Below are 72,089 nucleotides of genomic sequence, written 5' to 3'. Positions count from 1 at the left end.
TCTTCTGGCCAAAGCACAAGATACTCTTGAGATGTGAAGAGATTAGTCCTATCTGGACAGAGGATTGTTATGTCATGACATAAGCCCTTCAGAGGCAGGTGCTAAATCAAGCATATTGGAACCATGCCATGGGATAGTCCTCAATTTTTTAAAAAAGAAAGATCTTTAAGAGAAGTCCTAATTGCAAGGAAGCCTTTGGAGCACATGAGGAATCTAGTTGAATCTCAGGCTGCTTTATAGGCAGAGCTTATATCAATGAGAGTGTATGTGCATTCATGAATTTTTACAGTTATAAAACATATTGTATGAAAAGGGTCGATGTGGAAAAATTCTCTTTGTGTGTCTGTTCTGCCAAATAATATTTATATTTATGTGTGTATGTTTGTTTGTGCATGGGCTACTCCCATTCTCTTTCTTCCACATGCATAAAACTTAAGTTTTACCATTTTGGCATATTTCCCAGAGAAGCAGGACCCATCACACACTAAGCATCCAGGAAATCATGAAGAATTGGCACCAACTGAATCACAGCATTCCTTTTCCTCATATAACTGCCAATAAAACCATTGGCAAGTTAACAAACATCTGAAGGTGAGCTCAAGATTCATAAAAGTACCAATGACATTCAGATGAAGTAAATTAATAAAATTTGTTGGAAAAAATTCCAGACATATTTTATACCATACTGCCATATAAAGGAAGCAATGGATAGGAAGCCTCGTGATACAATATGGAATGAAGCAGAAATTCCTTTGTACAACTAACAATGTAATCACATAGGTGAATCTAATTGTCCACATCTTTAAAGAATTATCTCAATATCACTTCCTGAAAAAAAAAAATAAAATAAATAAATTTTGGCACCATTCTGTCAAATGGGAAACTGATCTGGGTCCAGGTTTACCACCACATGCAGTTTGATTTACCACTTCATAGCAATGGCTCATACTTCATTTTCTTTCACTGTAACTTCTTCCCTGGCATATTTGCTTTAAATTTCCTCATTTCCAGTTATGTGCTGCATAAGATCACTGAAAATGGGCAGGTCATACATGGTCAACGAGGTGAAGAACATCCACCAACTAGTTAAGAAAAAATGCTGTACCATGTGCCGTACATACAAAGTTAATTCTTCAAATTCCTACAATATTCAAATGCCTGCTTTAGGATCCTTGCAATAACACAAAAACCAGAATTTTTCATGTGATGACTCTTATATAGTAAGATGTATATCACGGTAAAGCTATCCAGAAAAACCTCCTTATCCTCAGAGTACGATACATAAAGTTATGTGTATATTTGAAATTCCAAATTATGTCACTTGTCATATCTCTTCTTTCTTCCTAACACATAGAAGATATGATATGATATAATACAGTTTTATATTTCCTCCAGGGGACATCAGGCATATATTTTTTAAATTATTTATGGCTATTCATTCCCACTTGGTTTATTTTCTCTTCCAGTTAACCTAGAATCTTGCTGTCAAGTTCCAGAGGTGTGACTGTGTGCTTCTGTCAGGCGGCTGATTCCTATGTCCTATCTAAATAACATGCGGCAACTTTGGGCCAAGGTCTTCCCACCATAAAATACATAACACACCTAATATCTCAACATTAAATACCTAGTTCTAAATTGGACACCTTGTTGCCACAGGTTCTGTTCAATGGGGAGAGAGAGGCACATTCAAAGCGTGATTCAGATCTCATACCCTACCCAGTAAACTGCCATCTGAAATTGCTCATTTCTCTCCATTAACAATGCAGACAACCTACAGCAATCGTGCTCTTAATTTAGTCATGTAGATTAAAGCAGCTAAGTAGAATGAATCTGGGCCATGCTGTCTATGTGCATGTAGCCCTGGAGTCACTGTCATTTGTACATAGTTCCCTACATACTTCATTAATTTTGTTCTATTCTCTGGGGGACATTTGCATTTTCACCCTTTAAATTAGGAATCCATGTTAAAAAAGAGAGAGAGTATCGCTCATTTATGAACATGGGACTTGTAGGCACACATATTCAGAGCAAATATCTCTAATATAAATAAAGAACAAACATATCACTGTGTGATTACACTTGTGGGTACAACGAAAGAAAACTAATGTAACTACATTATGTTGTGCTCAAAGGACATTCACACTTGTATGGAATTTTTTTATCTTATTAGAGAATAACATATACCACTATACTAGCTAACATGAGCTCTATTTTTTTTACAGCTGATTAAGTGAAAGCAAAACCCAAACCCCAGTATTTACATATTATGTACTTGACAGCTTCATAGTCTATGGACTAAAACATTTACTGTTGGCTTAAAACATATATAAGCCATGGAAAGAAGATGCAAGGTCAAAGTAGCACAAAATATAGGTTACATGCCTCTCGGTTTATCACAATATGTCATAACAGGAGTTGGTTATTAGTAACGCTTGTTTTGAGTTTCTGTTGCTTGATCCATATGTCAATGAGACGTATAAACCTATCATCAATGTGTTTATAAGGCTGTATAAATGCATGCAAAGAGAATACCTGCTGCTGCTTGTCTGGCGTCTCTCCTAATGCACCAATGGATTAATCAGTCAGCTCTGCATATAACAACAGCCTTATTGCAATTATCCTGTGTCATTTTAGGGTAAGATGAAAAATCTCATAGGATCTATGACTTGTGCCATATCAGTAAGCAACTATTAAAACACTTCTTTTTTTCAATTCAGGTAATGCAAACGCATATATGATAACATATATCACAGTCATCATCATCTCTCAAAATTAATAGGGGTTTAACTATACAGATGAATATTTGAAATTCTCTTTTGGGAGACAGGTAATTACAGAGTCTCTTCTTGGTCAGTCTGGCCTGATTTAGTAGCCCCTTAAGTTTATGTTAAGCTAGCTAGTGAGAGTGTTTTCAAACCTGATTGCAAAGAGAGTAAGTCAGAGATCCAAGTCCTAAAACCCCTCCGTGGACGCAACTGACAACTGTGATAATTTGGTTTCCCTATAGACACATGCTCCTTCCCACCTCTCCCTCCACTCCAAGCACAAACGCATCACAACTCCCTTTCATTCCCAAGTCCCTGCAATCCAGATTCCAGCTACCTTGAGTATAACAATATGCTTGGCTGATTTGTCCCTTCTCTTCCAACACACGCACCTCAAATCCTTACACCTCAAGATCCTCACACTCCAGCTGTACTCTCATTGTCTTCTGTTCATTTTTTCAATGAGGTTCCTGCATACATAGCCAGTGATCCCTAAACCCTCTACAGTCCATGTGCCTTTATGTCGCTGTTCCAACACCTTCACATAGATTAACTGAGGACACTGAGGTCTGTGCAGCAAACCTGAGCTTCTTGAAGTGCATCCACAGCAACTTATTCCACATAAATTAACTTGGCTTATTACTGTATATAGAGAAAGGATAGTCAAAAGGAGGAGAACCTTACGTAGCTGACAGCCACAATATGCGGACTATGAACTGCAGGTTCATTCACCTCCTGTCCCCCCACTCCTTTTCTTTGGCTCATAATAAATGTTACATTATTGATGTGATTGACCAGGAGGGGAATGGAGGCTGGTTAGAGTTCTTATACTGCTTTCCTCACTTTCTCCCACTCAGAGGTAGATCCTGGTCCTCTCCAAGTCGTCTGTTTTCTCGCGCTATTTAGAATTAGTTTGAACTGAGCATTGGACTACTATAATATCCTGCAGTCTTAGGAAAGACATAACACACACCTTTGTGTCTGTTCTCCTTCCCCATGTTTTAGACTGTTAGCCCTTTAGACAGATGATATCCTTTAGAAAGACTTGTTTTATTCCATGTTTTTAGAACAAGGGGGCTCTGGTCCCATACCAGGAGTTACGTGAAACACAAATAATAATTGATGATATTGTCACACTGTGTTTGAATGATCTAATGATCTCACAGGTGAACAAGAAAAGGGTTGGTTGCTGCTTTCTCTCTTTATTCTTAGGGCTTACATGAACACTAAAAAAATTGCTCTGCTTTAACCAGGATAATCAGGGTAAAAGATCCTCCAGAAGCTTTCAGCAAATCCATTTTCCTTCTTTTCTATGGATGCCTTGGTCCCTCACTTCCTTTTGTTCACTACTAGAAAACTGTGAAGGTCAGCTGCTTACTTTATGGAAGATGAGAAAGGGAAGCATCCCTTTTGTACTTGTAAAAACACTTAAGAGGTGAGTACATAGTAGCGGCATTTGTGGCTACTGTAGGTTGGAAATTCCTAGGGAGACATATCAAGAGGACAAAGGCAGTAAGAGTGCTATCAGCAGCAGGTCTAAAAAGCAGCAGGAGGTTTCCTATGCACCAGAGCTCACATTGATAACTAGCTATCTAATGAAGCAGCTGAGTTATTTTTTGTCCTCCCAGGAATTTTCTACTTTCTAATTCTATTCAGGTGTCAAGCTAAGATGAGGGAGAGTTTCCAGTGTCTGAATTGATGTAGGGTTGGAAAGGACATCAAAAGAAAACAAAATTGTATTTCAACAGAGTACAAATTCTGATTTTGCTCACACTTACTGAATGTAATATATACACAGAGATAATTTTTCTTTCATTAAGTGGAATATTAAAGACATTACAGGATCTTGCCTTTATTTCTTAGGATCTGTTATCTTGAATGTTGTACTCAACATCCTCCACAGTCAATAAAAACATTATTCCTGCCGGAATGCTGGAAACCAGTATTCATCTTATTGCTGACTTCTGATAACAGAAATAGGATGCTGTAGCACTATTAAGGAAGTGCTTATGTACCTACATACTACAACTGTGTGTGTGGGGGGGGGATGTGCATGCACACATAGGAAGAAAAAAAGCACATCTGAAATACATATGTTTGAATGATCTTGTAGGAACTGTAAAGCTGTATTATTTTTTTTCAGGTTACAGCATGGGAATGGATAATTCCTATGGCATTATCCATTTTCCGTGCTGTGTGCACTGAATTAGAAGACAATGATGCTCATTCTTCTCAGCCAAAATGCATCAGAGCAACCTACAATGTTCCATTCCCATTTATACCTTGATGTGCAATAGACCTTTGTAGTTTCTCTTCCACCAAGATGAACCAATACCTTGTATGAAACCCTCTCAGTGTATCTGGAGCAAGTCTGCATTATCATACAGATAAATGTCACATGTTCAGTTCATTTATGTTGGAAAAGACCTTTAAGATCATCGAGTCCAACCATAAACCTTACACTGCCAAGTCCACCACTAAACTATGTCCCTAAGTACCACATCTACGTGTCTTTTAAATATCCCCAGGGATGGTGACTCAACCACTTCCCTGGGCAGCCTGTTCCAATGCTTGACAACCCTTTGTTGGTGAAGAAATTTTTCCTAATACCCAATCTAAACCTCCCCTGGTGCAACTTGAGGCCATTTCCCCTTGTCCTATCACTTGTTACTTGGGAAAAGGTAGTTCTAGAGAGTGATAAGGTCTCCCCTCAGCTTCAGTCCCCAGTTCCCTCAGCCACTCTTCATAAGACACGTGCTCTAGACCCTTCACCAACTTTGTTGCTCTTCTTTGGACACACTCCAACACCTCAATGTCTTTCTTGTAGCAAGGGGCCCAAAACCAAACACAGTATTCAAGTTGCAGCCCCACCAGTGCCGAGTACTGGGGGAAATCACTTCCCTAGTCCTGCTGGCCACACTGTTTCTGATCCAAGCCAGGATGCTGTTGGCCTTCTTGGCCACCTGGGCACACTGCTGGCTCATATTCAGCCAGCTGTCGACCAATACCCCCAGGTCTTTTTCTGCCAGGCAGCTTTCCAGCCATTCTCCCCCAAGCCTGTAGCGTTGCTTGGGGTTGTTATGACCCAAGTGTGGGACTTGGCACTGAGACTTGTTAAACCTCATACGTTTGGCCTCGGCCCATGGATCCAGCCTGTCCAGATCCCTCTGTAGAGCCTTCCTAGCCTCAAGCAGGTCAACACTCCCGCCCAACTTGGTGTCATCTGTAAACTTTCTGAGGGTGCACTTGATCCCCTCGTCTAAATCAGTGATAAAGATATTAAACAGTACTGAGCCCTGGGGAACACCACTTGTGACTGCCCACCGACTGGATTTAACTCCATTCACCACAACTCTTTGGGCCCGGCCATCCAGACGGATTTTACCCAGTGAAGTGTATGCTATGAGCAGCCAGTTTCTCCAGGAGAATGCTGTGGAAAACAGTGTCAAAGGCTTTATTAAAGTCCAAGTAGACAACATCCACAGCCTTTCCCTCATCCACTAAGTGGGTCACCTTGTCATAGAAGGACATCAGGTTAATCAAACAGGATCTGCCTTTTGTAAACCCATGTTGACTGGGCCTGATCATCTACTTATCCTGTACATGCCATGTGATAGCACTCAATATGATCTGGTCCATAACATTCCCCAGCACCGAGAGGTCAGACTGACAGGCCTGTAGCTCCCCAGATCCTCCTTCTGGCCCTTTTTGTAGACGGGCATCACATTTGCTAACCTCCAGATGGAAAGTGGCTTGGTGAGCACTTCCACCAGCTCCCTCAGTACCCTTGGGTGGATCCCATCCATCCCCATAGACTTGTGTGAGTCTAAGTGGTGTAGCAGGTCACTAACCATTTCCCCTTGGATTATGAGGGCTTCATTCTCCTCCCTGCCCCTGTCTTCCAGCTCAGGGGGCTGGGGACCCAGAGGACAACCAGTCTTACTGCTAAAGACTGAGGCGAAGAAGGCATTACGTACCTCAGCCTTTTCCTCATCCTTTGTCACTATGTTTCCCCTCCCCCTGCATCCAATAAAGGACAGAGATTCTCCTTAGCCCTCCTTTTGTTGCTAATGCATTTATAGAAACATTTTTATTATCTTTTATGGCAGTAGCCAGATTAAGTTCTAGTTGAGCTTTGGCCCTTCTAATTTTGTCCCTACATAGCCTAACAACATCTTTGTAGTCCTCTTGAGTTGCCTGCCCCTTCTTCCGAAGGTCACAAACTCTCCTTTTTTTCCTGAGTTCCAGCCAAAGCTCTCTGTTCAGCCAAACCAGTTGTCTTCACCACTAGCACATCTTCTGGTACATGGGGCCAGCCTGCTCCTGAGCCTTTAAGATTTCCTTCCTGAAGAATGTCCAGCCTTCCTGGACTCCTTTGACTTTTAGGACTGCCTCCCAAGGGACTCTGTCAACCAGGCTCCTAAACAGGCCAATGTCTGCTGTCTGGAAGTCCAAGGTGGCAGTTCTGCTGACCCCACTCCTTACTTCTCCAAGAATCAAAACCTCTATCATTTCATGATTGTTATGCCCAAGACGGCCTCCAACTGTTACATTACCCACAAATCTTTGTCTGTTTGCAAACAACAGGTCCAGCTGGGCACCTTCCTTAGTTGGCTCATTCACCAGCCAAGCTGTCCTCCACACACTCCAGGAACCTCCTGGACTGTTTCCTCTCTGCTGTATTGTATTTCCAGCAGATGTTTGGTAAGTTGAATTCCCCCATGAGAACAAGGGCTAGTGATTGTGAGACTTATCCCAGCTGCTTATAGAATATTTCATCTGTCCCTTCATCTTGGTTGGGTAGTCTAAAGCAGACACTCACCATGATATCTGCCTTGTTGGCCTGCCTTCCCCCTGAGTCTTACCCATAAACACTCAACTCTATTGTCACCATCATCAACCTCTAGACAATCAAAACACTCCCTAACATACAGAGCTACCCCAGCACCTCTCCTTCCTTGCCCATCCCTTCTGAAGAGTTTGTAGGCATCCATTGGAGCATTCCAGTTGTGCAAGTCATCCCACCACGTTTCCGTGATGGCAACTATCTCATAGTTTTCTCACTGCACAATGGCTTCCAGCTCCTCCTGCTTGTTGCCCATGCTGCGTGCATTGGTTTCGATGCACTTCAGTTGGGCTATTGATCCATATCATATCAGCTTTCCCAGGTGAAAATAGCAAAGAAGAAGACATGAATCCTGATAAATACCTACCTGTAACACTGTAGTGACAATGAAGAAGAAAAAAGTGATTATGATGCCTTGATTCTGCATTACTATATAGCTCAAGCAGGTTTTTGATCAGCAAGGATAAAAAGCCTGGACAGGGGAATGTAGCATCTGACTGCCTTTAGAGACTGTCTCCTTACAAAGGCAGAAGTTTTGAAATCAAGTAAATCCAAACTCCAAAGTTTCATATAACTGGGGGAAAATGTATCCAATCTACTTGTAGGAAAGTTGGTGCATAGAAATCTTGTTATCTTAATAATCATTTTACCTTATTCTTTGCTTCCAGTGTTAAAAGGAAAGCAGTACCTTCCTTAACAAATGCTATTTGAGTTGATTACCTTTCCTGTCTATATGTGAACTCCTGATAGGGAAAAGAGCAGCTGCGGTACCTCCGGTCCAGATCTCTGTATACTAATACTACTTCACCACATGTATTAACCAAAGTCTCATCTACAAGAGAACTCCATCCCAGACTAGATGTGGTCTCTAAATACAACTGTGATGGTACAGTGGCTCAAAAGAAAGGTCTAGGTGCGTCAGGTGTCCTATAATTCTAAGAATCATAATGTCCATTACAATATTTGAAGCTGTGCTAAATTACATCAGTTGAGACTTTAAACTCTATTTAGATGAACAAAGATGAATAGAGTTACAGAACCAGAAACTCCTAGAAAAATACACACAATTTGAAATGAATTTTATCATATTTTATCTCTCTTTAACACAGTCGTCTTGTATATCTCCCTCTCTCATTAATTTGTTTCCTTATCTTTTTAAGGATTAAAAATATCTTTATTATTACCTTCCTCTTCTTTATTATTAGCTCTCCTCTTTTCCTTGCACAATATGATCTCCACCAGGTTCAAGATCTGGCTGAGCCAGCCTCTCTAAATATGCAGAGCAAAGTGTGATGGTTTATCTAGCAATAGGAAACACTTTAAATTTCAGAGTGCAAACATTCGCTCACACACAATACATTTTCCTTCAGTTTAGTGGCTGGCATGTACTGTCACCTCCTGCAGGGAATCAGGCATTTGCTTCTGCAGTGAATTGCTCAGACAAAATGAAAAAGGATGAGTAAAATTCTCCACGTAGTATACAAGTATGCAGGAAAATGTAGTGCTAGTCAGACTATTTGAGGCCAACTCAGAATATTGTCATTTGTCAGAAACAACCCTCTCAGCTCTGCCACGGAAGCCATAGATAGCAGCAGGTTATATCGCATCACTGGAACAAGCCCGGATCTCCTAGGGCCCCAGTTCATGAGCCTCAAGCCAATGGCAGCTGCATTTCATTAGAAGAAATAAACAGGAGGTGAACACGTAATGCTGAGCAGCTCTGATAATGGGTGATGTCTGTGCCTACTCCTGTCCAAAGAAAACATGTTGCAGACTCCTTTCTCTCCTCCAGGCGCCTCCCAGCAGGAGGCCAGGAGGGGCCGTGCCACAGCAGCCATTTGCTCTGAGGCAGCACTGGACTGAGCAGTGCAAGATGTGGGCTGTAGGTTCTTGGTGTGTGCTCCTGCTCCAGGCTCTGCCCCACTCTGTGTGGGGAGCTGCTGTGGTCAGCTGCCGGCACAGAGGCAGTGTCTGCTGTCCTCACCAGGGAGGGACAGGCAGACAGGGCTGCAGTGGGGTGGCTCCTCTATGCAGGGCCGCTCGGAGGTGGTGTGGCTGTGGTTTCCACAGCCACATGGCACCATCTGGGCCTGCCCAGGCCCAGGGCTGCGGAGCAGGCTAGGTATCTCCTGCAGGAGCTGCTCCGGTTGAGGCCCTTAGTCGCAGGAGAAGGCGAGAAGAGTGTGTAACAGTAGGGAAAATAAAGGGGAGAATGAGAGAGTCTTTGAGGGAAAACTGCAGGAAAATCTGAGCGACACAAAGCAAGAGAGGAGGGAGACTGGGGATGCTGGTCACACAAGCAGTGCAGTGGCTGCTGCGATGGGAAAGGCTAGAAGCTGGTGGCTTCTGGCAGTAGGAGGAAGGTTCCTGATCTACCTTCAAACCCACTGCTGTGGGATAGGCTCAGAGCTAGGCACTGGGGAGAACAAGCAGACCTGTCAGAGCCAGATGAGGAACCTAATGTCCACACAAAGTGGAAAAGGTGAATGATAATTTTAGGAGACTCCCTTCTTCCAGGGAACTGTGGCAGCAATCTGCTGACCTGACCTGGTGTCTCGGGAGGTTTGTTGCCCACGGGGATCCAGGAACTGGGATGCTGCAGTGAGACTACCCAGGTTTGTCAGGCCTTCAGACTGTTTCTCTTCTGCCTGTACGGCAGCAATATTGGGTAACCCAGAGCATGTTAAGAGGGTGTTTGTCTACCCAAGTAACCGTTACGTGTGATGGAGCCCTGCTTTCGTGGAGATGGCTGAACACCTGCCTGTTGATGGGAAGTTGTGAATTAACTCCTTGCTTTGCTTTGCTTGCACATGTGGCTTTTGCTTTACCTATTAAACTGTCTTTATCACAATCTGTGAGTTTTCTTACTTTTACTCTCCCGATTGTCTCCCCCATCCCACCAGGGGAGGAGTGAGCAAGCAGCTATGTTGTGCTTAGTTGCTGACTGGAGTTGAACCATGACACTCAGCTATCAGCTGTATCAGAAGGAAACTTCTGGCAGTGTCTAGGTCAAGGAACTTTGGCTACCTCTTTGAACAGGTGAGCATCTAAAGCTTCTAGGGTATACTTATCATTAAACACATGGACAATATATAGCTGAGCAAATAACTAAGGGTAAGTAATTTCACAGAGATGGTATACTTTGTAACTGCTGCAAGTACCATCTAACTGTTTTTTTATCTCAACTTAAAATTATTCTGATAATAATTGTAGACACAGATATGTTGAATGGTTTCAGTCTGCCATATTCACCTGTCTTTCATGAGATCTGAAATTTTAGACAGTGCTTGATGTTCTTCTCAGCCACAATTATAATTAGGTAAATATTGTGAATAACTGGATATGTCTGTACTTTTCAGGAGTATTTTGCTTAAAATGCTTGGATTCAGAAGTAAGCCTTCCTGCCAATAATCCACAGCCAGAGAAACCAAAAAGGAGTCAGTACAGTTCATGAAAATTCATTAAAAATTTAAACAAACATTCACAGATTGATTGTTTTTGTAATATGTAAAACTTCTCTGATTATAAACACTTCATAAATTTGGGACTTGACAGAAGCAAAATGGATGCTAAGAGGCAGCAACCTGAGAATGTGTGTTAGGGGAAAAGACTGCTAGGACACAAAAAAAAGATGGTGGAGCTAATGCCATGAATTGTCATTTTGTGTGGGTGCAGGTGCATAGCACATGGAAGAGTGGAGAAAGCTGCATTTCCAGCAAAGAGAGAAACTGAGTCTTTGTTCTTTCCTGAGGGAAAAAAGCACTCTGAGTTACCATGACTCTATCCTTGGTTGTAAAATAATTTTGATAATGCACATACTGCAGTAACTAGTGGATATTTATTGCAAGAAGTTGCCAAAGCATTATATCTACCTGTATCTGTAGATACACATGTCTTTGAGTGGTGACTCTGGAATAAGGATGTATGTGTGATGAGGTTGTGCTAATAAACCATTAGTTATGCTATCAGGAAACCACATCTTGAAGGCTGTTGAAGAAAAGCAGAGGATTGTAACAGAGACTCCCCAAAAGTTCAAATACAGGATAATTGCAGACGCCTGGAAAGTGCAAGCAAGGAACAATACTAGAGGCGCCAGGTCTATTAACACAGATCACAAATGGTCATTTCCTGGTCATTAATGAAATGCAACCTTGGGAGCTGAGTGGAACTTGTTTCAGAGATTAAAAAGAGAACAAAGAACAAGTATTACATATATGTGAAGCTTATATTGCATAGTAAATTTGGATACACCATCAAACTGTGAACTAGTGAGAAAAGATAAAATAAACACAGTGTTAGTAAATGTATAAAAATGCTCTAGGCAGACATAGAGGGAGGAGGAAGCATCAGCTTCAGTGCTTCTCCCGCAGAAGAACTTGAGGTGCTAGCAACTTTTTGTAACCCCATGCTTCTGCTTCTCTTCAAAGAAGATTGGTATGCCAATTTTAGGACCCAAGGGGCAGCAAAAGGGTGGAGATAATGCCAGAGAAAGATGTAGATACAAAAAAGTTTGTGTATATCAGTTTTAGCTCCGTCGTTGGGAATGAACTGTAATAGTTGTATAATCATAGAATAATTTAGTTTGGAAAAGGATGTCTGGAGGCCGTCTAGTCAAATTACCTTAGCCAGAGCAGGACCAAGCAGATGATATTGCTTATGGCCTTCTCTAGTTTTGAGTATCTCCAGGGGAGAAGAGTTCACATCCTCTCTAGTCAATGTGTTCCAATGTCTTACCACACAAGGTCAAATATTTTCCACTAGCATATAATCAGAATTGTCATACTGGAAATTGCACCTGTTGCCAATCATACTATCACTGCACACATTATCTACATCAGCTTGTGGTAGGTGTCTGGTGTTCTGTGCAATTAAGGGGGAAGTTGAGAGAAAACAACTTTGCCTCAGCTGAATCAATGATTAGGGTGCAATTGTGCTTCAGAAATCTGAATGCATCACCTTCAATTTCCCGAAGTGCCATCTTATTCATGCCCCAGGGTAAAGTAGCTTCTCATCACTGCATGCCCAGGAGTCTATTTACGTAATACAAATGAGCCCAGTGGTGGTGAACAGCTTAACTTTTATCCATAGCTATAATATTTTGTCATCACCACCTGACTGAATTTTCCATTATACGTTAATGAGGGGCAGAGCTGAAAAGGTTAGGATTTCATGGGCCACTTCTTACCTGATCCATCACATTTTTTGAATCAACAATATTTTGAATTTCAGATCTCCTTGAGATTTTTTTTATTGAGAAGGAACGTAAGGCAGCCTATTCCAGCTCTTGGACAGACACGTAAACTGTGCTGTACTGTTTCTGCCTAAAACAAATGACCAGAAAGATAAGATGGTTAACTAAATTTTTGAGAGTGTTCAGAAAAACAGAGAATTGGATTGCATTTCAAATGAATGCCTTTGTTAAATTCTTACGTTTCACAACAACAGTCAATAGAAACCAAATATTTTTTAGGAAAAGCATGCAAACCTTTCAAATAAATTCTATAAAGACAGCAATGTCTATGTTTCTTGCAGCTCAGAAAGTGCTTTCAAGTGACAACAGGCTTGACTGCTGGAAGAATATGGAGCCTCAAGATACTATTTTGTCTTCTGAAGCTTCTTTGCAATTTTTGACCAAAGAGACTGAAAAAGTTGTTTCTCACACAGTGATCCCTTTGATCATTCCCAGTGGATTACATGAAAGAGCGCTTTTTAAAACAAACTGAAGGCAGACATTCACAGTTCACAAAAATCTCTTACTGATTTTTTTTATCTAATTAATTGAGAACACAACAGCTTTTTCGTGGATGCAGAAGTATTTTTCATCTGCATATCTGAAAGCACTCTAACACAACCTAATTAAATCCATCCCAAAGTTCCATTTCACAGATAGGTAAAAGAAGAAATAAGGCAAAATGCCTGGCTAGTGATCCCACCATTGGTGTTAAATGGCACAGTAGTGAGATATTGTTGTTCTAATCCGGAGACAGAAAAAGATATCTGAGATCATCATCTGTGGTCATGTGAAAAGGATGCATTTGCTTGGACACTAGGGAAACAGAGGTTTAATAGTAACTGTGAAATGGGAAAAATCCCAAAGTTTCCATTTTTTCCCAGAACACAATTCACTTCCATGCACAAAGCACTCCTCTCCTGAAGGTTCTGAAGCTTTCTTACTTTCCTGGTTCCTGTTTGGAGTGAACAGGATAAACAATATAAGGAATACTGTAGGAAACCTCAATCTCTTTTTTCAATACTAGAGAAATGCAGACAGGCTGGAACTTATATTTAAAAAGCTAATTCTAATTCAAGCTCATCTGAAGTGAACTGTCTTCCTGAATACAACAGTCCCCCCCAAAAATTCTTAAAAATTAACTGAAACACAAATGAATGAATGAATAAATAAATAATCATTCCCAGTAACAATAAAACCAAACATTGATAAACCAGGTACTGAGAATACAGCTGTGAGACAAGGAGACTTTTTATTTCTCTTGCTTTAATACTTTGAGTGTAACATGGCTGTAAACCAGCAGGCAGTCATAAACACCAATAGAAAGAGTTTAAATCAATGTGAAAGAACAAGGTTTCCAACTGCAGCCTTTGCAATCTTAAAAACAGCACTAAGTGGCAGAAGAAACCCATTGCATTCACCATACAATTTTATGAGTGTCATGGAAGTTAAGAGTCTCCTGGGCCACATCAGCAGGTAAATCCTCTACATTTGTGCCAAAACCAGCACGAACTTTGGTAATTTATAGCCAGGGATCTGGGCATGGTCTTCAGCTTTTCATCAATAAAGACCATTTCTGTTGTTTAGGCACTGTGCGTGGCAGAATTTCCCTTTGTTCGTTTACATAGGAGAATTAACTCTGCAAAAGTTTGCTGTGTGCATACTTGAAGTAAATCTCAGACAGCTCAGAATTATTTCCCAGATGATATTTCTAACAGTAGAATTTTTAAGTTTTGTCTTGCCATCTATCCCCACTTCACCCAGTCAATGGCAATGCAATTGTTTAACCATGGCCTCCTGAAAATAGAGCCTTTTTTTTTTTTTTTTTTTTTTAATCTTCCAGTGGATATGTGTTGTCATGGCTACCTAGCAGATGACCTGCAGCTCTTATGATGGTAATCACAAATCACTGGCTGGGTTGCACAAGTTACATTCTTCCTCTTTCCAACTTTATTCCAAAACTTTAATAAAGTATAAGATATATTTTTATGGAAGAAAGAAGGGGTTTTTTTGCTTGTAGGAAAATCCAGAAGACCTATTCTTCAGAATTTTATGGTACTGAAAAGCACTGCTGAAAGAAATGTATTGAGGAATCCGTATACATGTGCTCATTTTGATGAACAAAGATTCCAATAACATTTAGTTTCAGAAACAAAACTGAATGATTAGCCCTTCACACCTCTATGATAAGAAACTTACATCTGTAGAGGAACTAACATTTTTTGTCTGTCTATATGTCAAATTTTGAATTCATTTATTTTTGTGATTTACCAAATCTTGAATTTGATAAAGTTAGGAGATGCCTGCTGTTCATAATACTATTCTTTGATTGATCTTTCATTATTGTACTGTTCTTCCTAGAAAGGGGTAGTGATAATGCTGATGGTCATTAGTCCAAAACAAGTTTCCAAGATTACTGCTGAATTTCCTGGGTTACTTGGATTGTTCAGAGTTCTGCCATTTGATTTCAACTGTAAGAAGATTTTTTTCAAACCTGAAAACTAACAAAAAATCCTTTTTGACTGTCAGGAAATATTCTCAGAGAGACATAAATCACAGCAGTTTTAGGAATCTAATTTGGGCATGGTATAGAGGAACAAAGCTGGAAAATAAAATCTTGCTATATTTAATGTGAGCAAAGATAGACAAAGGTGGATACCAATACAGTCAGTGTTCTTTCCCAGGTATTACATATAACAATTTTTTTGTGTCTGTTGTTGGAACACAGATTTGAACAGGTTGGAAACAGGTCAATAAACAAATCACCTGAAAAATATTAAGTCCATGGGTGTATAAGGATAAAGCATCTGAAACTGATTTTATTAGTATGTTAAACCTTCACACAGAAAAAATTAGAAATGCTTTTGATAAATATTTGTATGGAAATAAGCAACCTTTGATGTTCTAAGTTTTCACCATTGTTACTTAACACTTGTTTCACTGGTGAACAATTCAATAGTAAGAGTCTTTTCTGATAGGTGTCAATTTTTGGATCTTTCTCTGACACCTATAAACAAGGTTTTCAAGGTGGATGGAGGAGAGGAGTAGCTGGGGCAGAATTGCACAGCTGTTGTTGGGACAGGCTCACATGCACAGAGTTACCTGCAGGCTCCATAGCTCATGACATACATTGGCTCTAATGGTAAACATTATTTTGGGGGGAAAAGAAAAAAAAGGAGAGTACTTTTAAAAAGTCTATAAAGCATTGAAAACTATAGAAATCCATTTAAAGGACAAAGGTCCTAACCTGTCACAATCCATGTAAAGAAAACACAACAAATGTAAACAGGAATGATCTGCCTGTTAATTTAAAACCTTTACTGTGTTCAGGTTTTAAGACCTGAAAGCAATTTTTTTTCCTGTAATTTAGCACTAATGATGATTTGATGCTGTAAATGTGTTAATACTATGTAAATGCAACAGTGAAGGGTTTTTAAGAGCAGACTCAAAATACTGCTCTGTCACAAAGTGAACCTTTCCTGTGTTTTGTAATGCTAGTTCATGAGCAAACAGAACCAACATAGAGCTAAACCCTTTAGTTTGCAAAATGTAACACTTTGACTCTGTGTGTGTGTGTGTGAAGGTGTTTGTATTTAGCAGAAGGCTAAAATATTCACAGCATATCTACCTGAAGAAGATAGCAAATGTTACTGGATGATATTTAAAGCACATACAAGATCATCTTGGTAATTTTTTTGTTATAAAGACATTAAGTGACATTATGTGACATTATAGACATATACATACTATTTTAATAGTCAGGAGCGTATCTCGTATTTTTATATATTTGTAAAATTGTTTGGGCCCTTTACTACATTTCAGCTTAAAGTAAAGGAAAACTGTTAAGCTACTAAAAGTGGTAATGAAATTTACCTGATCTGGCAAGTTATGTGAAACTATCCGTGCTCTTTACTCTGAATTTTAACTGTAAGAGTGAAAAGAAGAGGACGCTTCCTTACCAGTCATTTCATGTCTCTAAAAAGAACAGCCTCTTGTGCTCCAGACAGAGTTATGGTAAGTTTAAGGCTCTGACAGAAAAATTCAAAGGAAACAAAGCACATAAATCCCCGGTGAGATGAATTTATGCATGTAAAATGTCTTTCATTTAATCATGGTGTATACCAGAAAGGTTATCTGTTATTAGTTGATGTCAATGCATCTTCAAGGAGCACTTGAAAACGTTTTATTTGAGAGGAAAATTTAAAAATTAGTTTGGTTTCTGAACCTCTGAACTTACAACAAATCATAAGGATGGTCTGAGCTGATCTTCTAAAAGTACATTTTGAAAATTTTCCTCCATAGGATTTCTAATCTGTTATATGTGAACCTCAGAGTTAGCGAAAGATTGTTTCCACAGGAACTAGAGCATACAAAACTTTATTCAGCCTGAATGTCCCTTTAGCAAATAATGGTCAGACGGAATCCTCAGGAAATGTGGATGTTTTCTAAAGCTAAGAGTCTCCATTTCCTAACTGGTAAAGAAGGGATAATGACAGTGGCTGTTTTCGTGAAGTGCTTTTTAGGCCTTTGAATTTAAGGTTCTATATGAGAACATAGTCTTTTATAATTTAATTTCAGATCCTGGCCAGAATAAAGAATTCATGGTGGGTGAAAATTGAAAACAGTGGCTGAAAGGAATGAAGTTAGTACAGAAACATTTAAAGTGCAAAAATGTTCAGATCCTGTTCACTATGATTTTCAGGGTAATTGCAAGTAATTTTTATCCTGTCTAAACTGATTTGCTCATCTTTAGTTACTGCTATTGCTCTTACTGCGTATATTTTTTGTTCCTCTTGCTTTTGCTCTGTCAGTAGCACATTATACTTAATGACTCATATATTTTCTTTTTTTTTTTTTTAAATTTATTCACTGCATAGGACACTTTAGTACGATGCTGGAAAAGAAGTGCAAATGAATAAATGATAGTAATTTAAAAATATAGTAATTTAAAGATGCAATAGGAATGCAATTGCTAAGAAGAGAAAATGTTGCATTTACTATTTTTAGTCTTGTAAACATATGCAATTTAAGCTTAACACAGATGACCATTATAAGAGGATTTGAATTTTAAATTTGTTCTGTTGTCTTTGAAGAAATTGACCAAATCCCCAGTGACATCAGTATTCAAAACTGTACCTCATACTTTTAATTGCCAACATAATTCAGAAATTTTCTATTTAGAATCCATTTAAAAAATGGACAAATTCTAATCACAAACCTCATGAGACCAATTCTTTCCTTTTTTAATAGTTTAGATTTATTCCATTGGTGTAACTTGGAACATGGGACTACTAATGGTTATATCCATTCTTCTGCTGTACTGAAGCAATATACTTGGGGAGGTCCGGAATAAAGCATAAGAAAAAGAAGCAGTTGCTTAAGGCAGCCTGCATATGACTAACTGCTGAGACTAGATATCTCATAGAAGAGTGTCCTGTTTGCATAACTCAGTAAAATGGAATTATTTGGTTTACTTTTGTTTGTTTGTTTTGTTTTGTTCTTTCTTATATTGCAGAGAAGTTTTCTTATGCATCTGGATGCACAGGTTGGTTAAGATTGTTCCAGGAGCTGTCTGATCTAGCCCGGTATTGCAGATTTTAAGTTCTTCATAGACATCTTCATTTGTTCATCATGTAGACATGTTCTTCATTTGTATTAGTAGGCCTTGACACAAGTGTGCAAGCCTCATCATAAAATCAATACATAAGGAGAATTCTGAAGTCAGGTGTTTGAAACTAATTTTAAACATTTTGCATAAATCTGGATAATAAATCAAATCACATTCATTTCACGGTATCAAGATAATGGCAGCCTATGAAAGTAATATATTGCTCCCTACTCAAATCGAAGTTTATTTTAGAAATGAGTACTTCTTTTATAAAAGTAATACTTTCGAGATTTGCAGGTCTGATCTTGCCTTGAAGCCTTCTGTCTGAATGCTTTTGAAAGACACAGTTTTTCATCCTGGCTTAAATCTCTAGGAGAGAGTACAGCCCATTGTCTTAGACTTGATTTTTCACATTTTGCTCCCACACACTGACATACACACAGACAGACATACACAGAAAGGTTGGATAAATTCCTTATGTTTAAAAGCATTAAGAAATGCATACTTTCTGCTAATTTAAAGGGAATATTTTGGCTGAATGTGTGAGGCAAAAAAATCTTATTTCAATGTCACAGCATCTTAGCAGGCAGGCAACACCAACTGGAGCCTGACTTTTGCAGTTGCAGCTCAGAAATCCACAGACAAAACACTGCAAGGCCATGGAAAAGAAACCAGACCTTGAGATTTACGTTTCAATAAGAATGTTTCCTAAGGTTTGAAGATATTTGGCTCATCTAGCTTTTGCTTTGCAGTTCTCCAGTACAGCTTGGTTTTGCTTGCTTTAGAAATACAAAGGGCTTATTTGAAATAGCTGGGACTGGAAACTCCAGCTCCACTGAGCATGAATGCTCAACTATGAGGCTTAAGCAATCCCATCCACAATAGGAGACCTTAGATTAAGAATGTCTTTCTCAAAAATATTTTAATGATTAACTCTCTTTTATTCTTTTTTTTTTTTTAAATTTGATTGTCAATTACAAAGATAAATTCCAAAGAATAGCACGCTTTTCTGAGAGGTGGGAGTGAATTCACGATTACTCTTTAGGCATTCAAAAAGATCCTCCTGAAAACAATGGGCTAGATCCTGCAGCTGTGACAGAATCAAAGGAGGGCATAAGAATATGACATGAGTGCCTATAGAAAGGACAAGTTAACAAATTGTAAATTAGATGTAAAGGAATCCTAAGAAGGCATGGCATCTTGGTTTGGTTCAGATAATAAGACTCTGAAGAAAATGTTCCAAAATTAGTCTTACACTCAGTTCCATGTGTTTATTTCTGCTCTCTAACATTTGGCTTAGGGAATATTCCATCAAAATTCATGTTCACTTAAAAAAATAAGTGTAGGCTTGCTAACATGCCTACTGATTTACAGGAAACTTTAAATGCAGTTTGATTAAATTAGGGGGGGGTTATATGAAGTGCAGCACCTTTTGGATAGCGTCAAGTATCTTATGAAGTCACAGGGCTTTAAATAAAACTCAGTTGTCAAAAACACAGAGGAAATATCCCAAAGGTAACAGGCTCACTTTGTCAGAACTTGGGGAATTGAATGGCAAAAAATGGTCTTTGGGTGTTTTAATTCTTTGCATTTGGTAAGAGAAATTTACAGAGGTTAAACAAAGGTTGAACACAGTCCTACGAGCCCTTCAGAATGATGTTCAGCTGCTCATATGGTAAGGTTAACCAGAAAATTCTGCTGCCTTTCTCTATAACAGGCTGCTCATTTGATGTTCATTATTTAAAACCAAAGAGGCATAAAGGAAAGACATAAATTATCATTTAGATGACAAATTATAAAATAAATTTAATAGGGATTTAATAAATTCAAGTACCAATTGGAGATTAAATACATTCAACAGACGTTATTCTCTAAGACACACCATACTCCATTAAAACATAAAATGAAGAAATGAAGTCTAATGATGGCATTTGAAATTATTGAATGACATATGCTAATCCTTTTTAATCCTAAACTTTCCTACTAAGGAATTTGGCCATTTTAATTAATATACACTAAGCAGGTCTCATCTGCTCAGAGCTGGTTAATAGGCCAAAAGGTGATGATAGAAAAGATCCACTTTTTCTTCTTACTGTCTGTATGCTCCGCCTCCCCCAAGAGAACTAGTCATCTATAGATCTGGAAGCTGTACCCTCCTAAGCTTCAGTACAATTTTGGTAACTCCCGAGGACCAGAGTTACGAGACATTTTAGAGCAATGCAGGTTTTAGTGAACTAATTTAGATCAAACTGCTGTTGATGCACTTCTTCCCTCAAAATGGGAAATGGACTAACTTTTCTAAGTTAAAATCTTTGGAAAATGTCCTTATATTCTTTGTGTACATTTTCTATCTTCTACATGCAGTTTGGTGTGGGAATGGAAGGCAGTTATGAAAGTCCACAATGAGTTCAAAATTTAAAAATACTGAAATTTGATGTGAAAGCTTTTCCAATGCCATTATAGATGCAGCCTGGACAAAGTTCATCTAAATATTTAGTTACTGATCTGGATAAAATATTTATCTCTTATTCCCTTAAGGTCAAGAAAAGGCATTATATAAAATCAGAATTATGTATTTTGTGTTCTGGATCATCATTCTGTGATCATCTGGATCATACACCGATCATTCCATTTACTACTCTACACTTGCAGTATTACATTGTCACCATCAGAGTTAATGAATGAGAAGTTACCTGCTTGCCTTACTGATGATTGGTTTTGACTTGTATAAAAAGCACCTTGTTAATCTTTTTATTTTTACGGGATTAGGTTTTCATTTATTTATTTTCAATATTTTAGTCCCAGTTCTTAAACTGATATGAATCCTCTGAAATTCATGTAGTTGAACTGACAAACTAATTGAGAATTATACTTTCTAAAAAGTGTAATAAGTTTGACTTTCTTAAAAATGTAATAGTTTTTAAAATTATAAAATATCTTCTTATCTTGGAAATCCTGAAAACAGATTTTTTTTAAAAATGTCCAATATAGGCATTGTCTAAGTAATCATTTATTTATTAATGTCTCCTCCTGTCTTTTCTGGTCCTGTACTTCTGTAGCATCTCTTAGCATGAGTAGCTGACCAGCATCCTAAGTTTCACTAAATAACAAATCAGTAAGTGGTATTCACCTCATCATACTCCAGGTCACACAATGCAACATTTCTGAGGATTCTCATTAACGGGTGTGGATTAGTAAACTGAAAATATACTTCATTGAAATGAAGGAAGAAGATGCAAGGAAGAAGATGTCCTTTGTAGGTTCCAGTCCTCAGAGAAGAGTAACTTTGTCCTGAGAGAGACTAGCACCATTTCCCTTTGGAACTGCTGAGTTTCTCTTTGCATGCTGACTGCATTTTATAATGTGTTTGGGTTTATTGTGTTATACATTGAAATATTATTTATTGGTTTTAATCTTATCTGGTGACAGGAGAGGAGCAGAGGGGAATAATGTGTGTTGGATGTTTCTTGGCAGCAGCTGACAGCAGTCATCATCTGGTATTTGATGCTGAACCGTGTGAACCACTGTTGAACCACTGTGACCTGCTTGGGTGATTCTGGTAGAATTTCTGTTCAGTAAAGAAAAGCAAAAAAGGACTGGGAAAAGAAGAAAAAAGGGCCATTTTTCAACACAGGAGTAGCAGTTTAGGAGAAACACATTACCTGCCTATTTCCTGTACTTGCTACTAATTCAGGCTAAATACTTCTTTGGTTTGCCCCTTTTGTGTCACGAAAAGGCATTCATTACTCTAAATGCAGTTTCAGGCTTTGTGTCAGCTTGTAATAGTGCAGTTTATCACCACAGCAAGAGTGAAAAGCACAGAAAAATTAGGTTAATCAATACCACTGCAGTGTGTCTGACATTACATTCACGAAAAGTTTAGCATGTCATTCCTAACTACAGGCCATAAACTGCCTGAGGTCTGTGTATGCTCTTGATGTGAATGCTGGTTCTTCATGCAGATCGAGGGCAGAATATGCCGTAAGCTTTTGCTAATCATGCACCCCCTGCAGACCACTAGCACCTTGGATTGTAAAAAATGTGACACCACTGCTTCCAATATTCCTCCTCCTGAAAAAAACCTTATATTGTTTCTCTGTCTCTAATTGGCAGGCTGAGGCAAAAATCCCTAACCAAATGTTCTGTTTAAAACCTGTGCTTATAAGCAATATTTTTTTTTTTTAACATTTAAAAGTATTCATTCAGTGTGTGGAGGGTGGGGATTAATTGTTGGGGGCTGGTATTGGGATATATATGAGCGGTTTGGTACCTTTACACTGGAGCAAGGTGGGATATGACAAACTGACACTGCAGAAAGTATTTTTGAGGCCCTTCATTAGCAAGTGATGGCATGTAGCACAATGTGCTTACAACCATAGGGAACCTGGGGAGAAAAACCCTCTTTTTTGTACTGTAAACCCACAGGACTTCCAAAAATATGCAGGTTCACATCTATGATAAAAAATTATGTAAATCACGTTATTTATGAAAATACCATCCTCTTTTATACTGAATGGGAACTTTACCAAATGCTGGTGATGGCTGTGATGATGCTTTGCGATGACAGTGACAAGCTTATGACACCTTTTCGTAACAATAAAAGTTTACTCCTGTGCCTTTCATCTCAAAACTTCCCGTATTCTTGTGTGTGGTAATCCCCTGTGAATTAAGTAGTTTCCATCTTTAATTTATTCGTTAAAAGGCATGAATTTGCTTGAAGTTTGCTCAGAGCAAGGACTGAGCACCATGGGGTTTAGCATTTCTGTAGTTTAAAACGCATTTTATACCAGTTACTTTAAATAAGATGTTGTTGATGGTATGTCAGCATTTCCTGTAAACTCAGTAAAATGTTCCTTTTTTTTAAGAGATACCATGTACAGTTTATACAATTAATAGTCCGAGATAAAGTTCAAAGACTCAAGGATGACTATCACTCAAATTTACAGAAACCTGCAGTCCAGATCCTTAGTAGGCTTAAAGAGACTTTACTTCATTGAAATCAATGGGGCTATACAGACTTGCTCCAACTCAGAATCTGTACTGGAATGTTTATCTAAAGCTAATTTAAAAATCTTTCATCTTGAAATTGAGTAAGGTAGTTCATAAATATAGACTTCCCTGCAAGAGTTTTGGTATGAGTGCGGTTTTCACTTGAACAAGGACAAAAGGGCTACTCTCAGCATAAATTAGAGATAAAACAGGAAGAGGAAAAAAGGACAATTAGAAAGATTACACTGGTCAACTGATAAGACTTGAGTACAAGTGAGATATGCTCATTGAGTTAACCCTGAGCTTTTTTATACTGAGTGGACTTCTGATGTGCTATTAAAATTTCACAACCTCAGGTTTATTTCTGATGTCTTTTTCTACTTACATTTTTTAATACGCTAAAAGGCACCCTTCCCACCTTTAGATTAATTTATTTTAAAGTCAGAAGTCATTATGATCATTTACTCTGAACTTTTGTATAATGCCTGCCACGTGTTTTGAAGCAAACTAATACTATTTCCTCCACAATAATTTTGTGTTGTTATGTCTGTTAAGTCTTTTGCACAGTATTTCTACAAAGTGAGATAGACGGGGACAGTGTCTCACCCTATGATTTATATTTTCTGTAGGGCAACCACAGACATTCATCCGTGGTATTCTTTTATCTCTGACTATTATTCAGAGAATAGGTAGCATTTTCTGGGGTAGGCCTTCCAAAGCCTTCCAGTGCTTATGTCTGACATGCTAGATTGTTTGGTTCCTGAGCCTGTTAATGTTTATTCAGAAACACATTTAAGTATTTATAGATTTATTTGTAAAAATGGATCTTAAAGAACTGCATTTTTCAATTGGTATTTTGAATGATTTAGTTGTGGTTTTGTCATTGACTACTATTATCATAATTTTTAATCATGGGAGAATACGTATTTCTGAAAAACTGGAGAGCAAAACTCAGGCTCCCAGCCCTGGAACATACCCTCCTTATAGCTAATTCCTTATGTTGCTTTGCTATATTAGTGTGTCATTTGACAGAGGAGGAAGGACAGAGGCAGACTCCCTAATGAGTTAATCATATATATTAAGATATTTCTCCTAAAGGAATCAGTGTTATTCACGCTTGCAGGCCCAAGTAGAATATGCTCGTTATTAATGCAAACTCAAGAAGGAGTCCAGCTGTGATTCTGGATGAATTTATCTAGAGGAATTTTGCAGTTATAAGCCAAATGTCAAATTCAGTGAGAATCCAAGGGGATAGCAATACGACGAGGGTGGCAATAAAGGTGCTTTGGACCAGAGAGTGATTCACCTAGTCTGGGGGCCCCTTCAAGTGCTGGCAACAGTGCAGTGGATGCTTGTAGGCAGACCAATGCCTTTGAGTACTTTTTTCTGGCAACCGATAGTAAATCTACTGTGTATTTTATCAGCCCTGATATTCTCTGGATAACGGCCAAAGAGAAAAGCATTTATCTACCATGTGCATCTACTTAAAAGCTGGAACAAATCTTCATTTTTATTAAACAAGTCACTCACTCATGGCCTTCATTTTTGCATAGCAAGTGCAAATGATTTTCTGGAGCATTTCTGTGCAATTATGCTCTTTCCTGGAAAATCTACATTAGGAAGGAGATACTTTATTAATATCAAATGAAACATTTTTAACCACCTAAAAGCCAAAACCGAATGAAACTTTGTAACTGTGCCTCTCTTTTAGACTTAGCATATGCATCACCTTTTTTTGTACCCTGCGTACAAAAGGGAATGATAATCATTATGACTGGTTAAGTATGACGATTGGAAAATTGGGGTTGGGCCCATTTGCTAAAATCTAGGGGGCTTTTTATAGTAATAGTAATTTTACTGAGTTTTCAAGTGATTTATCATCTGGGAAAACCATGAAAAAAATCAGACATGTTAAGTACTGCTACATTATCAGGCATTATTATGTGGAAAAAAAATGAAATTGTGCTATGAAACTGAAAACTTGTGGAACCCGATGTTGAGTCTATGAAAAGTTGTTACCAGAGTTGTATGACAGTTTGGCATGGTGCACTAAGTGTATATTGATAATTTTGAAACGTGGCATTTTTGATTTGTAGAGATTCATGTGAAAGTCTATTTCCACTTCACATCTGCTCACACCACCTGAAAACTTCATGAATGATGCAAAACTGTTCTCTATAGCTTATTAACACAATATGTGAACAGAATATTGGGATGTTTCTTAATATTGTCTAATAGCAGATTGTTTGACAAACAGGCAGGAAGACATGACTGCAGACAAGCATTTTGGTATAACTTCTGGGCCTATGAAAAATGTGTTTTGGGCTATTTTAATTAGGCAGGTTATATTTCTATGGCTAGAAATTTTTAAGAACAATGTTTGGAAATAACAGCCTAAAAACATAAAAAGAATTTTCTTATACCACAGCAAAATCTTCTGGGTGTTTAAAATAAATAGTTGCGAGCAGCTCTGCTCTCCTCCGCTTGAGATATAAAATAAAAAAAAAGCTTATCTGAGTGTAGATTATTATGTTTATCTTAAGTAGTTCCTTCTTCCTACTATTTAGATTAAGTAATATTTTAGTTTGAGAAAACTGATTTAAAACCTAGTATTGCTGTAACACTGGGTACCTCTTCTCTGCCAACTGATGCATCTAAAAGATGTGAATTTGCAAATTTTTGAATATGTTCCTGCAGTATTTGCCAAGAATCAAGGTGGAGCTCCTCTGGGATGCTACTGAGAGCACCCCACATGCATTATGGGCAGAAGGGAGGAAAGCACATTTTCTCTCAGGTCCTCTAGCAATTTGTTCTCTGTATATGCCCAAGTTTCTGTTAGTAATGGCAAGACAATCTGAGACACAGAAATTTATTTCACATCATCTATTAAGCACAGACAGACATTGCCTCTGTAGGACGAGCAACTGCTACAAGCTTCATTGCTAGTAAACAATCATACTGGTCCACAACACATGAAACCCTGATCTTTTTGTCTTTCCATCATACCCATTGCTACTGTAGACTAGTCCAATGATGAACAACTGGTAAACTGATGTCCAAACTCATTTTACTGCATGAAGTCTAGTTGATACAAAGACTACTGTAGGTGAGGACCTACCCTCAGTACTAGAAAATAATCATAGGCTTTGAGTGCAGGAAATGTCTAATGCTAAGGGTCCCAGGCTGCAGTGTCCTGTACAAGTGTTTAGTACACCCTAAACTTAAAACAATACTAAATCCTCATTGCTATGTCTCTACTGTCTCTCATAATGTTTATTCTGGCTGTAGCGTCATATGCTAGATCCATTTATGTCTCTCTTTCTGCATTTTTTCCATTAGCAGACATCTTTACTACATCCCCTTACTAACATGTTCAACAAACTATTTGAAAGAGTGAGCTAGCATCTACTACTATGTTATTAAAAACATATTTTCCATTGTACTTTGTCACAACACCTATAGGTAGCCAAAACATGTCAGTTGATTTTGTCTTGGGATATCTTGCACGTAATTCTAATGTAACTGTAATATGTTCAAATAACCAGAATTACTTTATACCCAACACAACAGAAATTGCAGCTACAACAAATAACAAACATTAGAAGATACCATTAAAGTCTTTATTAATATATGGATGATATCATAATATCAACATATCCTACTAGTCTATATATGAAATAATGGAATATCAATGAAGGGAAAATATAAGGATTAAAGAGAGCAAGCAACAAAAATCTTATGAAGAGCTTAGAACTTCCTTCAACGTACTGCAACTCCTGCTCCAGTTAGTGTTGAGGGCATATACCATCCCATGGGACAATTCTAATTGTTATATCAATTCTAAAGAGAGTACCAGAAGTTATACTAGAATGAAGTTTGATCTCCTATGAGGAAATTGAAATGTATGAAATCAGCTGTTCTTATGAAATATTCTGACTGCTAAAGGGTTGTGGCAATAGTCACAGTTTGAAAAAGACTACGCTTTAGTCATTATTTGTTCTTAAGTATCTTTTATTCTCTTTTTCTTCCTTATGGGGCCAGTACCCACTGTGATTTCCTACTTGACCAATATAGCATTAACTAGCATCTTCTAAGGAAGATTTCTCTTTTATATTCAGCCTGATGTTCAGGAACTGTGGGAAAGGTTTATAAGCCCTAGCACTGCATTAACCATGACACCTACTTAGTGCTGATTCATGTCTGGCTTCAATCAAACACAAAGTGAGCTTACATCTTCTTGCAAAAGATTATGTAGATGCGCTATTATTATATTAATGGTAACCCAGGTCGCTATAGAAGAAAATAAAAGGATTATTCAAATTCTTAAAATAAACTACTATGATTTTTTAAAAACTTGAAAATAATGTTGTTTCCAGTGTCTCCTGATGATAGACCCAAAGGGAATCACCTGGTAGATGAGTCATATAACAATTTTTCTTTGCCGTTTTCAGGGAACATAAATTGTCATGTGATCTCAATCTTAATTCTGCACAGACTTTTCCATAATACTTTCCATGAGAGAGTAATTCATTATCTTTAATAAAGGCATCCTGACTGGCAGTCATTTTTTCTTCACTGGCTATGAAAGCACATTGCAGATGTACCTTAATCAGGTCTGTATCTTTTGATAGTTAAATTGAGATGAGATGAATCTCACTTTTGCTGAGTTTCTCAAGACCTTTATCAAAAAATGTTGCTGATAAAGCTTAGTCTTTCTGTATTCTCTTCTAAGATAAGGACTTGAAAAGTTTTGAATGATAAATGCTGCGGAAAAATGACATTTTAATTTTTTTTCTTCCCAAATGTTGTTGAAGCATTCCCATGAGTTCCTACTTTACAATCTTAGCAGGAGATGGTAGGATCATTATCCATACTGAAATATCAGAACAGTAATATGGCATTGCCATGGACAGAAATGGTAGACGTAAAATAAAGCAGATTCCAAAGCATTATGAATAGAATTGATGTCTTCACAATTTTGCACTGGCATCACACACAGTTTGTTGGTTCACCTATATGCTATTGGTGGTGTAGATCATTGTTCTAACTTCCTGTGAAGTGAGATATGTGATAGGTGAATTTGTGAGTATAAATCCTGTATATATGGAGTACTATAGCTATATGTTTCAGAAGAGGAACATGCTATCTTTCATAGAACATCTGTGATTAAATGCAGAGCTTTAAGCACAATATAACAAAGTTTTAAAGTACTGCAATTGTATATATGGATATATAAATATATATATCTTTATACAGTACTTAAACATCTTAATTTGATCACAGCTGTTCCATTTGGTGTGCAGATGTACTTGCATTTTAATCTGCAAAACCTCAAGTTTGTGGAAACCTTGACTGGTGAAAATATGAAAAGCATATTTCAAGGTTTTATCTTCCCTTTGCTTAAGAAATGCTATGAAACGTGATGTGAGACATGGAATGTTCCATCGCGTTGTATAAATAAGTGAAAACATTTGTACTTCTGATCCCCTTGAACCATGTAAATGCTGTCAGGATAAAATGGCTGTTAAGAAAATGGAACATAATTAGACCTGACTTATTCCAAATACCCTAAGTATAACTCAAACTGAGGAAGCTTAATATTTAAGAGGAGGCAATTAAGATAGCAGTCTTTTTGCTTAACATTTCTCCTCAGTGTTCCTTTGTCAAGCAGTTTGGGTTGTTTATATTCAGTATAGCTTCTGTATATAATATGACAGGAAAATGCTGGCATTCACTGGGGCACTGGTAGTTTAATGTGACTGCTACTACAAGAGAAAGGTCTGCAGTAATTCACCTACTCCTCTGAAAAGAACTCTTTACATCAACAGAGGACTGAGATTCATTCTTTTTGTCTGAGTATGAATAACTAAGACAGTTCATTAGTTTTGGGTTTCGCTGATTAAATCATTGTAAACAAAAGGAGACATACATTCATCAATAGAAGAATGAATCTAAACAAAACATTTCATTTTTTTCTAATTTAAATTGGAATTTCCAATTGGATTAACATGTTTTTTGTAATTTAGATTGTAGTTTGCTGAGGCAAGAAACTACATACGGTGTCTAGCATCTGCAAGTCTCTACAATGGAGGCTCCTCTCTGCTTTCCCAGTAAAACTGGAAATCTGTTTTTAAGTACCTATATATCTTTATGCCAGTTAGGATGAAACTGTCAAAATACTGAAAGTCATAATTATTCTTTTCTTGATTTGACAGGTTATTGTCAGGCCAGTAAATTTTGAAATAAAAAAGATAAACCTCCCAAAAGAGCCTGTATGTGTATATACAGGTCACTTTACTATATCTCAAAGTCTGAGGGGAAAAAATAGAATTAATTTTATCTGCTTTATTGTGATATTCAATTAACATCTGTAAGTTACTATGAAATTATAGACTGTAATCAGTAGTAACCAGATACTGTGCTTAATTGTAGATCTTTTATCTCAACTGAAATTGTGCCTATTAATTTTAAGTCAAACATGGAGCAGCATGATGATTCTTATTAAAGTTTTGGATTTCTTTAAACATCTGTAAATCAAATGAAATGCAGACTATCTTCTCTGGAATAATCCAGATACTTCATCTTGTATATTTCAGCTACAGTGTAGGTTATTTAATTCTGGAGCTGAAGAGATTTTCATTACCATGATAATTTTGTGCAATTTTTCATTTCCTGAATTTGCCACATGTCTCAATTTCCTTACTACAAGTTTTTTTTTCCTTCAGTTGCATCCAGACTTGTTAGCCAAAAGTCAGCTCAGTTATAATTGAATACATTATATTGCTTTGTGGATGCAAGCATAATACATGAGGCAGCAGCAGAATCAGAGTAAGCCATCAGAACATATGGATTTTGAGGCTTAACTATACAATATATGACAGTAATGGCAGACATCTTTACTGAGTGTTGCTAAGCAAAATAAAACAACTACATGAAATATGAGAGATTCATTGGTGTATTTGTGTATTTTTGTCCATTAGAATGACAAGCATGATGATGAAGTAAGCTTTCTGTGAGCTGTGATGGCTAAATTCCTCTATGTTGCTAAAAGAATATACTGTAAGCTTTCCTATGCTGCCTACCATGCCCTCAACTTTGCTTTCTTAGTACCAAGAATAGGACTGATAAGAGTAGTGAGGTTACATGTATACCCGCTCTTAAGCTTTTCAACTGAGACAAAATGAACAGAGAACACAAAGAAGAGGAAATATAAAATTAAACTTTGGTCTGGTTCCTCTGTCCAGTTGGTCCCTGATCAGCTAGTGAAAAATGCCGTTTTCTTCAACGTGGTCCATTTCATAAAAATACACTTACTAAGGATATGGGTAGTGCATTTATGCAAACACTAACAAGGTAGTGAGACAAGTGGATAGAAACTACTCACAATTTAAAGTGAGGGCAGTGACAAAAAGATTAAGCATATTAATTAAAAATTATATGATCTGTCAGAATTATATGTTGATAAAATCATGACCAAAACAAAGATTGTGGCTCCTTAGTGTTGCTGCTGAGATAACTGTCCTTGATTTTATTTAGAAACTCCAGCTTTATAATGTCTACTGTTGATCGAAGAGATACAATTTCCTTTCCCTGCTGAGTGATTTATGATTCCTGCATTACATGTAAGAATCATGAAGATCCACTATACCTCTCTGTGTAAACTCCTTTTTAGTCCAGATAGAGAAACTGAGTGGGAATCATTCTTCATCTGCCAGTAGATGTATCCCTCACAATGAAATAGGGACAGATAATTCACAAAGAATGATCTATAGGCTGGAATCAGACCGTCTTTCATGAAAGCTAATGTGAATTTTAAAAGATCTCTTTAGAAGTAATTTTTTTCCAAATAATGTTTTTGAATTTTAGAGTTAATACTTCTTGCTAGTATTTTTCTATCCATATGCTGGTTTTGGCTGGGATAGAGTTAATTCTCTTCACAGTAGCTAGTCTGGAGCTATGGTTTGGATTTGTGCTGGAAGCAGTGTTGATAACACAGGGATGTTTTCGTTAGTGCTGAGCAGAGCTTACACAGGGCCAAGGCCTCTTCTGCTCCTCACCCCACCCCAGCAGCGAGTAGGCTGGGGGTGCACAAGGAGTTGGGAGGGGACACAGCTGGGACAGCTGACCCCAACCGACCAAAGGGATATTCCATGCCATATGACATCATGCTCAGCATATAGAGCTGGGGGAAGAAGGCAGAGGGCATGTTCAGAGTTACAGCGTTTTGTCTTCCCCAGTAACCTGTTACACATGACGGAGCCCTGCTTTCCTGGAGATGGCTGAACACCTGCCTGCCCATGGGAAGTGGTGAATGAATTCCTTGTCTTGCTTTGCTTGCGTGTGCGGCCTTTGCTTTCCCTATTAAACTGTCTTTATCTCAACCCACGAGTTTTCTCACTTTTACCCTCCCAATTGTCCCCCCCATCCCACCAGGGAAGGAGTGAGCAAGCAGCTGTGTGATGCTTACTTGCCAGCTGGGGTTAAACCATGGCAATCCAATACAGTAAATTACTTATTTGAGAGATTTAATCAATTAACTAAGACACATAAGGTTTGTTTTCTGGGTTTTTTTGGGGGGGGTTGTTTTGTTTTGTTTTCTAATATCGGATGAGTTAATTTTACTTTGAAGGCTCAATTGCCTAGTCACAAAAATATTTTAAATCTTAAAAAATGAGAAATTTTGCTTTGTTCACATAATCAAATTATATTTTTATGAATATTTATTATCAGAAATGTAAGAGTTGTTCAAACACATGAAACAATTGTTCCAAATTTTCTGTTATCTTAACTGGGGGTTTTTTTGGTATTGAATAATTTCTTTAAAAAATTTTTGACTTTTCAGCATATTGGAATGTCCTTTTTGTCTCATATTTTTCTTCTTTGTTGTATGCCATCTATACTTGGCTGCACATCTAATTCTTTTCCCTGTAGTAACTAAGCACCTCAAAATTCTGAGTATCTTTAAATACATATTGTAACAAGTGATGTTTAAGACACTAAAATTCTGGAAGTTTTGAATGTAATTTAGCTAATATTTCCCTCACTCCGAATAGTGTATGTAAGCTAAAAATAGGTATTGGATGTGAAAATCTAAAAGCCAAAGGCTGATCTTTGAATAAACCTAAAAAAGGACTGGGTGATCTCTTACTGAGATTTCAGGAGAGAGATGTGCTCAAAAGTATCACACTACCAATTTCTTAGGGGAAAAAAAACCCAAAAAACTAGTTGTTTTATCATGCACAGGGGATATGTAGGTAATCTGACATTTCAGTCACTGGAACAAATGAATGACATATAAATGAATGTTCAGTGAATGCAGCAAATACAGATAGCGGTATGCATTCATTGTAAAGCTATGCTGAGAAGTATTTTTACAAGACAAATGAAATTAGTCTTAAAAATCGTGTTTCTTAATTCATGGAAAGACAAAACTTCTCAGCTATTGTTGCTGAAATTATTAGAAAACTGAATATTTGCTTGAGGATCCTGTATCCTGCATATCTCACCTGCTTCTATAGCTTTTGGTATGGTATCCTCCTAAAGCTCTTACCCTGAAATGCCTCAGCCAGACAAGAATCATGATGTGTCGGGGGGGCACCACAGTATTTGGCAGGACTTACAGGTGCACAAGGGTATGAGAAGGATGTTTCAACAAATGCTGAGAAACAAAAAGAGCTTAAAGATGAGATACAAAAGAACTCAAAGATAAGAAACATTGGAATAATGGGAGGAAACACCATGAACCAGTCATTTTATGACCTCTTCAGCAGTGAATGATCTGGCAGAATGCATCCATTTTATAAAATCAATATACCTGTTCATGATGTTTGTAATTGCATTCCTGATATATTAACTTTGGACACATTTATTTATTGTGTCATGCTAAGCTGAAATTAAGCTGAAGGTGGTTTTTTGTTTTAGGTTTGGGTTCTTTATCTTAAACTTGCTGAGTGTTTGACAGGTGGTTTTTAGGCTCTTTCTCATAAACATAAAGCACAAGGTATGCAAACAAATCTAGACAGAAAGATTCACTACATAGGCTGTGCTCTAAGAAATGTAAAATATGGATTCAAATGCCATCTCTACAGTGAACACTACTTATTTCCTGAACTCAGAGTAAACTTCTGGTGAAGTCTAAGAAGTAAAGTATTTAAAAGCTCTGTGCAAATTCTTTTTGTGCCTAGGCTTACTTGGTCTATACAGAATAACTTTACTTTTCTGAGACTAGCCTCACTTGCCTAGTTCAGTTTGAGATGAGGAACAAGAGAAATGAAACTTTAAAGATGTCGTATCCCATCTCTGGAATAGATACTATCCAAATTAACTGAACTCTAAAATTTCAAAGTATCTAGAAGCTCGGAAGCTTTTTATTCAGAGCAAGTACAACTACATTTTACACATAACTCATGCAATATGATGGAAAGACTGCAGCCAATACTGTGCTTAATAATCCATCTTAGTAAGCAATAATCTGACTGTGCTTAGAAGCATTCTTAAAAATGCCACCAAGCTGGATCTTTAGTTATAAAACATCAAATAAGTTTTCTGAGAGTCTTTGCAGTTCTCTGCAAATCTTCTCAGATGGGAATACCTACATTCATTAAGATTTATTATAAAGCATTTTACTTCTACAGCAGCAGCTTGCCAAGAAAAAACAATACTTGTTGAATCAAAATTAGAGACTGACCTTCAAAAGCATGAAATCTGCCTCTTGGTTCATGAGACTTTAGAATCAAATTTCAGAGTTGTTGATGTACATGCTGTTTTTTAAACTTCCTCTTCCCAATTTGTGTGGTTACGACACTGTGTGTTGTACACACAGCTAGAAGTCTGGGGAATGCTAATCTATAGGACTGGTTGGAGAACGGGTCTCTGCCTTTAGTGACAGATGAAGAACAGTTAATGACAAACCCAAATGAAGGCGTGACTGATCCGAAAAAGATAAAAAAGCAACTAGGCATCAATCTTGTGAGAAAGTACAGGACAACACACAGAGGACTTATTTCTTACTCTATATTGCTTAAACAAGGATAGCTACTGAGGCAGGTGGGCTGAAGAGCATAGGAGACAGTGAGATGACCTGGCTGCAGAATCTGCAGAGCGCAGTGAAGGAGTTGCCCTCAACAGTTACACCTCAGCTCGTTTAAGCACAAGCATTCACCTGTGTCTGCAGCAGGGAAGGTGTGAAAACTGGAAGTGATGGTGTGCATGCAAGAGTTTGAGGTCATGATGAAGAAGAAGAAAGAGGAGGCAAACCATTACTAAGATTTAAGCCTGGACTTCAAAAGAAAATGAAAATGGCATTCAGGAGATCATAAAGGAAAAGAGAAAATAGGCTAATCACCAGAAAGAAAAATGGCAAAGAGAAGGAAAGATAGTTTTACACTAACAGCAAAAAAGCAGAGTTCTATCTTTTTTTTTTTCAAAAACATTCAGCAGCCTGTTATCATAAAACAGAAAATTAAAAAACCCCACAACCTCTAGTAGGCATGGAATCATAAAGTGTCATCTGCCACAAAGAAAGATAGACGATTTGTTTCAAAGATAAATTTCTATTAAAGGAGCAATTCATCAGCCAGACATCACATCTGATGAAAAGACAGTATTTAGTTAATTACAATATGAGTATGAGACACTGAAATGCTGTGGCCGTGGAAAAATCCAATATGACCCTCGCACCAGAGAACGTATTTCCAGGACACATTGGCACAGTACACCAGTAAGACTTCACACAGAACCTCATTTATAACAAGTCTGATATACTGAAGAACTAAATGAAAACAGAACTACTCCTTTCATTTAATAGACAGATTTATAAGGCTTACATTGGTAACCAAGCGGCTGGAAAATCTGTCTTATTAGTGAAAACTGAAAGATAGAAAATTGAAGATTATGTGGAAAAAGTGTTTGCACATTAAAAATACATCAATTGGGTATGTGCCAGAAAGCAAAAAAAATAATAATTTAATCTAGCTGAAAGATAATGCTGGTATAGGAAGAAATGGATATAAACTGATGAGGGGTACAAACATTCAGGCTGTAAACTAAAATAATAATTAAAATTATGGAAATTAGAATCTGGAAAGCAAAACAACCTCTTATTTAATTTAATGTGGTGCGGGGAAAACCTGACTTTAAGACGGAGCCTGACTAATGTATGAAACCAGCTAAATTGTGTGCATATCTGCAACATTGGGAGGCAGGACTTAACGATCCAGGTTCCCTCTGGTAATCCTACGTCCCTGGGTTTGAAGGCATTTTCATGCAATTGAAGGTATTGCTCTTGTAACCCACAAACAAGCCTGACTACTTAGAAATGGAGGAATAAAACTGACATCCTTAAGGATAAACATGGGAGACTCTTCATCCAAGACATGTCACTGCTGTCATTAAAGACGTTGACGTACTGTAGCGTCTCTGTCTCTGCGAGTGATGAGTGGTGTGCAATGTCAGTTCAAGACCTACATGACATTAGTGAAAAGAAATCCTTGGAACATAAATCCCTTGGCACTGGCATAGCATATAATACCGTTCCTGATTTTTATTCATTTCTGACTCAGGAAAGGCAGTGTTTTATTGGATTGCACAGTTTTACTGATTATTCTGGAGTACTAAACTTTCAAATTTCTGGTTTCTCCAAACAAATCAAAAATAATAGCGTGTGGCCAATACTGATGAGGTTCTAGCTCAAGCCAGGAGGGAAAACTCAATACTCTCTACGGAGGATACATTTTCTGGCTTGTAGTATCGAATAAACCTATAGCATAGATTGTAAGGTTTTATGATGTAAGGGGCAAATACCAGTGCCAGTGGGATGCAATGGCAGCTGTACTGCAAGATCAGAAGAGAACGCCTGGCAATATTCAGGGAGGTCACTACTGCGGGGGGTCCGAATGGCTGCCTCTTACTGACATGGCCTGGATAGCAACAGATTATAAAGGAAAAGTGTGTGAACTGTTGGTGTGAACAAATTACCTTATCCACCTCTGGGTGAGAGAGTTTTAGCCAAAATTGATAATGTTATGAAGAAATCAACAATGCTGAAATTTGGTTAAGATGACCATCAGCCTGATTAAACTGTAACTACAGTACTGTCAAAAGCCTTTGGGGTGATGAGAACTTGCATAAAAATTTCATACCAGCTATGTTTTTAAGGAAACAGGAAGTAGTTAAATGCATAGGCCTTCTGCCCAGAAGTAAGCCAGGGAGAAATTAAGATGTCATATTTCTGAGTGTCAGAAGCAGCCAAAAAAATACATTTAGCTTCTGCTTGCCTCAGCCTATTGCACCTTACCACTGACCTCAGGCCTTTTTTATGTCTTCTGAGCTAGTTCCACTTAGATTAGGTACTTCATTATTATTAATTTTACTATTCTACTTATTTTCTTCTCCCTACTGACTTTAAATATATGACTCATAGTCAGATGAAGCCCTAATAGGTATTACTTCCTTTAGCCATCTGGCCACAGCCTGGACAATACTTGAAGTTAAACCTGAATTTTAACTTCTTGAAGAAATAATTAAATCAGTGTTAGCAGCAGCCCGTGTGGAAAGCGTCTGCCTAGTAATTCATTACCACCAGCCTGTCTCTAATTTGCCTGTGCGCATGGTACCCCTACAGTAGTGTGAGCGAGGCAACAGATCATTTATATAAATTAAAATCAATAGGGGGCTGAGTACTGAGCCCAGTGGAATATCCTCTGGGCAAGTGGAAATTTTAGAGAATGAGGACTTAATCTTAGCCGCTTGGCTTCTTTCATCAAGGTAAGATTTTAAAAGATTAATTATAATTTATGAAATATTAATACCTAGAAAGATTTTGAGTGAAGATATTATATTTCTGCAGAGTCAAAATGAAAGCTTCTTCAGGTTCCAAAGTACAGTATCAACATGCCGAACTTTTTCAGCTTTAAAAAGTTTTTATTTTCAATCTCACTAAAGGGGATTTTTTTTCTCTTTCCCTGAACATTTTTTTTTTTTAAATAATTGATTTATTACTAAGAAATATAATTTCTGGTATCTTTGAAATGTATTTCTTGGCCCAAAACCATAAGAGAAAATGTTTTTCATTCAGTAGTTCTATTACAATGCATTTGTCATTTCTTTATGTGTGAAGTTTAGGAAATTTATTCTGTCCTTGACTTCAGTAGAAACACTTGTTCTCAGGGCTATAATTTACAGTAGGTGAGCACCTGGCCCAAAGCCTTCATGAATATATTTATGTATATAGAACAAATAGATAGATAGATAGATAGATAGAAAGAGATATTTCTGACATTTGGGACATGCACCCATCTGAAGGACTAAAAAGTTCCTATTATTGTAATGGCTACAGTGCTGCATTTCACAGAGCCGTTAATGAGATGGGGATGCACTGAGTGACTTATGGAAAGTAAGTCAGCAGGCAAGTGGTGGAGTCCCGAAGCCCCTTGCTGTCACCATTAGACAGAAAACACAGTTTCTCTCAATGGGTTAAAGTTGACAGGCAATAAAAAAACCCTTTTCTTAAACAGTGAGCAGATAATAATTCATGCTAAAATCTACATTTGTTAGTTTCAAGACATATACATTAGCCTCCCACAGAATTATATTATCATTTAATTTGTTCTTTTCTGGCCTGACATCTTGTACTTTAGTACTCTTTACAATTCTGCTTATTCTCATTTAACCTAGATTGTAAACGCTTTGGTGCAGGGAATGTATCTTCACCGATATTAAGTGCACTGCTTATCTGTTGTATGGTATGGGTAATACATAATGAGGCAATCTGGGTCTTGTAAATCTAAATTAAATGTAGTTCTGGGAACCCTGGTATTATATATTGAATATTTTCCATCTCTTGCTTTTATCAAGCAGCACTTATCTAGGAAATAATTATATGAATGTGACCAATAGGCAATTGCTAACAGATACTGCCATCTCCTATAAAGTGTTTTGATTTGAATCAAGCACAACTTTTACTTTCTGCACTTTGTTTCTAAGGATACAGTCATAAACAGGGAACATTTTCCTCAGGAGCTCATCTGTTCCTGCTGCTTATCCCTCACCTGAAGTCATAATCCTTTGTTTGTGGCTATAATCAGCTCTGCAGAAACTAATTGTGATGTCACAGGCAGAAGATTATGACTTCAGGGGCAGAACAAACAGCAGGAGCAGGTGACCTCTAAAACATGAGGCATCTCTTTTCATGCAAAGCTTGTCTGAATGAAAAATGGGAGAGAAGCGAAATGTGCCTATCGTCTTTGAGAAGAAAATGTTTTTTCAGATTTGTAAAAGGCATTCATTGGCTTGCAAGAGTTAATTTGAAGTTAATTTCTCTGTGATTATATCAAGAGTTAGTATATTCAGTATCAGCTGAATTATTAAGTTTGTTTTCTAATTTCTTAGTTGATTAAATGACAAAAACAACTACTGACGCAATCAGCTACTTAGCTGTCTTTTAACATAAAGGTGGAATCATGTAACAACTCATTTCCTCTCTAGCTGACTTCTACTGTGAACTCAGTTATAAAATGGGTCAAATTTTTAATGGTTTCTGCTTTTTCCCTTTCCCTTCATGCAGTGAACTGATCAGAGGGACTTGTATTTGATAGCTTTCTAAGGGAACGTTTACATGAATTCACAGCTTGTTATATGACAGAATTGAAGAATCAGAGTTGTTTTGTGAGGGGTTTTTTTTGTTGGTTTTTTTTTTTAATTTGTGGAATAGTCAGAAATTTGATAGTACAATATTTCTTGTGCTAACCAGATTTTTTTCTTCAGTCCTATTCTGAGAAAATGTGAGTCTGAGGGCTTAGCTTGGAACAGTGAGAACTCGTATAAATGCAAGCAGCATTTTAAAATTTCATAGAGAAGCTTCTTGAGATCCATTCCCACTGAAAATCCCTATTTATGGCATGTTATTATTGAGATTAGGACTACAAATGTGGTTGCATCACCACGATGGATTCATCCACAGATGATGGATCTGTGCTCCACCTGAAAAGAGTGTACTAACATACCTGCTGGTTTTGGGGGTCTGGATACCAGGCTATCAGGAGGCTGAGTGAACACAGACATGTATTTTAGAGAGGATTCCTACTTTTTTTTTTTTTTTTGGGTCACATTCAATTGTACAGAAATTCTTATTTGCTATAATCTATGTATTTTCGTCCAGGTAAATGACACCCAGGGAATAACTTTTTTTTTTTTTTTTTTTTTTTAACCTTAGGATAAGGTTTTGGTCCTAAAGTAGGACTTTCTTTTTAGTATGAGATATAAGATTCATTTATCCTGATATTTTATTTGTGAACAGTTTCACATCTATTTTGATCAGACATGTGAACTTTACTTAGATGACTGCCACCTTTAAAATATAAAGAGGCTATTGCCCAACTGTTTACTGAACTGTAATCCTCTCATGAATTTTGTGCTTAGGGATGCTAGCCACCAACAGGTTACAATTTTAAGATGTTTTTTACTTTGTGGGTCTGCTCTGGGAGTTCAGATAAACCATTCTGTGCCAGTGTAACGTGGAACTGTGTAATTTGTGTATGCAATCATGATCACTGCCCCAACAAAGTGTGTAACTGACCAGAGAATTTTATACACATAATTTTTGGGGAAAAAAAAAAAAAAACACCAAAAAACCAACACCCCACCCCCCCATACCTCCCACCTAAAAACAACAAAACAAAACAACCAAAAAACCACAAAAATATCTCCCCTATAAGCATCTACATGTGTTGAGTTTATTACACTGGGGCTAGTCCAGAGTTATGAAGAATCTGCATTTTTTAAAAGAAAATGGAAGAAAAAATGTTCTTACAGAGTATAGGATTAAATTATGCAAAAATATCATTCTATCATTGCAGCATTTTTCCAGGTAGTGCTAAAAAAACCAAGCAAGCATGAGAAAGCATTAGGCAATTAAAAGAAAACCTTACTTTGTCTTTCACAGGTACTGTAAGTGGCAGATGGTATTAGAGTATTTTTGAAGAGTATAATAGACAATTTAATAAAAACCTATGTTCCTTAATGGCACATAAATTAACTACAGCCTTTTTACAGATTTAACGTGCAAACATATTTCTTTTGATAAATGTTTTAATTTATTCCCCCTGTAATGATCCAGCCTATTTTGCACACTGGTGGAGAGTAAAATTTTCCCAGCATTTCTCCTGACCTTTTACAAGTTCTGAAATTACTGCTAACAAAAAATTGTTTCCAATTTAATTTCACTAATTATGATTATTCCAGGGCAGAGCACTGTAGACATAATGCTCATTGACATAATAGCACAGATGAGCTGAATAAGAAAGCACCTAACAACATTACTTGGAAAAAAACTACATCGCTTTATGTCCTATTTTTATATGCAGAGAAAACACTCTAAGGATTTTAAAGTTTTTATCATTATGTACACAGTAAACACTTTTACAGAAAATCTTATTAAACAAATTCCAGGCTGCAAGGAGAAAATAAAACCATAATTTTGTTCCCTATTCTACCACAGCTCCTGTATAACTTCCTCTGAGTGGTGCCTTTACCTTACAGCAAAAAAAAAAAAAAAAATAGCTTCTCATATCTCTAAAAATGGCATCACTAAAACGTTTAAAAATTTCTACCACAAGACCAGTAAAAATTTGAATCTGAAGGAAAAAAAATAAGTTTATTTTTGATGCGGTCTAGTCCCAGTGTGGATGCCTTAACTGTTTGAGAAAAAGAAAAAAATATTCCCGTCAATGAACACAGCAGAAATGTTCTATCTTCTACAACATTCAAACAGTTAGTAAATATCTTCTGAAAAAAAAATATTAGAAGATGCAATATCAAATATTGTTTATAGAGTCATTTATGTTATTAAGCAAGCTGGCCCAGGGCTAAGGGCATAACCCAGCTGCAGATTAACCACTGGAAAAAAAGTTATAAAAGCTTCCTACTTTGTTGTTGTTGTTGTTTGTTGTTATATGTTTCACATTATTTCTAGCTCATTATGTTATGAATTATTAAAACTAGGCTTCACTTGTCAGAATAAATGAAGAAAATATATATTTTTATCTTCTCTTACATTTTTGTTGTTAAACTAATTCTCAAATTTAGTAAACTACAGTAGGTTTCACAGCTGTTAAGTATGATTCAGTGAGTTTCTTCTGTGTTAGGGAGTATATTAGGTACACTCGTACACGTCTCTGTAGCATACTATGAACATAACTTTTTAAAGAGATCTTCTTGTTCAGCTTTCTAAAATATAATTGGGGATTCCTCCATAGATTTATTCTGCTAAAAAATGAGCTATAAAAAAATACCTTCTTGTTCTTTTTAGAGCTGTTTAATCAAAAATATGCTTTATCCTTTGTTTAACATTTGATATCTGGAGCAAAAGTTCCACAATAAAATTAAGGCAACAGAAGCAAAACTTCAGTGAGGATTAAGGGCGACTTGAGATTACACAGCAGCTGCTCACACCCATTCTAGAACTGGAAGGTCTGCAAATTCCCAGTAGCTTAATAATCTTATTCTTGGAAAGATGATGGGAATTGCCTAACTGTTGGCATCCACTGGAGAGACATTCTTCTATTTCTCTAAGATAAGGGACTTGGTCTTCAATTTAGAAGATGAGTGAACAGCCGACAATCCCTTCCAGTTTATTGTAGTCTATACAAAGTCAAGGTTAGAGAATTAGAAGCAAAAGAACTGAAATCAATGCGTATTTTTTATTACATAAAGATACTGTTTAATAACTTCTGAAATTGTCTTTTTTTTTTTCTTTATGCAACTGTACTGAAACAAAAAGACATGCTCCTTTTTAACAATTGTATTGCTACACATATACTTGATGAATTCCTCTAGGGTAGGAAAAAACAGCCAAAACGATCCTCCATGTACGATACATAAAATGCACAGGCATAATAGTCAGTGTGGTAGGGTACTATGCACCGCATCTCCCTCTAGTTAAGACTCTTTCCCCTTTGCATGGACTATCTCAAAATTTTTCTACACTTAACATGCCCATTCAGAATTTGGGACTTCTCATCTTTTGTATATCCAACCAGCAGAACAGTCACCTTTATTCACTGATGTAAGTATTTTACTACTTCATTAGAATATGAGAAATATGAAATTGAAAATTGCCTTTGATTAGCTTCTGTTTACATAAAGAAATCAAGACATTTGCTCAAGAGATTCACTTTTGTATACTTTAAATGCTTTCATTTCCAAGAAAACTGTCAATATGTACCTGTCTCGGAGGTTTTAAACCAAAAATGAAGTTTTACTTTGGATTCCAGTTCTTAGTCACAAAAAGGTATCAAAGATAATTTTTTTTATTTGCTGTCAGTATCATAGTAGGGTATCTGAAGAAAAAGGCTAATTTTAGTCTTGGTTACTGAAATATGGCATGAGTAACATCAAACACATACAAATATGTAAATATTAATATTGATGGTAACTATCTATCTGAGTTGTAATCTAACAGATTCGTTTCCCAAATGTGAATTGTTTTATTTATATTGGTTTTCTCCTTTAAAGATGTTTTGTTACGTGAATGGCAGGGGTCTTCTACTCGCACTGTTTCTGTATAAACTCCGAACTTGCATGGATTGGTGTACCTTAAGAAATGCAGGGGGATCATTCTAACTCATTAACCTTTGAACTTAACCTTTCAGTAGGTTGTATTCAGAACTTAATTCCATTATATTTTCAATAAAGCAGTTTGTGACTTATAGGTTAGATATTATTAAGAACTTTGTATTGGATGAGTTTAAGTTCATTAGGAAGAAATTTAAGTTTTCAAAGTTTCTCACAAAGTTTTGAAACACAGAGCACTAGCCCAGCAACTTGTCATCTGTTACATTTCAAACTCCTTGCCTGAATACCCTAATGTATGATTTTTTTTTTATTTTTATTTAAGATACTTTGATTGGTGAACAAGAGCACAGTAAATGGCTCTAGTGTACACATTCATTTTTCTTCTTTGACATATGAAATGCAAAATAGGACACACTAATTAATCAAACCTTTTAGCATACTGGGTGGGGTTTTGTTTTCTTTCTTTTAAAATATTTTATTTCTCTCCTTTGTCAGTAACTCCTCCTGATGTTCACTGCTCTGGCAATGTGGCGTGCAATTTACATACTTGGAGTTACAAATCTGATTAGAAAATCATATTAGCCATCTTCTCTTAAAGGATAAGTGCAGACAAAGAGACTGAAAGTCTGAAATCCCTATAAAGTGAAGTCCAAAAAGTTTGTATTTGCCTCGATTAACTAAGAAGATTGCTGATACATATTGAATTACAGCTACTTTTAATAATGAATTTGCATTAAATCAGCACAATCATGAAGAGGAGGATTAGAGTCTATGGCATGTGTATTTATCCCCCTAATAAAACTGTTCATTTGACGAAGTTATTGAAATTTCAAAACAACTACCATGGTCTGGATAGATTATATTACAATGACCTAATACAGTGGCAACTAACCGTCGGTCTTCCTGATAGGAAGAAAGGAAACACACGGACACACGCGCAAATGAATGCAAACATAAAATAAATTTTAATCACTGTTACTCGTTTATCCACCAGGTAGAAGCCCAGTGGGACATACAATTGTGCACCACCTTGACAAATAAAGGAAAGAGCTTTCAGGGAAGAATGGGACCAGCTTGCTCAGTGTGACTTTTGTTTTTCTAATAAACAGCCTTAAATTTGTGGAAACTTAGCCGTCTGCTTTTCACACATGTCTGGCTTCTCACATGCAGTTCAACATTTTTGTGACAGTACTGCTAGCAAAAAAAGAGATATAGATTACAAGTCCTCGACTTATTGGTAGTACAAAGCCCACACACTATCTTATACCCTCTGTATTCTTTTCCCGATAAAAGGAATGGCCCATTCAAAATAAAGACAAGACCATTGGGACAGATACTTTGGCAATGTAGTTTGTCTTAAGATGGACTTCAAACACAGTTGCAGTCAGAAGGGCTGCATTTTTCCCTACTTGCTATTGCATCTTACTTAAATCAAATTCCCAGTAATCTGAGAGAAATCCACTAATACTTTGCAATAAATTCAATTGTTAGTACACCATTAAACTTTGCATTATTTTCTTAATGTTTGGCAATTACAGGAAGTTCTATTCTAAATAACACAATTCTAATGCAATATGAACATTGAGAGTTCAATAAAAGTCTCCTATTTTCAGAAACACATTTTTATCTTTCTTTCTATAGCTACAATGTTAAAACAAAACACAAACAAACAAACAAAAAGCGCCAAAAAGCCCAGAACACCCAGACCAAGGAAGAATATCTCATTACATAAATCTTTGTACATTTATCATTAAACTGTGTAAATGTTTAAAATAATTTATAAATTCCAATTGTCACATACTTTTTTCTGTAATATAACATTTAAAACCAAGACCTTATCATATACTCAGTCCTGATCCATGTGCAATTATACTTTTCTGCTCTGTTTGCTGCGAAAGCCAATAAGATATCTTTGAGTATGATTCCTAGGTTTCTTAAAATCCTGTTCTCCAACAGTTTTTACTTTAAAATTCTGCTCCTCAGAAGTGTTCATATATTCTTGTGGATTTTTTTTTTTCCCCATAGGCTCATATGTTAGTGGTGATGACATGTATGAGGCCACCAGACAAAGCTCTTGAGGGGATGGTGTAAATTCCTTTTGGGTTCCCCAGAACAGTGTGTTGGACTTTTAGCTACAGTGCCGAGAAAGGTGATGCAGAATCAGAGCATACGCAGAAGATTTCCAGAGAAATTTTTGTGACTCCACTACCATGTCTACTGGTTTGGCTAGATAGAAGCTAATCTGCCCCTTTGAGGCTTTGTCAGTTGGGGACTTAATGAATTGCTCGCTCAGTTTGTAAGACACCTAGTAACCAGCGCTAACTCAGGAGTAGGGATGCCTGTCAGGAGTTAACACAGAACGTGCCAGTAGATGGTGCTCAAGGCCACTGAGCAGAAACCGTGGCTGTGCAGGGCAGAGAAACCATTGCGCGCTTCCAAGTGCCTCCCGCCGCAACCCTAAGTTCAAGTTCTTAACAAATCGGATTCCAGTTCACATGCTGGAATCTGATGCCCCGAAATTTTCGAACCACTTAGCTTTCTGGAGATGAATCTCAACTACAAATCTTAGCTCATTAAGTTCAGAACACCTTCATTTTCATCCAGCTCTCCACCTTAGTGGCTTATTTAGGTCGCTAGTGATGTAAGGTTAATTCTTCATTGACTCGTGAGATGTTAATATTTTTTTCTTGCGCTACTTAATTGACTTCTGTGGCAGTGGTACGTCGTCCTGTCACATGCCTCACCTCTGGAAAAGTCCATGTTGTGGAAAGGAAGATTAGGCATTAAGTTTCAAGAATAAAAGCAGGAGCTGGAAGGATGAGGAATAAAAGTTTCTGTTTTAATGAGGAAAATGTCACCAAAATCATAAGTCCAAGTTAAAAGTTCCTGGACAGAAAATGCAAGCTACTATGATTATAATTAGATGGCTGTGAAAAGAGGAGGAAAAAAAAAAAGAGGCCATCAGATAGGAACATAAAAAAGAGTAAGCCCAAGGGTACACAAAGGTCCCTCTGTGCTGGCATGCCGTTTCTGACAGTTGCTAATACCAAATCTTAAAGGGGTGCACAAGAACAGAGCAAGTGCATAGCCCTTCTGCCCCAGAGTATTCTTTTCTTCACCCATTTGCAGCTCAGGAACTTTTAAAGTCAGATATACTTTCTAGTTGTTTCGTATCTTAGATCAGGGAATAGGCAACTGTGGGGCAGGCTTGGAAGTATGATCAATATAAACCTTGAGAAAACAGTATCTCACTCAGTGGTTGTATTTATTTACAGTAAAACACAAGGTCTTCTGATCTAATTCCATTTATGGGAGATTTGGAACTCAGATTTCCGTTTTGTGGTTTATGTCATTGGAACTGATCACTGCCTGGCTGAATCCCCTAGCAGCGTGAGAGCTCATCACCTACAGCTACATACAACTTGTTCTCTCTGTCATCTTCTCCTCTCCCCCTCCTCTCCTCTCTTTGAATGGCTGATGGCATCTGGATACTAATCTTTACAGGGCTGAACCTTTCAGCTGAAATAACTCACCCCTTTACCACCTACTCTTGTCTTTGCATCTCTTTTTATAAGCTTGGTATTCCTGAACTGTTTGTTATCCTCTACAAGCGCTGGAGGTTTTATAGGACCATCCTTACTGAGTCTATTTTTTTTTTTTTTAATCTGTGTCAGGATGAGCCAGAGAAAAAGGTATTATGACCAAACTATTGAGTTTAAACAGTTGAAGCCACACGACATGCCTGGATTCACAGCTTTCTGGGTTTTTTTCTTCTTTGCTTGGGTTTTGTTTGCTTGTTTGTTTGTTTGATTGACATAATAATAATAATATTGGGCTGCAAAGAAAGGTCTGCTTACTTCTTTGATATGAGAAATACACAAAATAATATATGGTAGATTAGTAGTTTCTAGTGTTCCTATCTTAAATGAAAGAATGCAATACCTCAAATGGTATATAAAGGAGGACTGTCCCAACCTGCTGAAATAAAGTATATTTTTCACATGCTACAGAATTAGACAATGACATGCATTACTATTTAATGTTGAAGCCAAGATCTGTGCTATATCCAGCAATTCAATATGCATATATATAGATAAGAAGAGTTATAATTAGAAAGCACTGAAGAGCAAGATTTGCAAGGGAAATAAAAATCTCAGGAGCAGGACATGTCTTAACTCGGGGATTTGGCAAAGATTTCTCTAGGGAAGATGATTGTCTGCCCTTTGTAAGGTCTTTTGCACTTTCCTATGAAGCATCTAATACTTTCAACTGTGGAAGACTGAAAAGCATACTATAGAAATCATGGTTTTGACTAGGAGTGGCAAGTCGTATTAAAAGAAAAATAAAGGAGACTTAAAGAGAGGAAGTAAATGTGACCAAGACAAAATCTTAAGTGAGTCTCTCTGATTTAAAGAAAAATATTAAACAGTTATTTCTCAAGTGATAAGGAGGACAATATCATTACACAATCTCTTTTAATTTGCATTTCATAAAAAAATGAATCCAAATATAAACTTGTTAAGGTGTTCACTAATCTTGTTAAGGAAGGCACAGTGATCTGAAGTCACCTTCAATAAAAGAAACATCAGCTAAGGGTATAAATAGTATACCTTTCTTATTGCCTTCTATTTACATGTTATAGATGCTTGCTTGCTTGATGTTAATAGATAGCACCTTGGCTTTTACCTTCTGGTTGAAATGTGTGATATAATTAATAATTAATTCACTTTTTTCTAAATGGATATGAACATGGAGAACTATCTAGCTTGACTGTGGGAGATCTTAATTCTTTTTCCTTTTGCACACATTTCTCAATCCCAGAAAGGAGTAAGTCCTACAAAGTTGGAAATATTTTTTCTTCCCATCGTGAAAAACAGATCACTTATTTAAGACCCTATTGTAGCACAGAAAGATATTATGACAGTTCCAGGCAAACCTATATATTGTAGAATACACTGATTTTTCTGCACCAGTTGAACTTCCAGTCATCCACTTTTCTAGAGTTCCTGCAAGCCCAGGCATCTGAAATGGCATCAGGCAGCCATGAATTAACTCCTGAATTTCCAATGACTGTAGCATACGCTTAGAAATCTAGTTTACACAAAGTTACAAAGATAAATTTTAGATTATATGTGTGTCTTAACCTGGAGCTGAATCTCACCCTTTGTTTGTGATAACCTTCAGCCTTCTAATTAGTTTAAGTATTATTTGAGCTATATATTTTCCATAAAGTCTCTTAGTAACTTTATTGCTTTGTGTATGTGTATGCTTTCATCTTTATTATATTGATTTTTCAAGTTCACACAAAAACATCTCTGAAATTTATCATTCTCTTGCAATGAAATGAAGAATATAATATTATAAAACAAGGGCAGGAGCACTTAAAAATTCTACACTGACTTGAATATAACCACTGCAATACCTCCACAGCCATATATAATTGTATGATATTATAAAGAAGACTGTGCTCAGGAAAATGTGCAGTATAAAGCATATTTATCCCTTTACTGATAGACTCTATGTCTATATTTCTGCAAATAAATTTTGCTTTCAGTGAGGTGCATTTAGCAGGTCCTGTTAGTTCTTAGTAACATTATTCTGTAGCAAAGATGTTACAAAATGTCATTTTTCTGTAAGAAAAATATGACCAAAAAAAAAAAGAAAAAAAATATAAAATTTGGTATAGCAAAGGTATCAATACAAGACATTATATCCAAATCCATTGGAATATAAGATAACTGAAAAAACGTACTTCATTGGCTTATTGCAAAAGCAAAGTAGTAGGTACTCAGATAAGGACCTCTTTCCATGATGGCGTTTGGTCCCTGGTGCCATCAGTAGAACTTAGGAAAATAAATATGCTTAAGGGCCTATCTGAGGGCCCAGCTCTGCTGCTGCAGTGCAAAGCAGTATTATAGACACCTAACAAAGATGTGGACCTAACACAATGCAAAGCCATATAGAAATAATAGCTCAAGTCCCAGAAGCATAATAGATATGACTATATTATTTCCATTTGTGGACATCACTTACTTGAGAGACACAGGTATCCCAGGACAGCTCGATATGATTTAGACATATTGCTATATTATTCTGAACTGAGTCTGGATAAGTGATTCTTCAGCATCTCAGTTTCTCCATCTGTTTAAATTGTGAACATGATATTTATATAAGACTCAAAAGAGATTGGGAGACCTAAATCACTGAAGTGTAAAACACTTTAAGAACTGTAGCTAAAACTGCTATATAATTATCTAGTAATTTCAAGGAAAACGGATTAAAAATTACAAGGTATGAGAATAGTAAGGGAAATAAAGATAGGCATGAATAAGGAAGTTGCTTTGATATTATTAAAAGAGATTTTTTAATAAATAGTTTGAAAGTTTTGATATGGAGCTCTCACTTCTACTTTAATTAAAAATGGTCGCAGGCAGTTGTAAAGTTCAAGGCAATATTCAACTCCATTTTGATGTTTCCTTTTGTTTAGATTTACTATCTCTATTTTCACGGTAGTTTGGACATTAGTAGTAATTAAAATGTATTATCATTCTGCATCTTCTACGTGGAAGTCGCCGCAATCCTGTGGTGAAATAACTCCACACTCATGAGAAGAGGCTGGTTTACTGAGTTTTAAAAGAATGGAAACAGCACTATTGACACAACACTTCAGGATAGCTTTTTCACAGAAAGCGAAAAGACCTGCTTACAAATTCCAACTAAGTGATGTCTTTGGGGCCTTGTTAATATTCACTGTGCAAAAAGCCGAAGCAGATTGGAAAACCATATAGGAGCGCAGGGAACAGAGCGTACGAAGAAGTGACACCTGTGAGTGAGTAAGTTTATGGCTTCAGACTGGGATACGATTGAGATGGATCAACCATCAGGAGAAGTGACAATCCAGGACTGCTCAGAAACGCAGGATTGGTCAGACACAGAGACATTAGCATTGGCATCAATCAAGAACACAAACCATTATAATTGCTGGAGTGAGGCATTCTGACATTGCACAAGTGTGTTAAGAGTAGAAGAGATCAGTTAGGTCACCGATCTCAGTCCCCCACAATCAGTAAAAATGTTTAGTTCAGATAAGTCTAGAGAACTTTTAAGTTTTCTGAAGATCAGACACCTTGCTTGAGACCTTCACTGTTGTACAACTAGTTTTTTTGTGTCTCTCTACTCCTAATGTTCAGCAAAGAGTTGCTTTTATTCTGAATAGTTCCCCAACCTAGACAGGGGTTACCAGTGACTACTATACTGATAAAAGGCATGGACGTAGCCAGAGAGACTTTCTATCATAAGAGCTATTTTCCTGCAAGTTGATCTTTTAAGAGAGGTGATGGAACCTCTGACACTTGAGATATTTAAAACTGCACTGAACAAAATGCAAAGGAGAATATTGAAAAGAGCAATACTATACTAATAGATAAATGGAGCAGGTGACCTATTACATCTTTTTAAGCTTCACTGCCATTTGATAGCTTTTTTTAAGAAAATCCTGTACTTCCAAGTTCCAGTTGAAAGAAACATTGGATTGGAAAAAATCTCTTGAGTTATTGAATCTAGTTTCCTGCTCTTGCAGACAGCGATGTGAAATAAATCCCATCAATTGTTCTCTATTGCAGGAAAAATGTTAATATATCAGGAAAGAATATTGTTGTCAGATTTCTACCCTGCCTAAAGGTAGTAATATTTATAATAAACACTTTTTAGAATAAGATTATGAAACCAATTTAATAAGTTTTAGATCTTGGAAACCTTCATAAAAAGCTTCATGTAGACTTTTGCAGTATCAGTGTTCATTAGTGCGTACTTCTACCAAGGTGTATAGAGGAGTAAAAATGTAGTTGGAAAAATGTGGATCACAGGTAATGCTGAGCTCTTACAATCCAAAGTTTATCCAAGGCTACAGCAACTGTTATTTAGTAACTATATGGCTTTGTTTCATGGAAGAACATAGGTTTTCTTTCACACGTAAGATATACTGACCAGCACTTCGAAATGGTAACAAGATCATTTAATTCTCCACACTTGCCGAGAGTGACCTGACTAAGGAGATATTGGTACATAACTCTCAGTGAGCATATCAGCAGAATACCACTAAATATATTAGAAGTTCACACAAATCTATTTGCCAAGCCACCTTTTCTAATCATAGAATCATAGAATCATTTATGTTGGAAAACACCTTTAAGATCATCGAGTCCAATCATAAACCTAGCACTGCCAAGTCCACCACTAAACCATGTCCCTAAGTACCACATCTACGTGTCTTTTAAATATCCCCAGGGATGGTGACTCAACCACTTCCCTGGGCAGCCTGTTCCAATGCTTGACAACCCTTTGTTGGTGAAGAAATTTTTCCTAATAGCCAATCTAAACCTCCCCTGGCACAACTTGAGGCCATTTCCCCTTGTCCTATCACTTGTTACTTGGGAAAAGGTAGTTCTAGAGAGTGATAAGGTCTCCCCTCAGCTTCAGTCCCCAGTTCCCTCAGCCACTCTTCATAAGACACGTGCTCTAGACCCTTCACCAACTTTGTTGCTCTTCTTTGGACACACTCCAACACCTCAAAGTCTTTCTTGTAGCGAGGGGCCCAAAACCAAACACAGTATTCAAGTTGCAGCCCCACCAGTGCCGAGTACTGGGGGCAATCACTTCCCTAGTCCTGCTGGCCACACTGTTTCTGATCCAAGCCAGGATGCTGTTGGCCTTCTTGGCCACCTGGGCACACTGCTGGCTCATATTCAGCCGGCTGTCGACCAATACCCCCAGGTCTGTTTCTGCCAGGCAGCTTTCCAGCCATTCTCCCCCAAGCCTGTAGCGTTGCTTGGGGTTGTTATGACTCAAGTGTGGGACTTGGCACTGAGACTTGTTAAACCTCATACGTTTGGCCTCGGCCCATGGATCCAGCCTGTCCAGATCCCTCTGTAGAGCCTTCCTAGCCTCAAGCAGGTCAACACTCCCGCCCAACTTGGTGTCATCTGCAAACTTTCTGAGGGTGCACTCGATCCCCTTGTCCAGATCATTGATAAAGATATTAAAGAGAACTGGCCCCAATACTGAGCCCTGGGGAACACCACTTGTGACTGGCCACCAACTGGATTTAACTCCATTCACCACAACTCTGGGCTCGGACATCCAGCCAGTTTTTTAATGCACCCCTTGCCTACCTCATAATCAGTGTAGGCCTCTTTTCTCATTTTAGTCAGGCTTATTTTTCTACTGAAGCAAGTACAGAAAGGTAATTTGACCTATAAACTGTAGGAACACATCTAGTCCATTGCACTGGAAGTCTAATTGGTAATTTTTAATTGGTAATTTTCTTTGGGCTTAGCATCTAAAATGTAGATACTGAACTATTTTACAGTTATGAAAGTGGTAAGGTCTGTTGTCATTCTGTTAACAGATGGGAGGGAAAGAACATGTATCTTATGAACCATCTTGTGAGGTGTTTCTAACAGAGCAGTCTGTCTTCCTCTCTCTTGAAGAAGCAGTGTAGCCCAGATTATTTTTTTACTGTATACCTGAAAGAAAATCATAAATCTTCATTGACTTTCAAGGATTACCTCCTCCAAGCTCAAGAACTGCCCATTCCAACATGCCAGAAGTCAAGCAAAGGTGGCAGGACAAATGCATCGGTGACCAAGGAACTCTTGAGTAAACTCATACATAAAAAAAATAAATGTACAGGAGATGGAAGCAGGGGAACATGGCCAAGGAGGAATGCAGAGATGCTGTCCAAGTGTACAGGGATGGAATTAGGAAAGTCAGAGCCCATCTGGAGCTGAACATCATGAAATTCAGCATAAGAAAATGCAGAGTCCTGCACCTGGGGAGGAATAATCCCATGCCCCAGGAGAGACTGGGGCCAACTGACTGGAAAGCAGTTTGACAGAGAGTGATCCAGGGGTCCTGGTGGACAAGCTGACAATGAGTCAGCAATGTGCCCTTGTGGCAAGGAAGGACGACAGCACCCTGGGCTGCATTAGGAAAAGCATTACCAGCAAGTTGAGAGACGTGATCGTTCCTCTTCACTCAGCAGTGGTGAGATCCCATCTGGAGTGCTGTTCCCCAGTACAGGAGAGATGGATATATCGGAGCTGGTTCACCAAAGGGCTGCAAGGATTACTAAGGAATGGGAGTATCTGTCATACATCTGAGAGACCTGAGATAGTTCAGCCTGGAGAAAAGAATCTTGGGGGAGGATCTTATCAATGTGAGTAATATTTGAAGAGAGGGAGGAAAATAAAGATGACAGCCAGGCTCTTTTCAGTGGTGTCCAGTGACAGGATAACAGGCAATAGTCACAGCCTGAAATAAAGTAAACTCCATTTAAGCATATGAAAAAACAATTTTATTTTAAGGGTGATTGAACCCTGGAACAGGTTGGTGAGATTATGAAGCCTCCATCCTTGGAGATATTCAAAACCCAACTGGACATGGTCCTGAACAACCTGCTGAAGCTGACCCTACTCTGAGCAGGAGAGGCTTGACAAGACAATTTCTAGAGGTCCCTTCCAGCTCAACTATTCTCCAGTTATCTTAGGCTGCAAAATCTAAAAATTTCCTCAATATATATTTAGAAAATAATCCAATCTTTCATAGAAATATTTATCATCACTACATACAGGAGAGATGTTGCTATTGATCTTGCTTGTCTTGAAGAATTAGTTCTTTATGTATACTTACATGTATCCTGTTGGAAACATTTATCTTTCTACAGAGTATAAAAACTGAAGACGTGTAACATGCTGATTTTAGTATGTGATGATATTTTTTGCTTGAATGCAATAACTAAAGCTTATGTATGAGTGTGCTGAACACAGATATGAAAACAAACATTACTGTAGTGGACATGCTATCTTTTGCAGTGATGAGGGAATAGATGGTTACCTTTTCTTTGGGCAGCATTCAAACCTGTAACCACAGACTATATCCAGACCTTTACAGATTACAGCCTTGAGTACAAGTCATTGTGAATTTGCACTGCAAAATGCCTACAATTCCTTCCCACCACGTGGGAGAAGATGTCAAACTAGCATAAAAACTTCTGCCAGTATTTGTACTTCGGGCTTGGTGCCTGCTATAACCTCCTGATTTTCTTTGTGGAGTCACTTAACCCATAAGTAAGCAACTTCATGAAACGTTTCTGCCAGCCATTTGAAGGGGGTAGGATTCAATAAAAATACAGACTGGACTCCTGATTTGTAGGAATAAGGGGGGTTGGTGAGGGAGATTATATTGGGTCCTAGCTTGAGATTATGAGGCAACATAAACCAAATAGGAGAAAAAAAAGGACAAACAGCACATTTCCTACGTCACATCTCAGTTGAGCTATCACATAAACTAGGACTGGGAATGATTATTGCCACCAGTATCCCCAGCTGGCATTGTCAGTTGTTTGTGAGCTAAATAAATCTGGGCATAAGCAACATATATGTAAAATACACATAATTTAGTAAGTCTTGTTCTTTGCAAAATATTGTTCTGGGATGATGTTAGGTCAGTTATGCTGGTTGTTTTAAATGTAGATATTACTATGACTTCTTATATTTTTCTCCACTTTTAAAAAAACACACACTGTCTTTGAACTCAAGAAAATGAAGAGAGATTTTAAACCCATACTGTCTGCTCTTTGCCCATGCAACAGCCAGTTAGGGTCCTCAGTGGGTTTCAAACAAGGACCAAACACTTGCCACTGAATCTTCAGCTTTTTTTAGAGTCATAATTCTGGTCTCTCTGGAGGCATACAAGGAGGTGGGTAAAACCCAAGCAATCCAAAATGTCATAGGGGACATTATCATACATATGCAATCTGCATATTTCTTGTATCTTTTAAGTTAAAGAGTACTTCCTGCTTATTCAAAAAAAGCCTCAGGCATTATTCCTTTGATTCTTTTTGAACATTTTCCACAAGTAAACATATTTTAATTCATACCACTGCAGACAAAACTGTAAAACCTTGTTTTGCTTCCATCATTTCCTTGCTTCCTAAGGCATCTATGGAAGTCATTCCTTCTGCAGAAAAATAGCAGCAACATGAATATTACCATTAATGCAAAGTCAATATTTCATTGATGTCTAAAGATAATGGTTATAAAAACAGTATTCCATGTATGTTGCTCGCTTTCTTGCTTATAAGAATTTTTATGTTCTAGCAACATAAAAACATATGTTTTGTTCCAGCCAAAATGTTACCGTCATGGTTTTGTTACCATCACACATTTGTGCATTCATGCTCAATGCATTAACACAAAGAAAGTTTTTTGCTTTTATTCTGGCAGCCACAGTATATGCCTGGAAATATCAGCCAGGTTCTAATCTGCTCCATATATCATTAGTTAGATTATGAATATACATTGTTTTGACAAAATAAAGCACTATTTAGTCTATTTTAAAAAAATCAAAATAATGAGTAAATGTCAGTTGATGAATATTTAGGCTTGACTATGACCTAAGACACAGAACAAATCAAGAAATATTTTACTCCAAGTCTGAGACCATGACACTCAAAAAAAAGAGAAAATAGGTTAGCTTAATTGAACTAGAAGTGCCTGGAATAGAATAGAGTAACTTCAGTTAGGTACTTGTCTCTTTTCTGACAAAAAATAGCTTATTCAGAAAATCTAGCTTGAAACACATTTGCTGTTTCACTTGGTGGATATATAGGATGAATAAATATGCTTTGGGCCTTTCTTTTTTTGTTATAGCTTTTCTTTATTCTGCTATGGCCTTTTTTTCTTATTTTTCTTTCACACTGTATTTATTATTGCTACTTCCACCAGAGCCAAAGGCAACAGACATTCATGCATTAGTTATTACACTTATAAAAAAAAAGTCTCCTAAGCATATACATTTTGGCAGATTTCCTTGTATGCTCAACTCATCATTAAGGGATCATTTATTTCCTATGAATTTTGAATCTGTTCTTGGTGATTCTTCCAGCAGATTTGAGTTTGAGATGCAGCTGAATAGGATAGAATTATTATGAATCAAATGAAAAATTTTGAAGTGTTAAAATATATTGGCTTCTGAAACCTATTGAGAATTACTTAATTTATGGATTTAACACCTAGTTAGGTGTTAAATGGTGTAAAAAAAAGATCTCGGTAATAATCTGGTTACTTTTTAGTATCCAGTTATTGCCACACAGGAGACTAGGCTAAACAGTGAAGAAATACAATGCCTAGTAGATTTCAGAAAGATTTTCTTTTCTTTTCTTTTTTTACTTTCCAACCCCTTTTTCCTTGCTACAGATAGTGATATTATTATTCCAACAAATATCACAAAGTACTTAAAAAGAACATGAAAAATATAGATATAGAAAAGAGGTATAAGGGGACAAGGAGCAGATGTTTAATTCTTTATCATTTAACTGGACTGTAGCTCAGAAGTGAGATCATCATCTCTGAATCTTTTTTCTTAAAATTGGATCAGAACAGAAAGCACAATGACTAAGAAATGTAGCCATAAGGCAGGCTATTAAAGACTCATTTTAAATCTTGTTTTGGGTAAGGTGATGCAAGTGGGGCTCACTGTATGTCTTTTTCACGGAGTTTGTGTCTTATACATAGAGTAAAGAAATTTTACAGCCTGTTAACTGATTCTTCAAAACTTGACAAAAAGTAATCAGGAGAAGGATTTACCACACATTTTAATGAGAAAAGGCTAAAGCAACATGGGAATTTTGGGAAGCAAATCTATTTCTGTTGGGCACCTATCAGACATGTCTTCCAGGCTGTTTCATTTGTGTGGAAAGTAGTGTTGGGAGAGGACATAATGATGTTGTCCTATTAGTTTCCCATTTTTTAAGTTCTCATTATAGTCCTTCTATTTACGCATTTTTTTCACTCTGCTGTTCTTTATATGAAATAAAATAATCATAAGAATTACAGAGAGTGCCTCACAGTTTTCTATCATTTTTCAAGCAAATAGACAGCAGTTTTATTTTCATTTCACACATTATTCTATCATTGTGAAGTAATCTTTCCTAAAAGGTGATTATGATGGCATTTTTAAGAAATTGCTTTAAAATTATGATTGATATTTTATGACCAACATAAATCAAACCAATATCATGTGAGGCTGACTTGTAGTTTTCTTTGCTTGATTGCTTAATTTGGATCCAAACCAGAATTTACTAAAGGAGAGATAAGAAATTCAAAGTTGCATTACATGTACATACTGAAATCTGAAGAAAATGCAGAATGCAAAATTAAGCATAAAGAGGGCAGATAATGAAGCTAGTGAATTTGAATAAAGCCATTTCAAGACTTGATGATTGCTAGCGTGTTCTAATTACTATATCAGGGCATCTGAAAAACAATCAATAGAACCAGAATAATCAAATAATTCCCCTGATATTTATGCTTAATGCAAAGACACCGCATGAGTAACTTAGTTGCACCACTTTATTTATTTGTGTTACATCTTTATGGGTTGAATCTTGAGGCAATTGTGACAACTTTATTGAATGAAATACCTAAACTCTTATGTTTATCTTGAGTGATTCTTATTCAAGAACACTTATCAGCCAAACATAGTGACACCTTGATCACTCAAACATGTCCAAGGACACTCAAAATATGGAAAAACTGGGGAGATCTTTCAGCACACTTTGAAGTTTGAACATGTTACCTTAAATCAGATTTCACTGGCTCAGCAATAAAAAGGCAGAGACACAATGAAGTACTATCTCTGTAGTGACTAGGATTTCCATAGAAAGGGAAATTCAGGGTTAACAATACAATATGAAGCTAGTTCAAGGACTCTTAAGCAACTTAAAGCAGAGCATGAACTCTCATATGGTAATGAATTTCTAGTGGAAAATCTGGTCTACAAAAAGTATTGAAAAGGAGTAGTTAGTGTTTTAGGCCCTGAATACCCATTTTAATAATAAATTAATTAAGTTTAATAATAAAAACTCTAGGGTAAAGGATCAGTCAGAGACTAGCTGATAGGCAGTTATTCAGCATCATCGCATTCAAAATGTTCCAGGAATTCATGCACTGTCATCAACCTGAACAGAAAATAGTAGCATAGAAAGCATGCTTCTAGTCTTAAATCTAATCCTGTTTTCCCTTTCTTACAGAGATTTACAGTGACTACTTTTGAAACTTGTAACCATACATTTTTATTAATTGCAATGGAAAATCCTCCTATCCTGGGCACTGTAGTAAACCTGGATAAATCAATTGTCAATTCACTATAGAAAGCAATCTTCTACCTATCAAACCTGTCAGTTATCTGTGAGTCTGTGAATAGTCAGTGATTCAAGTGTGGCACAGTCCTTCTCTATCTCAGTACACTGCTTTCAAAACCTTTTCCTTATGAGCATCATTTATTGTTCTGTCTTCTCTAAAGAAGGGCAAGTACAAGTTAGTTTGGAATAAGAAGCTTGCTTGTTTGTCCAGTTTTCTGGAAGCTGATGGAACCTTTTAGCCTATGAAGATCTGTCAATCTATCACCATCCATGAATTTATCCTACAAATTACACTTGTCTCTGTCATGTTGTTTGCATGAAAGCACAAGCTGTCAACACCCATTCACTGTCAGAAACAATGAGGTGCCCTACAGACATGGAAAATTATTTTCCTCTGTATGATGTGCATGAATTACATAAGTTGAATGGGTTTTTTCAAGATATAGTCTTTCACTGAAACAATTCGGCCTGTTTGGTTAGGAAAAATAATACAATGTGGTTCTTTGAATATAACTACCAACTGTGAGTCAACATATAGTGTGTGGTGCAGGTGGTTACCTAATCATACATGTAGGTGTAACAAGCAGCTCTGAAGCTTCCTGTGTCCTCTTTGTTCACTCCTGTCCGGTGAGTCATCTGCTGCATTCAGCTCAGTGTGGCCTATGGTGTTAGAGCTACAGAGCATGAAGGGAGGCAAGGAGGCTGAATTTTACGTGCTGCTGTATATACTGTTTCAGCTTTGATTTATTATGTAATGCTATGCACAACAGGCAACTTCTAAGTTCATCGATCAGCTACCTATAAAATAATGTTGACAACAGTGTAGAGCTATGGGGAGGACTAGTTAAGCAGAGGCATCAATCGTATTTTGATTTTGGAGATTGTTATTGTTTTTTTTTTTGAAGCCTATTCCTACGAACACTTCAGTATAGTAGGATATTTTTAAATTGGCTTTTCAAGGATTTCTGTCTGTTAATGGTCCGTCATTCTGCTTCCTTTATCTACAAGACAAATTCAATTTAATGACTACTTATCAAATCTGTTTAAAAGGCTGTGATCTTTCTTTGATGCTGTGGAGGGTTATCATGCCTCTTATAGCTGTGGATTTTGTTGCTGCTCTGTCTTCTACTTAGCACTGCCGTGAGCATCTACTTACGCAAAGTTCATCTCTTTTCTTAGCCAAGTACTCCTGTATTAGTACATCAGGACTTAAATGGGCTTTGTCTGTTTCTATGTGTAAATGTATCAGTTCTAACCTGTTATTTCATTTCCTCTGCTGTTTGATGACTATGATGAGAAGCTCAACATGAGCCGGCAGTGTGCGCTTGCAGCCCAGAAAGCCAACCATGTCCTGGGCTGCATCAAGAGATGTGTGACCAGTAGGTCGAGGGAGGTGATCCTGCCCCTCTACTCCACTCTGGTGAGACCCCACCTGGAGTACTGCGTCCAGCTCTGGGGGCCACACTACAGGAGAGACATCGAGCTGTTGGAGCGAGTCCAGAGGAGGGCCACGAAGCTGATCAGAGGGCTGGAGCACCTCTGCTATGAGGACAGGCTGAGAGAGTTGGGGTTGTTCAGCCTGGAGAAAAGAAGGCTCTGGGGACACTTTATAGCAACCTTCCAGTACCTGAACGGAGCCTATAAGAAAGCTGAACAGGGACTTCTTACAAAAGCATGTAGTGACAGGACAAGGGGTAATGGGTTTAAGCTGAAGGAGGGTCGATTTAGATGAGATGTTAAAAAGAAATTCTTTACTGTGAGGGTGGTCAGGTGGAAGAGGTTGCCCAGAGAGGCTGTGGATGCCCCCTCCCTGGAAGTGTTCAAGGCCAGGCTGGATGGGGCTTTGGGCAACGTGGTCTAGTGGAGGGTGTCCTTGCCCGCAGGAGGGGGGTTGGAACTAGATGATCTTTAAGGTCTCTTCCAACCCAAACCATTCTATGATTCTATGATTCTATGACTCTACGGTTTTAGAGACTAGTTGTGCACTGTTACAATACTGGACAATATGCCCAGCCTGTTTTAAAAATAAAGCAGTGGATTTGTCTACACAATAAGGCTTAGACAACAACATACTAGCACTGCATGCATTTTGGTTTGATGGATTTTGTCCCAGCTTCTATCTGACACTTGGTGCAGTTTATGGTGTGGACATTAATCATGGCACCTCTCTCGGTATCTTGATTTTGAATAGGCTTAAACATGAGTTAAATGTTTGATCCTGTGAAAACTATAACACTCCTGAAAATGTGCAGAGGCACTTCCGTCAATAGAGTCTGAGAACTTCAAGGGGGTAAACAGACTTTCAAGGTACTTAGAGAACAGGGTCCAAGAACCTGAGCTATTGAATTTAGGTGCCTGATTTATTTATTGAATCTAACATTTTCTTGCCTAATAAGGGTCTGATGTCAGCAATGAAACCAGACATAGTGCAGAATAGAATTATGCAAGAACACATAGCAGCAACAATACCTCTTAATCTACCTTGCACCTATTCCAAGGCTGTGTTCTTTAAGCAGGCTGCAAAACAAAACCTCTGAATTATGTCAGAATGATTGGCAACTGGCAGAGAGGCACGGTCATTATTGGCTGGAAGCACCAACTGAATTTTCACGTCTGTTCCATATACCACACTGAGAAACTGAAAAGTCAGGACATTAGATAAGTGCATATTTAATGCCTTAAGTTATAACAGGTGAAAAGTTGACAAGTATATACCAGAGCAAGTATGTTTCAGGTTCAAAATTTAACATTCAGCATTTGGTTTGAAAAAGACCAGCTAAAAGGTTGAAATGAGTGAGTTTGGAGTGCAGAGGCCATAAGTATTTAGCAAATCACCTGGGACAAACAATCTACATTTTCATTTCTAGTGGGGTCTCCATTAATTTTCTGGATGGGCTATGAAGTCAGAAACAAAGACAGAGATCTGAAGCTGCAACTCTATATACAGGTATAAGAAGAATAAACCATATTACACATCCCTTTTCCTGTGCCATTGCATAAAAATTGTCATAGCGTGATATAATCATAATTAGTGCCTGACAATTAAACTTGCAGATGGGTATGTTAAAAAAATCTGGATTTGTGAACTGGGGCTTTGGTTGTGGGTTGAAGCTAAAAAGAATATTCCACAGTTCTGCTGTGATCTGCTGTGATGGTAGCTCAGCTATTTTTGCTAATTGCAAAAATAGTCTATGAGGCATCCACCATATCTGGTGAGAAGGATGGAAACCTCATGAGGAAAGAGTCAAAACCCTGCCTTGAGCATAATTTTGGTTCGCAACTTTGTGGTGCTTTCCCAGCTACTGGGTTTAATGTTAGTCTTCAGCACTGTAACTGAAAATAAATTTGTTTTTATTTTTAACTGCTTTTCCCATGGTGGAAATGTTAATAAAATGCTGACCTGGAGAAAAGGCCTAGTTGCAGAAATGCTAAACTGCTGACCAGATGAAGTCAATAAGGACTGGGAATTCAGCACTCTCAAACAAAAATCACAGAGGTGAAATTTTGACCTCTGTGAACATAAAACTTCAAGAGACTTCAGTGAAACCAGGATTTCATGCTAAATCTCAGAAAGTAGGTACCCAAGATGAAAAGTGCCCAAACTAAGAGGCCCCTTTGGAAAACCAGCTTTTGAATGACATACTAGAATTCACACAAGGAGTCATTGTCAGAACTGAGATGAACTCATGATTTCCTGGCTCTTACTGATTGAAATTACTTCTTAGAACTGGCCAGCATAGCAATAAAAGCAAATTTTGTACTGCAATCATTTCTGATACTGTGTTGGACTTTATAAAATATGTTCCTTGGGGGTGAAATTAATGAGCAACACATAAAGACTGCTTATTCACACTTTATGCAGCTGCACTTACGAGAGGATTGGGAAAGATGAAATCCAGCCTCAATACAAGGCCGTGATGTGATGTGGCCAAACTTCAGGGGGTTGTGGCTTTCATTTAACCTCATAGGCTGAAGTAATAGCTGCTGAATCTCTGCGTGTTCTTCATAAGGATTCCAAGTGACTTGATCTTGATCTGACATTTTGCAGCTCTTTTTCAAGTCTGTTCCTAAACGGCTTTCATACAGGAGGAATGCATTCCTTCTTCTCATAAGTCTTTTATTAACAGTTTCTGTGTAGGATCTACTTACTGAGCTTCTGTGAGGTTGATGACTTCAGGTAAGTTATTGGCAACCCACAGAAAATAGCTTTAAAAAAATTTCCTGTGGCACTATCTATGTTATATGGATAATATTGAGCTTTCATGGTGTTGTATCCTGCCACTCACAGCCCAGACACTAACATATATAAGGCTTATCAGTTAAATGTGAGCTGTGGAGAGCAACCAAGTATCAAGGAAGAGTGGCATATAGACATGGCCTGCCCTGTTTTTGCACTGTAGGTTCTGTGCTGTACTTCCCTTAGACAGGTAGTCTCAAATTTTAGCAAAGAAAGGGGAGAAAAAATGCACACCATACGAATCTTTGTTGAGAAGGGGATAGGAATGAAATGAGACCTAATAACACCCTTCTCATCTCTGATTATGCCCTTTTCATGATGCAGACGAGGGTGTATATTGCATGATAAATCATAATATCGGTGATTCTCAAATTATTTGAATCTTGTTAATTAATAATAATTTGATTCAGATGCTGCCCTTTGTCTTATGTAAGACACACACAATTCCTTTCATCAGGAGTCTGTCTTCTGAGGTCTAAATATTATCAACTTTGTTAAATCGAAATTTCTTCTAAAAACCAATAGGATTTGGACTGCATAAAGACTGGAAATGAACTAGAGATCTTGGCTATAAACTAGAAGGGCTGGATCATATATACTCACTAAGGTACAGTAACACTAGTAAAAATGCTTTAAATTTAAAATTTGTTTTGCTAATCTCAAATTGAGTACTCTGTTATTCATAAGCCAGACTTTTCTGTATTTTTAAGTAGTCTTCTCCAATGAAAACTGTGGCAGGATTCCTGTCTGGTAAGACAGCATTTACAGCATATCTACATGATATTTTGCCAGCTGATGGGAGTTTAGTCTGCCCCTTGCTTCCAGTTAGCTTGATGTCATATAAACAGGGATAGCTCATCTCTCAGACCAGGCTAATATTTGTGTTAGCTCATCTCCAGCACAGCTACCTCAGTTCAGTACCATAGTAATTACAGTAATTGCATGACTTCAAGTACAAGAGGAGTTTGGAGATGGAGAGCAGAGTGAGATCATAGTACAACACTGTAGGCACATCCAATGGTGCTAATTAGGGTGGGAGATCCTATCTTCTTAATAAAGTAGATGATTAGGAAACTTTCTTAAAGGAGGAAGGTAGATGAAGAAGCATAAATACATCAAACATAGAAGAGGCTGAGAATCTCAAGCTTGTTAGAAACAAGAGCTATACAGAATATTATGAATAACTTCCTCAGAAAGAAAATAGGTGGGCTGGTTTTGGCTGGGATAGAGTTAATTTTCTTCATAGTAGCTAGTACCGGGCTATGGTTTGGATTTGTGCTGAAAATGCTGTTGATAACACAGGGATGTTTTCATTATTGCTGAGCAGAGCTTACACAGAGCCAAGGCCTCTTCTGCTCCTCACCCCACCCCAGCAGCGAGTAGGCTGGGGCTGCACAAGGAGTTGGGAGGGGACACAGCTGGGACAGCTGACCCCAACTGACCAAAGGGATATTCCGTACCATATGACGTCATGCTCAGCATATGGAGCTGGGGGAAGAAGAAGGAAGGGGAGGATGTTCAGAGTTATGGTGTTTGTCTTCCCAAGTAATTGTTACGTGTGATGGAGCCCTGCTGTCCTGGGGATGGCTGAACACCTGGATTGTCCTGTCAACTGTGTTTAACAGTAGGCTCTCGTGGTACTATAAAAAAGAGGAACTATTTTTGACTTCCCGTGTTAATGCACTGCAAAATAATCACACTGAAAAGGAACAGCTGACATATTTAAAAGTATTCCTTCCGTAAGATGTTCATATATAATTTCCTGTGATTGATTACTCCTAAAACTAATCCTCTAGCCCCTGCTTTTATATAAGTATTCACAAAACATTTTAGTTGTTACAACTATTCTTGCTGTTGGTCTGTTCACTTAAATGTGTGCCCTTATTGCTTTATCATAAAGATTAATTTGTCTATTATTTTGATGACTTATTAGTAGCAAATAGAAAGTACCCCCCTACAAAGCTGGGAATCTACTGTGGCCTTCAAAAAATCAGCAAAACAAAACAGATCATCAGACCAAAAAAAAAAAAAAATTAAATTCCTGAAAGCTTAGAGAGAGCTGCTTAAACAATTTGTTTAGACTTTTTCTTATTGCCAACTTTCATAAAAATCAGGTGAAATATTTTTCCTTCTTTTTTGACAGTTGCGTTTTTATTACATATTTATTTAATTTTTATTCAGCAGGCATTTTCATTACACTCACTTTTGTGGACCCTCAGAGCATATGTCATGCCATTGGTTTTGGAAGGTACATGTCCCATTCAGGGTTGTGGCTCACAGGTGAAAAGGAATGAAAAGAATTTGTTATAATTCTTATACAGTTTTAGTGTATCTAGAAAGTGCTGTAAATGTTTGGGGTTTTTTGGGGGTTTTTCTGGGGTTTTTTTGTAACTACTGTCTCTTATCAATACTTAATTTAATAAAAATGAAATAATTCATTTCAGGATATCAGATTTTGTTGCAGAGCTGAGCTCTGGCTACAACAGAATAAAATTGATGTGCTTGTTTAGATTATTTACTTAATTGAAATGGTGACTTTCTTCTCTATTCTGAAGATATGAAAGGGATCAGATTAATTTGATTACTTCTGAAAATAATTATGTTTTCCTCCTGGCAACATGAATATAGTAAACTAATATAGGAAGGCTCCAGGAGAATGCTTATACACTACTTCCTACTGGAAACACAATAAAGACCCCCACTGAACATTTAATGTTATGAGGTAATTTTGAACCCTCCCCTCTGTCTGCAAAACAGACTAAATTACACCTTTCCCATTTAAAAATATACAGTACTTCATAGCTTCATAAATATTTTCAAGTATTGCTAAGTTATTATGCAAAATCTTCTATATCATTAAATATATAAGCACTCCTAAGACAGTGAGGTTTCTTAATTGCAAGCTGCAAAACATGGTGGTTTTCAAAACCTGGTGGTAAAATATGCTGAGATGTTTGTGTAACAGGCAATACTGACGTTGTAGCAATACTAAGACAAGCTGAAAGGAAAAGAATGTTGGTAGTTAAAGGTGAAAGAAGAAAAACTGGAAGAGCCTTGCAGAGCAGTTTGAACTTTACATAAGTCTACCAGCCAAATTTCCATTGCTTCCCGGTATCCTGTTTTTGTGGCATGACATGGTAAAGAAGGACTAGTAGAGGACTGATTTATGGCTGTTGTGAGTAGTTGTGCTCTCAGGTTTCATTACACTACTAAGGAATAGGGTTGTAATGCTGATTCAAATCCCAGGGGACTTTGGTTAGATCTGTAAATGGGCAAACCTCCGTTCATTTTTTAGCAGCTCAGAACTTCACTCTGTACAGGCAAGTGGACTAAAGATCCTATGTGACACCACCCAGCAATCTTCTCTAAACCCTCTATGAAAGTCACAGGACTGCGTATTTGGTTAGTCTATATAATCAAAGTTCACATGTTTATCAGTACGTGACTCTGTTCCTTCCACATGGTATGGATCCTTAACACTCACTGACAACTGAGAGTTTAGAATGGATATCATCCTTCAGTCTGGGTTTCATTACATACAAAGAGATTATGGATCATTAAAGAAAAAAAAAAAAATCATTGCATTTGGCTCCTCCTATCTTTGAGAGGCCCTCTGCTGCAAGTTACATAAAGAAAGGAGACAAATAAATCATCTAAACATCTATTCCACTACCAAAATGATTTATTCTTAGTATGTCTGAAGGGACAATGTTTATTAAATTTAACAATGCAAATTCACCTACAGCATATGTCTCTTACTTCATTGCGAGTACGGTCTCAGAAAAAGGGAAAACCCAACAGAATAGTAGCAAGATTTTCCCTTTAATTATATTTTAGCTTTACCTCTGGATAGCTCAGGTGAGCAGACTCTATACTTATTCTTTTCCATTGTTAGTATCAGATAAAGTACTTCTCTTAATTGAAAACGAATGATGAATCCTTAGAGTTTATTGTTAGTACTAAAATTTTCCAATCCATCATCAAATTTATGAAATATTTCAAGTAATTTCATTTCTTCAAAACAGATTATGAAACATCAGATGCCAAGCCAGGGAGAGAGAACAATGGTGGATTTTTATTCATAGCTATCTTTGCAAGAACTGAACTGCACTTTTAGTGTGAGTGTCAGTGATTCATTTTCTCTCTTGTTTATCTGGTTTTCTTTCTGCACGGCTTTGGAAGAAAGATATGTACAAATGGCATGGAAATATTTATGTTATTCAGCTCACTGAAAAGAAACAGTAGGAATTGCATATAGTCTTAAAACTAATTTCTTGTTTTACACATGGGAAGGACAACTTTTTCAGAGGTTACTTTACAAAGTGACCTTTTTGTGTCTCGCAAGTTTTCAATTAGATTTTGAATCTGAGCAGATTTTAAAAAAAAGAATGATTGAGACAGAAATGTCTTATAAGCAGAGAAATAAGGTTGAGCTCTCACATGATCCCACATCCAAAGATTTCATTCATGGAAATGCATGAACAGAATAGCTTAAAAAGTTTCATATTGGAAAACAGAGAACAATTTATCTAATGGTGTTGTAGTTTTATTTATTTATTAACTATATTGACTTTCTTGTCATCAACGGTGAAAGAAACCATGTTCCGGAGTCAGGTTCCCCAGCAACACCCCATGCCAAATAACAATTTCATTAGAGTATGTATTTACAACAAAGAGAGTACTTATAGCACACTCATTCTATTAGACACATTTGGGAGATGACTACATATTACATGTTCTCCTGACAGTGAAAATTGTCTAACAATGATAACTCAAGGTGTTGAAAAGAAGAAAAATATAAATGCTTTTTCCTTTCCTTCTCTGCCTTTCTAGAAGACAGAGAAGACTTAAACAGAGAATACATCTCAAATTGTGGGGATCCAACCCTATTTTTACTGACTGTAGGGTCTTCTACCTTCTGAAAAAACAATGAGACTTTACAGAGTATAAGTATGAAAAAGATGTAGATTTCAGATTATAAATTCTCCTTGTAAGGACTCCTGAGGTACAAATTTCACGAGTGGGCCTTCGCCACAGCTGACACTGTTACAGCACCAATGTTATTTTGAATAGTTGCAAATACAATGGGTTGTTATTTGTATTTATAACATACCAGTACAACTTAGTGGCTTGGGACCTAAAAAATCTGCATTTCTAACTTGCTAATTCCCATAATAATCATATACAGTAAGACTGGCAATCCTTTTCTGCATATTCATTTTTGTGGGTGTGTATTCTTTTGCTATTCCAGGTGATTCTACTGTGTTTTCCAACAGTAGTCTCTAGTTTCTGAAGAACTTTTGTGTTGCTTGGACAACTGTCATGTCACACCCAAGCAGACTCAATAATATGAATGCAGAAGATTGTTTATAGGCATCTCTTAAAGGATTGAACTCTTGGATGACTGCTCTTTATGTAAGAATTTTGGCTGTTGTCAAGAAATGTCTTTTCATAGATGACTGTTGCCAGTCTAAATTACATCAGTGTTAAATATTTTTTTTCTGTTATACATTTGAATTTACTGAGGTTAACCAAATACATGTTTATACTCCATGCTGCACAAAACCTTAACACTCCAGAACCTGCATTTTCATTATAAATCATGAAAGTTCTTTACCCACGTGGCTGCAAAATTAATCTTTGAATTGTGAATCAAACACACTTCACACAGCACTATGGTGGGGGTTTTTTTTTACATCATTTTGCTAAAGAGGTTTCCTTTGCAATGTTCTTTTTCTTTATATACAGATGAATTAGAGGTGACAGGGAATGTATAAAAAAGAATATGCCATTTAGCATGGTAGACTATGTTTTATCAGAATAAATGTTGATATCTTGTCTCATAAAAGTCCATCCATCATCATCAGACATTATGAATGAATACACTAATTTCAGTATATATTTAATTAAATAGAATCCTTATGGTATTTAAAATATAAGTTCCAAGAACTTTGGTGACTTTTTCAGAAAAAAAAAATTGAATATTTTTCATCACAATCAGGCTTAACAGGATAAGCACTTGTTCTTTGCCTTTTGTGTTTCTACCCTTCAAGTGCTTACAAAAGGTAAGCATACACCCACGGTTGTTATTTATCTAAAGTAATCATATACCCATAGTTATTTATTTAGATTACACAAGCCCAACTTTAGTTCTTTTTTAGTTCTTTTTTTTTGTCATAAGCCTGATTTTCCATCATCTTACTCCTGTTGCTCTACTACTGGTTCCTCCTGATTTTTCTCTATTTAAGATAGCTAAAACTGAACAAAGCATGAAAGATACAATTTAACTATGAACCTTCAGAATATATAATCAGAAGGAGACAAAAACACCTCTTGCCAACCTTCAGGATTCCAATGCATTAGAGAGTTGTGTAAAAAGTTAGCTTTCTGATTTACTGCATGTATGTCCTTTACTGAGTGTAATAAAAGAATCTCCTTTAGTCATCAGTGCCATGCAGCCTAATACAGACCATATCCTGTCCTTGATCCATTGCCGAAATGTCTGGCAGAAGATTAAAATGTTTCATGCAAATGTCAAGGTGCCTATGTCCCTGATGGTTTGCCCAGTTAGTAGTAGGATAAAATAGGGTAATTGTTGTTAGCCTTCTCTGAGTACAGTTGTTCTTAATAATGCCCTGAAATAAATCCTGCCACTTTTCAACAAAATAAAAATTGTATAATAATATATGGCTGGAATCTTCAGAGCTTCACTGGACTAGGGCATTAGGTGTATAGGTGTAGCTTCATTTAATAGAGTTAACTTTGGTAAACTGAGAGTCTGACCCACATGATCAGATTTGTAACATATAAGCAAAAATTGTCTTGAACAGTGGAGGTGGCATTTGGGATTCCATCCAATTTTTGAACTTAATTTATGAAGTATGTTAACTAAAGAAAGGGTTTTTGGACAGATTGAGTAGGGAGGGATGATATTTATTCTTTCATTGAAGGTCAGCTCTGGGCAAGCATGTTTCTTACTCCTGCAAATAGTATTCAAATATTCAAGTATTCAGAGTATTCTACTCTGTCCTGGTGAGGACACATCTGCAATATTGTGTCCAGTTCTGGGCACCCTAGTACATGAAAGACAGGGAACCACTGGAGAGAGTCCAGCGGAGGGCTATGAAGATGATTAGGGGACTGGAGCATCTCTCTTATGAGGAAAGGCTGAGAGAGCTGGGTCTGTTTAGTCTGGAGAAGAGAAGACTGAGAGGGGATCTCATAAATCCTTATAAATATCTAAAGGGTGGATGTCAAGAGGAAGGGGCCAGACTCTTCTCTATGGTGCCCAGTGAGAGGACAAGGAGCAATGGGCACAAACTGTAAAACACGAAGTTCCATCTGAACATGAGGAAAAACTTCTTTACTTTGATTGTGACAGAGCACTAGAACAGGCTGCGCAGAGAGGCTGTGGAGTCTCCTTCTCTGGAGATATTCAAAACCCACCTGGATGCGATCCTGTGCAACCTGCTCTAGGTGATCCTGCTCTAGCAGGGGGGTTGGACTAGATGATCTCCAGACGTCTCTTCCAACCCCTACCAATCTGTGAATCTGTGAATCTGTGAATCTGTGAAAGTGAAAATTAGGTAGTGCTTGGAACAGAAGTGCCAAGAATCAAATTCCAACTTGTCTCACAGGAATTTACTTCTGAGATCACAGACACAAAACAAAATCAAGGGTTTGATTGTGCTCATCTGCAGAAATGTGATCCTGGAAGAAGTCAACTCTACCTCCAGAAATGAAATTGCAACTAGAGAAGGTTGACATTAACCTTGGGCTGGTCTGCTAAATTTACATTAATTTTGCCCTTTATGGGTAATTGTGGCTGATCAGACGTATGTGTACAAGAGTTGTAGGAATAATGCAAACTTTGTAGGGAACAAGTTCTTGATATGTAGATAGCGGCCCTTCCATATCAGATGTTTATTTCATTTAAGAAATATGGGCACATCTTGCTCACACTGGAGGGAAGGGATGCCATCCAGAGGGGCCTTGACAGGCTGGAGAGGTGGGCCCGTGCGAACTCCATGAAGTTCAACAAGGCCAAGTGCAAGGTCCTGCACGTGGGTCGGTGCAATCCCAAGCACAACTATAGGCTGGGCGAGGAATGCATTGAAAGCAGCCCCGAGGAGAAGGACTTGGGGGTATTGATTGATGAGAAGCTCAACATGAGCCGGCAGTGTGCACTTGCAGCCCAGAAAGCCAACCGTGTCCTGGGCTGCATCAAAAGAGGTGTGACCAGCAGGTCGAGGGAGGTGATCCTGCCCCTCTACTCCGCTCTTGTGAGACCCCACCTGGAGTACTGCGTCCAGCTCTGGGGGCCACACTACAGGAGAGACATGGAGCTGTTGGAGCGAGTCCAGGGGAGGGCCACGAAGCTGATCAGAGGGCTGGAGCACCTCTGCTATGAGGACAGGCTGAGAGAGTTGGGGTTGTTCAGCCTGGAGAAAAGGCGGCTCCAGGGAGATCTAATTGCGGCCTTCCAGTACCTGAAGGGGCCTACAGGAAAGATGGTGAGGGACTGTTTATCAGGGAGTGTAGTGACAGGACAAGGGGTAATGGGTTTAAGCTGAAGGAGGGTCGATTTAGATGAGATGTTAGAAAGAAATTCTTTACTGTGAGGGTGGTGAGGCCCTGGAACAGGTTGCCCAGAGAGGTTGTGGAGGCCCCATCCCTGGAAGTGTTTAAGACCAGGTTGGATGAGGCTTTGGGCAACGTGGTCTAGTGGAGGGTGTCCCTGCCCGCAGCAGGGGGGTTGGAACTAGATGATCTTTAAGGTCCCTTCCAACCCAAACCATTTTATAATTCTATGATTCACTGTGGAACGTGGAACACAGAAGCCAGTAAAAGCTGTGCTGCTGAGGGAATGGGGAGACAACAGATAAAGAGGGAAGCTGCTTACTTAACCTGGCCTGATTTTTTTGAGTTTGTTTACATATAAGTGTTTTTCAGTGATTATTCTTCCTGCCAGTGTAGCTTTGACAACATTATTATTAGCATGGTCTTGCTCTCACTTCTCAGTCATGGTCATCTTCACCCAAAGTGCAAAAATGAGTGACCAACAGTCCTGCTCGAGTTTTTGTGTTTTCATTAGACCACATTCCTTCTGCTTTCAAATCTGTCAAGACTTCAGGTAATAGACTCATGACCTGTACATAAAATAATATTCACACCTATATTAAAGTCCTAAAAACAAATGTGAACTGTCAGAGAGAGGCAACTGGATCATCAGTGCTTTCATTCTCAGGTAGCAAATATCTTCTATTATTTGGCAACTGACAGTGAAACAAATGGTTAGTGTGAAGTGCGTTTTATGCCCTATCAAAACTGTTAATTCAGTTTCAGGAAAAAAAAAAAAAGAAAAAAGAGTCTTTAATTGGGAGGCTAGAAAGCAACTGGTCCAATATATTTCTGTAACCTTTGCAACAACAGAGAAAACATTCAAGAATAGGTTACCCTCCGAGCACAGCCCCATGGAAATAAATGTTTGTTCACATACATTAATAAGGTTCAAAAAGACATTGATTTATTAAATGATGGGTCATTAGTAGTGGAGGCAAAGGCTAAACAAGCTTGCATGGAAAGATTATTACTCTAAAAGATGACACTGTAACTCTTGTTATCACTAGCATATGTAAATCAA

This window comes from Grus americana, chromosome 5 (assembly GCF_028858705.1).
Source record: "Grus americana isolate bGruAme1 chromosome 5, bGruAme1.mat, whole genome shotgun sequence".
Classification (NCBI taxonomy): domain Eukaryota; kingdom Metazoa; phylum Chordata; class Aves; order Gruiformes; family Gruidae; genus Grus; species Grus americana.
Note: the sequence above shows the minus strand (reverse complement) of the source record.